The sequence below is a fragment of the Sciurus vulgaris genome (assembly GCF_902686455.1).
Source record: "Sciurus vulgaris genome assembly, chromosome: 5".
In the NCBI taxonomy this organism is placed as follows: domain Eukaryota; kingdom Metazoa; phylum Chordata; class Mammalia; order Rodentia; family Sciuridae; genus Sciurus; species Sciurus vulgaris.
Window position 1 is genome coordinate 13316108 of NC_136465.1, and position 72089 is coordinate 13388196.

At 41.7% G+C, this 72089-nt stretch overlaps 1 protein-coding gene across 1 annotated transcript; it reads left to right on the forward strand.

Annotated features, from left to right (window-relative positions):
• The first annotated feature begins 22114 nt into the window (after positions 1-22114).
• Positions 22115-34115, forward strand: STC1 (stanniocalcin 1). Its single transcript, XM_079139053.1, has 4 exons — positions 22115-22371; positions 24333-24475; positions 25186-25397; positions 30985-34115. Exons 1-4 carry the CDS (start codon positions 22254-22256, stop codon positions 31253-31255), a joined length of 744 nt encoding a protein of 247 aa, XP_078995179.1. The 5' UTR covers positions 22115-22253; the 3' UTR covers positions 31256-34115.
• The last annotated feature ends 37974 nt before the right edge of the window (positions 34116-72089 follow it).

The window sequence follows — 72089 nt, forward strand, 5'->3', positions numbered from 1 at the left end:
GACTGTTAGGAACTGGAAAGTATTCCTTTCCAATTGGCAGAGTAGTCCCCACATCGCCTGTGAGAATCCAAAATCACTCTGTAGGTCTGTAGGAAACACGCTAGGAAGACATTTCACATGAAACTCAGGCCATCAGGGCTGTGTTTGGTTTTGGTGTGATTCAAAGATTTCTGATCCAACTCTCAAACCTTCATTCAGCTTATAATTCACTGTGGTTTGACAGGTCTTATGTGGGAGAGAGGGATGACTTTCATTTAATATTAACCAAGCAGCTTTCTGCCACTTCCTCTTTTCTATTGTTCCACTTTAACAAACAATGGATTTAGCAAGTGGTTAAAAGTCGGCTGAGCTCTGAAGCATTCTTTTAAGTATTCTGCCTCACACATGACCTTCTGAAGATTTTATTCAACATCTGTTTAGAAAAACACACACATAACAAACACACACGTCCCAAATAAACTATGCATTGTTCCCAAGAAATGGTCATAATGTATTGATGTTTCTTGAAAGGGAAGTACGAAGCAAGAGAAAAATTGTTTTGCCCTAAATTATTCATGCTGAACAGGAAAAAAAAAAAAAAAAAAAAGATTGAAGTCAGACACATTAACCCACAGTGAGTGACTCCCTTTCTAGCTAGGGAGAAATCACTGATTAAAAACAACCTCTAGAACTTCCTGGTCAAAACGGCACCCAACTCTACCAAATTCCCACTATCACTGAGGATGCAGGGTAAGATGAGAACTTACTGCACCAAACCCCAAGAGTTAGAGACAAGGGAGTATGAGACCCTATCAGCAATTTTCACTGAGAAAAGCTGGATTGAGAAACACCAAATCAGATTTCCCTTCATAGTAAAATTGGGCTTCACTATTTGAAACCAACAGGAAAAGATAACTTATAGAAACGAATGGCTTAAAGAAAGGAAGCAGTGGTCCACTGCCTTCTGGAAGGAAGCATAAAGTTCTGTATACAGTGTTTCCCACCCTCCATCAATACTAGGCACAAACCTAAAGTAAGGTGTTCCTGAAAGTTCTAGAGTTGAAAAGTTCGTTAGTCAGCTTTTTTGCTGCTGTGACTAAATGACCCAACCAGAACAGCTGTAGAGGAGGAACAGTTTATTTGAGGAATTACAGTTTCAGAGGTCTTAGTCCATAGAAGGCTGGTTCTATTCCTTGGGGCTCAAGGTGAGGCAGGACATCATGGCGGGAGAGTGTGGCAGAGGGAAGCAACTCTCATGGTGATCAGAAAGCAGAGAGAGAGAGAGAGAGACTCCACAGATACAAATATATACCCCCAAAGCCACACCCCAATTCCAATCTCCTCCAGTCACCCCCTACCCCTTCAGTTACCACTCAGTCCCATCAGGCATTAATTCACTGATTGGGTTAAGATTCTCACAACCCAATCATTTCTCCTCTGAACCTTCTTGCATCATCTCACACGTAAGCTTCTGGGGGACACCTCACATCCAAACCATAACAGAGCAAGAAAGATATGTCAGGTAAGTGGAAAAACCAAAGTAGAGATAGCTGTATTTATAATAGACAGATTAGAATCCATAGCCAAAAACATAAAACATTCTAGAGAGGGTTATGTCATGGTGCCAAAGAGCAGCATTCACAATGAATATTTAAATGGCATTGCTCGATGTTTAGTATTACACTGAACTGCAAAATATTTTAACTTCTTGTCTTTACACTAAAAATAGAGTCGAGTAGTCAAAAAACATCAATATGTTTATTTTATCTCTTTAAAAAATATCCCAGCCTAGGTACTGGGGTACTCTAAGAAAGGATCCCAATATTTCTGGTACCATTGAGCATTTGGTAGCAGGAAATAGGGACAAAATTGGTATTCCAAGGCAGCCAGAAACACGCTTTGTAGGAGGCACCTCAAGGTGAGTCCCTTAACCATGCAGCTGTCTTTTATTAAAGCATCTGTTCTTTAACCACAGAAACTTCGGATGCCCGTAAAGCCGCTGCAATTGAAATGCAGCAGACTGAGATGTCAGGCATTCTCTTCAATGCCATTCTATTTCCAAGGAGGAAGGGAGAACATGCCTCCCAATTGAATCTATCGCCATAGAAACAGGAGTCACACCTGCAGGTAACTTACATAAATTAGCGAGCCAGGGGGGAATTGAGGAAAATGCAAAGCTCCAAGCCATCAAAGGATCAGCCTCATTACGGTGACATTGGTCCTGGGTTGATAGATCCTCCCACGTATAAAAGACAAAAATCCAGATTTTTTTTTTTTTTACTGTGATTGATTGACACTAAGATGCACTTTATTTGCACATTTTTACATGCTTTAAATCAGGATGTATCTCACCATCAATGGTATCTTATGTTCATAATCAGCAGCAATTGTTTTTTTCCTTAGTGGCATATAAAGTAATGATCTATCTAAAAATTGATGTAAGATCTTCAGATAGCTAAACGTTGATAACTGATTCAAGAAAAAAAATGCAAAGACCAATCAAAATTAACTATGGAGGATTTGAGTTACCAGTTCAGAATCAACTTTCCTTCTGGAATTTTTTTTTTTTTTTATGTACAACTGGAAAAAAACTTTTTGCCGGTGCCTAATAAATAAAAATTGTTATAATTGTTAGAAAGCACCTGATGTGTTAAAGACTAAGAAGCTTGACGAAAATTTAAAAAAGCTAAAATTGTCTCAATTATATGAAAGAAGATTTAAGAGATCAAAACTGTACCAAATCTATATAGAACATAACTTCTTTTGTAGTGATCAGGGAAGAGTTATAAAAGTTAATCAGATATTAAGGTCTTCAAAAAAGTCACAAAAATACAAAATTCAAAAGTCGTGTTGACCAGGAGGTCAGCAAGCTATGTATGACCCACAGGCAAAAATCCAGCCCAGCATCCACTTATGTCAAAAAAGTCAAATTGGAATGAAACCCTTCGCCACAGCTCCCGTGTTCGTGACCGCTTCCCCAGCTGACCCTTCACACCTGCAAAACCACACTTGAGGAAGTCTGCCATCCCTGATCTAGACCCAAATCTACGCACTAATGTGTCCTTTCAACAAGACAAAAAAAGATAGCAACCATTTTAATTCACAGGGTAAAACACAACTTAAAAGCTAGAAAACGAACCCTTGAACAATTTCTGCATGAAACTGGAAATACAAACCACAGTTGCAAATTATCTAGAAAAATAATAAGACACGAACATTACAGAACTAAGCTAAAATCTGAGACTGATGTTATTCTCAGAGGAAAACTGATGCATAAGAAGCTTTTCTTATTAGATAATAAAGCTTTCAAAATGTCAGAGAAAGATAATGTCTGTAATCTGTAAAATGTACTAGGCATAGAAGCCATTGGAAAGTTGACTGGTGATTTATTTCACCCAGTAATACTGATTCCCTCTGACAGCTAAGAGATTATTCAAAAACAGCTATGAAATAACCTCATTGGCAAAATACAGAAGCAAAAATCTGCAATGGAGTAGTGGTAAATGAATCCATCAGCTATGAAAAGAAGACTTTTTTAACAAATGGAGTTTTACTCATTAATGTATCTCAAAGCTCTTTCTCCTAGACCCCAGAAAAACCGAGTTCAAAGAAAGCATAGACCCTGTCCTCAGGGAATCCAGCCTGGTATTTAAAAATGCATGCACACATATACCCAGACAGTTACAGCACAATGTAAAAAATTAATAAGCCCACTAAAAATGCCATTGCAGCCCCAAGTACAATACTAGATAAATAAATAGGTAAATTCTGTGAAAATGATCTCTGATTAAAATTAAAAGAGAATCTGACACACAATCAACCAACTGTTGGTGATCAGCAAGGAAATAACTTCATGGAAACAAACCAGTCATGGCTTCAATCTTTGGTTCTTTCTTACTTCTGAGCATGCTGCTGCCCCCAGCTCCACAAGGCAGTGTTCACCCTGAGATCTTAGGTGATAAGCCCGTCCCCATTTTCTGAGTGCACTTCCGACATCACGGCACATAGCTACCAATTGCGCACATTTTCCACTTGTAACTCTCTAGGTTGTGTAAGTCTTCTTAAACCCAAGGTTGCCACCGTCAAGTTTTTGCTGGCTCTGTAGCTATATTCAAAGCATAAGAATGATAAACAGTTTATGAAGAAGCTCATGGGCAGCTTAGGTCAAGTCACGCACAGGTCCCTGGGACTGGTCTCAAGGAGGACCATCACAAGGGCTTCTGTCCTCCATCGCTATATTTGGAGGACTGGCGCTTAGTGATTATAAGCAACCTATGACTGTCCTATACTTCAAAGAGCTTGGAAAGTCACTTTGAGAAAAATAGAACTCAGCTTCCTCAAACATAAAGGGATGGGACTTAACCATATTGTTTCCCAGCATACATGAGACTGGAAGGGGAAAAGGGAGAGAGTGAAATTAAGGTCCACTCTGCCCACCTGAGGAGCAGGTGGGACAAGGAATAGCTACAAGGGGATTAAAATCACCCACACCAGCAAGGGGCTGTCTGCAATCATGAGAGGTATATATGGTCATTGAAACCTTGTCAAATTAGAGCCATATAAAGGAAAAAATGTAGTGGAAGGAAGGAAGACAACTCTCTGCTTCCTTTTATTCACTTATTTCTCTTCTTGAACACTTCATGCTTAGGATTAGTAAATGGTAAATAAATCCAAGCTTCTCTTCTTTCATCAGAATTCAGCTGCTCCATGTTAAGTTCCATTGGTATGCCATGGTGAAGTTGTCAGCCTCAACCTCTACACTCCAGAGTTGTTGGTGGACACTGGAAGGAATCACATTAACTTTTGATCCTAGCAATGAATACAATGGCATTTTCATTAGGACTGTCCAGAGACAATGTGCTACTCCACTATTTCCCAAACTTGGACAACACATAAGGCCTTTTGAGAGCACACAAGAAAGGGAGCAAAACTTCTATGTCAAGTGGGAGAGGGTCAGGTACAAGGCAGAGTATCTGGCAAAAGAAGCAGGGGAGACATGGGGCCCATCGAGAGAAGCATCCCCTCTAGATCTGCAGCAGGATGCCTCACCCATGTGGGGACACGAGTTACTGCAGACCCTAAAAGACAATGATAGCATCAGCAGGAGTTCCGGAAGGTTGTGCTATAATGTCATTAGATCGGGGGAAAGAACTTGGCCCTGGAGCAATTTGGCTGGAGTCAAGCATTCTCAGCGCTCCACAGGATCCAGCAGCACCTTTTTACCTGCACCATGGTCTGTGTGGGCACCCAGAGTCCTAGGGAGTGACTTCTTACAACTGAGACTCTCACCCTCTTTCCTCACTCTTTCCAGAAATGCTAGCATCCAGGTCTCACCTTCCCTAGGTGAAGACAGGTGGGAGAAGCTGCAGAGACCCCATCCTAGGAGGTGGGAGCCCATGATCACCATGCTGGGAGACCTAATGGCCTAATCAGCTGCCTTGAACTCAGAAGAGCTGGATCTTTTTCCCTGAGAGAAAACTATCTTTAAGGAAGAGTTGGAGAGTTCGGAAGGAGTGGTCCAAATGACAGCAATCTCATAAGCAGAGAAAGGAGACGTCAAAGCAACCACACCTCCCAATAACCTCCACAGCTAAAAGAGAATTTGTATCATTTGCTCAGTTTTCCGAGGTGGAGGAATCATTTCGTGATTAATATTATGTATTGCTTTGTGATTTCTTCGTGATTTTGCAAATGTGCCATAGTTGTGAGAAAATCCCACAGAACCATGCCGGACACGGGAAATCACATAAGGGAGTTGATTAAGCAAACAGAGTGTCTCCCTGCAGGGTAAGAGAGAAAATGAGAGGAAAAGAGAAAGGACGCAGGCTAGAGAGAGAGTGAAGGCCAGGAGGATAGAGAAAGTGAGGAGGACAGACAGAAGAATGGGAAAAGATGGCAGGGGAGCTACAGTAAACAGTTGAATTCCGCCAGGCTAACAGGGGACCAATATTGGAGGAGGATACTTGCAAGTTGACTGATGAACCAATAGCTAGCTAGGATGTTCACAGATTGACAAGTGGTTGGGAGGCGGGGAAAATGGCTGCACCTGAAAAGGCAGGGGAGCAGCTTTATACATAACATTAGTTACATTAAAAGGGGAACATTTATATCATCATAGGGAGTTGTTAAACTTGGTTGGAAATGAGTGATCAATGCCAAAGGCTTTCATGGACATCAACAATCACCAATTTGAAGGTACAGTGGAAAAATTACCCCATTAAAATATGTACCTAAATGGAAATTTAACAGGAAATGTGCTATCGATAGATTCAAAAGAACACTTAGTTTAAAAAAAATGGTAATGCTCATTCTTGAATAGAATGCCCACACAAAGATGAAGTTCATACTAAATTAATTTATAAACTGAATGCATAATAATCGAATTTTTCAACAATACAATTTTTCATCTTTAAATTTCATACCAAAATATAGAGAGGAAGAGTCACTACCATTGTGAAAAAGAAGATTACTGATAAGGAAATAGCTTTATAATATATTAAAATGCATCACAATGTTACAAATAAACAGTGATATACTAGTACATGAACAGACAGATCAATGTGAGAGTCTAGGAAGTCCAGAAATATCTTCAAGTAGGAATTAAAATACAGTAAATTATGAGGCATTTCACATAAGTTGCTGAAAGTTAAGGATTTTTCAAACAAATGGTTTTGGACTACTGAGTAACAATTGTGAGGGGAAAATGAAATTGGCTTCATATTTCATAGCATACATCATCAAAATCATTTTTAGCTAGATCAGAAATTAAACTCTTTTAAAATTAAAACCATAAATAGTGCCAGAAAATAATTATGGAATACTTTTTTTGTTGTAATCTCTGAACAGAGACAGTTTTTCTAAATATAACACAAAACATAGAAGTCATAAATAAAAAGAATGATAAGATTTGTGCTTCTGGCCATGATGGAGTAACTGGTATTACATTAGTCTTCTCACCATAAACAATTTAAAGACTGTACAAAATATATGAGGAAACTCTTTCAAGGCATTGGATAATGGGCAAGATAAAACTGTAATATGTGAGAGTAAGAAAATTTAGGAAGTGAGCAGAGCTTTGCTGTCCTGCTGAGCTTAGGAGGTGGAAATCAGAATTCAGAGCATCTGATTCTATAGGGAAAAGCATAAGAAAGAATGATGTACTGAGTGGGGACTCTGACAATCTGTGTTGGGTTCCTCCATGAGCACACGGTGAGGGCCACATTGTACCTGCTGGGCTTACCAGAGAGCAAACTGCAACAGGAACAAAAATGGAATAGAGATTCTAGAGGTTGGGTTGCACTAAGAGAAGAGCAGTACCCTGGAGATCTGGCCCTGGCATAGTGGAGAATCCTCACTAATGCCCCAAGACCAGGCTGAATCACCAGGAATGCTTTCCTGAAGAATAAGGATGATATCATAGTGTAAGACTTATTCTAGACCTTCCCTAAAACAGCACTGTCTGAAATCATGCACTAATAAGATATTTATGCATAGGAGATGTTGAAACTTGAGATCTCTTTTAATATAGGAGACTGCCAGAACTCTTAAGGGTTTGAGAAGTATATCCACCCAAATAAAACATAAAGTCAAGGCTATAATAAGGTTTATAAATAAAACATAAAGTCAAAGTTTAAACATGATCAATCACTGATATCACTACCTGCTAAAATATGCCTCAATAATCTTCACAGAAAGATAACACAATCCAGAGTCTCCACAGTGCATTATTCCAAATGTGCAGTATTAATTCAAGACAGTTAAACATACCAAGAAACAAGAAATGTAACTGATTATAAAGGGAAAAAAATGATAAATAGAAACTAAAACCAAGATGATCCAGATGGTATATTTAGCAGACAATGTCTCTAGAGTAACTGGGGCACATTGTATTTTCTCTTACAATGATATCTCCCATTCTTTTTCATAGTGACTGTGCCAATCTTCTATGGTCTCATCTTAATTTTATTGAAGAGAGTGCAGTGGAAATAACATTAGGCAAGTCCACAAGAAATCCTGTGTTTCCCACACGTTGGAACACTCACTCTGCTGCCAAGGTGTGAGAGTTCAAGTTACCTGGAGGAGCCACATGTAAATGCTCTGTTTAACAATCCCAACTGAACTGACAACCCCAGCTGAGTCACCTCCACTCTACAACCAGTATCAACTGCTACTCGCATGAATGGGTAATCTTAGATTTCTATGCCAGTCTATCCAAAGACAAAATAGAAGAAAGTATTCAATCCATGGGACAGAGGGGGGAAAAACTGAAGAAAAATAGATATATCCCCAGGGACCAGTGGGAAAATATCAAATGGTCTAACATACGTATAATAAGAATTTCAGGAGAATAAAGTAAGACTGAGGAAGAAAAAATATGTGAATAAATAATGACTAAAGGTTTTCCTAGTTTGATTTCAAAAAGCAAAACTCTGATTTACAGATTCAAAAAGTTCAATAAACTCTAAGCAGAACAAATAGGAAGAGAACCACTTTTAGGAGTAACTGGTATTACATTAGTCTTCTCACCATAAACAATTTAAAGACTGTACAAAATATATGAGGAAATCATATATTAGGACAATCATTGTAATACTGAACTAAAGCAGTCTTAAAATCAGCTGGAGGTGGAAGGGGTTGAAAGGTGGTGGTGGGGGGGGATAAAAACTAATTACATGCAAGGGAACACAGATAAGAATGACTTCCAACTTCTCATCAGAAACAATGGAGACCAGAATTTAATGGAGTGGCATCACCGGAGTGCAGAAAGGGTTTTATATCCAGGAAATAGTCTTCAAACATGAGGGTGAAATAAGGATAGTTTAGAAGATCAAAAAATGAGTTAATTTGTTGCCAATAGATCTTACTATTAGTGCTAAGGGATAGCCTTCAACCTGAAGGAAAATGATACCAGATGGAACCCGGGTCTACAAGGACATGGAGAAAGCCAGAAATGGTAAATAGGTGATTAAATATAAAATATGCTTTTCTTCTCTGATTTATTTAAAGGAAAACTGATTATTGAAAGTAAAAATACATAGAAGGTGTGGCTTATAACATATGGGAGTAAAATATGAGAAAAAGATAACAGAAAGGCTGGGGGTAGGTATATGAAAATAATTTATTTTATGTAAATTATGCAATTATAAAGTTGAACAAAAGAATGTAACATACTTATCATGTCAAAATACTTATGAATTTTCCAAAGACTATAAAATTAACACCAAATGAGCATGCTTAAAGTAAAAAGTATAAATTAATAAAGATAGCAAGAGAAATTAATAATCAAAGAACAAATATTTTTAATGAAAAGGCTTTTAAAAATTATGCCTTGAAAACACTGAGTAAAAATAAATGAATCTTTAGTCTGATTTTAGAAAATTCAAGAGAGATTACATATAAGTAATATTGAAAGCCACAAATGGTCTTAATGACAGCTACCAATAAAACATCACAGATGCAAAAGGAATGCTACCGACAGTTTTATATTAATATGATGAAAATGTAGAGAAATGTTTTTTCAAGGAAATATATGCTGGCATGAAACCAAAAAGGGATGAAAAGTCTAAAGAAGTAAAAAATGAAAACAAACTATAAATAAAGGAAAGAATTCACTTTGAAAGGCAAAATAGTATAAGGAAAGAAAACGATAATTTGATTTCAACAATTATTTTTTAATTGCTGGTATTTAACATTGACAGGTGTTTTAGTCAACTTTTTTTGTCACTGTGACCAAAAGACTTCACAAAAACAACATAGAGGAGGAAAAGTTTACTTGGGCTCACAGATTCAGAGTTCTCTGTCCACTGACAGTTGTCTCCATAGTTCTGGGCCCCAGATGGGACAGAACATCATGGTGGAAGGGCATGACAGAGGAAAGCAGCTCAGGTCTTGGTAACAGAAAGCACAGAGCTCCTCTCACCAGGAATAAAATATAAACCCCAAAGGAATGTCCCCAGTGACCCATTTCTTCCAGCCACAACCCATCTCCCTACAGTTATCACCCAGTTACTGGTATCAGTGAATTCATGCACTGGTTAGGTTAAGGCTCTCATAACTCAATCAGTTCACCTCTAAACTTTCTTGCATTATGTCACACATGAGCGTTTGAGGGACACCTCATATCCAAACCATAAGAGGGTATGGATGAAACGCTCATTCTCTTCAACTATGCAAAAAAGTAGCTTTAAGAAGGGCACTTCTTCAGCATGTATAGAAGTTTGCATGCTTGCCCTTCGACCAATTATTTCATTATTGTACAGATTTGCGTGCACCCAAAAGACATTCCCAATGACGTACTTTTATTTTTAAATACTGGAACATACTACGTGTGCCACACTAGGGTGTTAGCTATATATTTAACACAGTAGTTCTATAAAACAGTTAAAAATAAGATGTATCCATATTTACTTAGAGGAAAATTTTACAAGGTGTGTAAGGGAAAAAAGCTAATTACAGAGCAATATGGGCAATGTAATCCCATTTATACATTGTATACTACTTTGTATCTAGCAGAATATTTGCCACACTATGATAAATTATCAATAAGAGGATCAAGGTGGGAGTCAATTGCATAAAAGGACATAGACAAGTAACAAGATAAGCGTGCATATATATATATATATATATATACACATATGTATACATGCAACTGCTTTTCAACAAGCATGCTAGGGAAATGGAGAAAGAATAATCTTGTCTGAAAATTGTGCTGTAACTATTAGATAGTTGCATGCAAAAGTAAATAATCACCCTTGATCCTTACCTCACACCATATATAAAAATTAATCAATAATGTCTCCAACTTTAAGAGCTAAATATAAAACTCTTTAAAAATTATCAAATAAAATCTATAATAGTTCCAACTTTAAGAGCTAAATATAAAATACCTAAAGAAAACATAGGAGAAAATCTTAAGGATCTTAAATATGGCAAATATTTCTTAAATATAATGCATTAAAAAATGAATGAACTATTGATAAGCACAACAATGTGGGTGAATCTCAAAACAAATTATGCTGAAAGAAAGAGGCCAGGCAAATGAAGAGCAAATACTGTATTGTTTCATTTACCTAAAATTCTAAAAAAAAAAAAAAAAGTAAGTAAGTCTATAGTGGCAGAGCTTAATTTCCTGAGGCCTGGACAAGGAAGCAGGATATAACAAGGGAGGGGAAAGAAGGAGGAGAGAGAAGGAGTCAATCTCAGAATGGTCATGCACGCCATTCCTTCTCAGTAGAAATCTGTCCCCCACCACTGGAACTTCACGCACCTCTGTTCAAGGCACTGAGGGGAGCAGATACAGATCCCACATAACCACAGCTGGGGACCCCTCGGGTTGGGCAACCCCACCACCCTGCCCAGCATTAACTGCACCTTAGCTATCACCTAGATTTCAGCTCCTCTAGGAAGCCTTCCCTGACACCCAGGGTCGTGCGATTTTTTGTTTGTTTGTTTGTTTGTTTGTTTTTGCTGTCCTGGGGATTGCACCCAGGGCCCTGTGCAAGGCAGGCACTTTACCAACTGAGCTATCTCCCCAGCCCTTGTGCGATTATTGTTTCAAATTTCTGAACTCATTCACAAGTATTTGCTCAACTGTCCGATAATTTCCACTTAGCCAAACTGGTGATGTTAATAGAGAACTGAACGTAATGGTACACATAAGAAGGTCCGATTTTTCCCTTCATAGCATGTCAAATACCTATGTATTCCTTAACAACACATATTTTCTTCCTATTTGTACTGATTATCTTGACTTAGAAATAATGTAAAAGAAGCAGAAACTAAAATAACATGGATAATCCTTTTTATACCAATAATTTGGCTTTTAATTTTATTCATTGCCTTTGTGAAGTCTGGAGAGTGTTAATGTGCATATTTCTATCCCCTCTGTTAACCCCCACCAGAAAGATAAGACACAAAGCCCTACAGACCAGACAGAGGACTTTACTCATGGAGAATCGGCTATTCCAGTGGCAGAGATGCCCTTCTAAGAAAGGAGATGCTTAAAACATTGGATCTTGTAACTTCTTCCAGGTGCGCATGCATGGCATCCACATGAATGGGGAAAGGCATCGTAACGTTTATGATTCTGCCAGCAGTTCTGAGGAGTGAGACCCCTCCAACGAGCAGCAGTAAGGACTGGAACTCCCAAGTTCCTCTTCTACGTAGAGCGAGAAACCACACACCCTCCAGAACCAATAGAGCCACTGAGTTGCCCTAGTGATTGGGCCTTTTGCCAGCAAGAGGCAAAAAGCCACATCGGTGGAACAATGAGGGACAGAGGGAAGGGCAGCTGCAGTGCAGTCGCCAGTGATGACAGGCAGTGAGGAGATGCAGCCAGCAGAGACATTCCAGAGGAAGCACACTCCTCTCCTGAAGCTCTGGGGCAGCCGCCTGGCCCCTGCATCACGGAGGGAAGTTTCCCAGCTGGAGGAGGGGCACCCTCGGGTCTGCCTTTGCTCTTCCCCTCCCTGCTGGGCACTCCCAGGCTGTTTGAAAAGGTTTTGTTCAGCTGAAGCTAGAGTGTACCAGGAGTGAGAGAGAAACGTACACTTCTGTTTCTTTTCCTAGGACAGACACTGGATGTTGCAAGTGAGTAAAAATGGCCCCTGCATAACTGAGATTTCTAAATAAGCTTTTTTCTGGATGCAGCATTTTAATTTCCTTCTACAGAGTACCATTCATTAGAATCATGAACTCCACCACTATGGGAAAAAATATGGAGGTTCCTCACAAAAGCCAAAAATAGAACTTCCACGTGACCCAGCAATCCAGACCCTGGGAACATATCCAAAGGAAAAGAATTTGGTGTGTCAAAGAGACACCTGCACTCCCATGTTTATTGTAGCATTATTCACAACAGCCAGGACAGGGAATCCACCGAAATATCTATCAACGGAGGGATGAAGAAAGAAAGAGTGACATATATACACAACAGAATATTGTTAAGCCATGAAAATGAATGGAATCCTTTCACATATTGCAACATAGATGGAACTGGAAGACATTATATTAAAAGAAAGAAACCAGACCCAGAAAGACAAATACTGCATGTTCTCATACCTGGAAACTAAAAAGTTGATCTCACAGAAAGAGTAGAATAGAGGTAACCAGAGATGGGAAAGGGTAGCAGGGAGGTGGCACGGAGAGCAGAGAGGGCAACCAGTATACAGTTAGATAGGAGGAGTATGTTCTAGTGTTCTATAGCACAGTAGGGTGACTGTCATTAACAATAATTTGGGAGTTCTGTGGGGGAGATACTAGGGATTGAACTCAGGGGCACTGGACCATGGAGCCACATCCCCAGCCCTATTTTGTATTTTATTTAGAGTCAGGGTCTCACTGAGTTACTTAGCACCTGGCTTTTGCTGGGGCTGGCTCTGAACTCTCAATCCTCCTACTCCAGCCTCCCAAGCCACTGGGATTACAGGTGTGCGCCACCACACCCAGTGATAATTTATTTTGTACTTCAAAATAAAAGAAATGATTTTGAATGTTCCCAAAACAAGAAATGATACATGTTTTGAGGTGGCAGAAATGCTAATTATCCTAATTTGATCCTTAAACATTATAAACATGTATGGAAATATCACACCACATCTGATAAATACATACAATTATTATGTCAAATGAAAACACTGTTGAATGAAGTCCCTACTTAGTGACTGGGCTTCAATCTCATTCCTTTGGTGGGTATAAAATACGTAATACTGCTGCACCACACTGTGGTTATGGAGATGGCTGTAGTGACGTGGTTGGATGTGTCCGACACTCAAACCCCTGAAGGTGGTAAGTTAAGGCAGCTCTATTTATGAGTGTGACTGTTGGGAAGGGGGCTGAGGCTGCAGGAATAAAAACTGGTTCGAAGCAGGACCAAGGTGCATCCTGCGGCCTGGAGTGGGGTCTAATGGGTTATAAACCAGCATTTTCCAAAGTTAGTTCCAAGGAAGGAATGCTAGTTCTTCAGGACAGTAATGAGTGTTAGCCACAAAAAGAAAAAAAAAAAATGGTTTTCTGAACCAAATCATTTGGAAAACACTGAGTTCAATAATGTAAAAGTTTTCTTCTTGCAGAATGTGTAGGTGACTTCCATTTGCAGATGCTCATCTAATGTGAGGTACATCCTCACATCAAAATGATTTTAAACACAGGGGTCTCTTGTTCTTGGTGCATTTCAGAGGACTGACTATTGGGACACACTGGTAACATGGGTCTAAATGAATGGGCTTCTGACCCCTCTCTGATAACTCCTTGAACTGAACACCCAAAGCCATCTTACTCATTAGACTCTACAAGAGGGTGCCCAGCATCTGTGAGCTTTCCAAAGACTTAAAGATGATTGAGAACTGGGGAGAAATCTTGCTGATTCCCAAGGAAGATATACAAAAGGAAAACTGCAAAAACTTCCAACAGATATTTAAATAAATACCTCCAAAATGTAACAGCATACCAACAAGTCAACTGCTGCTCAGCACCTTATATAAAATTACTTAAAATATACTTACCATGGAAGATGGGTATACTTTAACACATTTGCTGTGCTGTGATTCAGGGACTCCATTAGAACGAGAACCTAGAATTTAGGAAGGACATCGGTCACTTTGATAAGGACATACCCTTAAACCTCGTGTATGCATTTATCACACACATGCACACCCTGGACCTGGAAGAGTCCTAACCAAGAAGAAACCAAAAGTCTGAACTCAGCCCTGCCGTGAGAGCAACAGCTAAACCCAGTCAACGCACCCAACAGTGGGACGGGTTGGGGGCTCTCCACCCTCACCTTCCCGAGCACTCGGTGCCTACAGACTCAGTACAGTTTGGATTCCTCACTACAGGACAAATCCTTTTGGGCAATAGCCACAGGACCCTGCAGTAAAGCACAACTCTCTCTCAGTACATCTGCCCTTCCTTGCAAAAAGCCATTCATGGCACCTATTTTACAGCTGGTGGCTTTGCATTCACTGCTTCTGAAAGGGGCTGGGGCTCCCGGGGTTTCTCTCCAAATGGATGGCACAGGCACCATTTTCAGGAGGGAGTGGGGGAGGAGGCTGAGAGGGACTGAAAGAAAACCTCGTGGCTTCTAAAGATCCTCTAAAGACATTTCATTTGTTTGAAAGGAGTCACTCCAGGGTCATGAAAAGGTACAAATTCTCAGCACCTCCCTCACTGTGGACATGAGGCCCTTGCTCACGTCCTCTTCTGCTTCAGCCTGGCTGGAGATGAAAAGCTGCTCTAACAGCCTGAGGGAAATGACTCCACCTCCATGTGTCTTTTTCTGTGATCTGGAAAGATCTGGACTCCTGAGATGAGTCTAAGCCCTCAGCCCATTTCTCTACTTCTTTGCAGAAAAAGAAATAAATGAGAAGCAATGCCCAAAACATTGACCTTCCTTTCAAATCAATCTATGTTTCAAGGTCTGTTAAATATCATGTCAGGAAATACTCTCTTCTCACTTCCAATGTTTGATTTTAAGAGTGTGACTCATTTCTCATTGTTTCCCGTATTCCCGAAGTCTGTTGTGAGTGATTTAAACAGCTCATGAAAAAAAGGGTAAACACACGCGCGCGCGCGCACACACACACACATACACACACACACCGCCCTTCCTTTGTTAATCTCACAAGAGAAAACACTATTGACTACAATCATGTGAAGAGATTTTCATAGATGCAAATATAAGAGGCAATGATGAAGACATAATTAAAATTTGGTGTATGAGAAGAACAATATTCCACCACACCCACACCTTTTTTCAGCGAAATTTCCTCCTCTTGGCGGCAGTGGCTCCCCTGATAAGGCTTTTGCCCTTAAAGATTTCATGACTTCCTCCAAAACTGTAACTTTTTCTCTCTCTCTTCCCCCCTCCCTATTATTGTCACCAGAGAGTGTGGAATGAGATATTCAAGAAAGTACTTGCCTGCAGGTCAGAGTGTGTTTCCTCTGCACTCGGATTTCCATTTATTCCACTAAATTTCCTTACAATTAATTTTTAAAAGGGCTGAGAGAGTTCATTTCCCAAACAGCTGACAAGAACTGCGTTCCATGAAAGCAAACGGAATGGTACTTGGTGACCATTTTTGCTACCATTATAAAATCCTTGCGGTATGAATTCTGACCCTTGCAAATGACACTTTATTGCTCTGATACAGTAATCAGAATATACTGATACTCTCACGATGCCCATCCAGAGCCAGAATCTGGTTTATCTTAATTGCACTTTAGCCTAAAGCATATTAAATGCAACTTGATTATAAAATGCATCTGAATTGCCACAATAAATTTCTTGGCAAGATTTCCAAACATCAAGTAAAGATGTCTGTAATCTCCTTGTCTAGCCCTTTGGCCGACGTGCCAGGTAACTTTGAATAAAGGCTGCTTCCTCCCCCGCCTCCCTTTCTCAGCCAATAAGCTAGTAATAATAGCTTTGTCTAGCACTCAGAAATGGCTGAAAGACACTTCTTTATATTTGGACAGCATGTTGCAAATGACAAGCTGGCTTTAGACTAAATATGTCAGCATAATGCTTCAGCACAGGTTGTTGGAGTGGACATTTTTAATTTCTACTTCACAAACTCATTGGCAATCATCAGTCCCACGTTCAATGCTGCAGATGCTGCCTTGCATCCAGGTGCATGCAGCCCTGTCTTCTCTGGCGACTTGACTGTACCTTCCATCCACAGAGTATGTGACATGACTCCCATGACTCCAGGCACAGAGTCTTGGATGGGTCTATTGGCTGGAAGTGGAAAGCCCCAGTCCTTAGATTTGCCATAACCACTGAGTGACAGGTCTTCTCAAACATGTGCATGGCGACAGCCTGCACAACCCCTAGGGCATGCCAAATCAGTCCCTGCATCCAACAGAATGCACACCCCTTCTTCACAAAGGCATTTTGGAGCAGGACCAAGAGCAGGAGGACACGGGTGCATGAATTTGCCTCATATGTGCCTCCCACACTCGCCTGGAAGATTTCCAAGCTATAGGACAGGCACAGAAAGTGACAGAAATCATGTGAAAAGTTACTCTAATTTGACCTCTGTCTACAGACCCTGGAAGAAAGAATGCCAAACAGAAGAATGAATGAGAGCTGTATCTTTACTCGCCATAATGGGAAGGAATGCTATCTCCAGCCTTGAAATGAAACCCCCTTTTTACCAAGGAATTCAAAACACTGCAAATGTATTATCTGATTATTCTCTCAGCTGCCCTGAACAATTTGAGTATAGATAATATCCTCCCATTAGGACTAGGAAAGAACACTTAAACTTGCCTGCAACATCGTATTTCCTTACTAGACAGTACAAGAATGGTACATAAAATGGTATTATTACAACACTTCCAAGAACAGAAGACCATACAAGACCGTACGCTCACCAGCTAAGTAACAGGTAACAGTCTGGACCACAAACCTGTGTTGCTCCCCTAAAAAACATTCTGATGGCATGAAATAATAACCAAACAGAGCCAGGATTCACAACTGGGTGTTTTTGTTTGTTTGTTTTTCTTTGATTTTTTTTTTTTTTTTCTTTTCTTTTTTCAATTTAAAGGAAACAGGTCCACATTGTTGATTGATTCGAGCGCCCCCATGTGTCTCAACATAGTAATTTCACTTGAGGTCTGTCGAAAGGCTATTTTAAAGGACAGATCCGATGACACACAATTCCTCTTCCTCCTGTGAGACTCTGAGGATCCGAAGGCTGCCCTAGGAGTATGAATTCATCCTCCTCCATATAAAGCAACATCACAACTTGTGCCTGAAGCAGATGTCCACAAGAGAGGAGACTGATTTCAACTTGCATGTTCTGATTTAAGCCTGTTGGGTCATTCTGTCTTTTTCTTTTTCCTGCCTCCCAACCCCTGCACCTCAAGATGCAGGGCTCTAAGCATGCATACTCTTTCTGCTACTGTGGTGGCCACATAAGAACCCAGAACTACTTCTATAATTAGCAAATAATGTCCACACTATAGCCACACTATGACCACAAGCAAGTCATTCTGCTCCATGGGTCCTGATCTCCTCCAGAGGGAAGGAAAGACAGCAGTCCTTGTTCTCACACATAGGATGCATCTGCAGTGATGCCTGACATAGATATGCACCCATAAATGTTAATTGATTCCAAACATATAAGCTCTATTCCAATCACTGTCCATATTATATTTCCCAAAAACAGATTCAACATGCACCCTTTAAGGACTAGCTTGGGAATTCCTAGAGCATGGAAAAAGGTCAGCCATCTCTTGCATTTCCCACCACTACCTGATCTAGTGCCAGGCACACAGTGACACTCCATAAACTAGAGCCAGCTCTGGGTACGTGGGGAGAGGAGGGAGTTTGCCATCTTAATGTATTTCCTTGACTGCTTTCTTTGGTAGAGTTGAAAGTGATCAAAGGCATGCAAGAGGCAGAAGTTCACCAAAGAATTTAAGGCCATCCGCACAGAAAACCTGGTGTCCTTATATAAAAATGAAATTTTTAAAAAAGCTTTCAACTCATTCCCTCCCACCCCACCCGCCCCCACATTTGTCTTGAGGTTAGAAAAGCACAGTCCAACTGTCAACAGAAAACACACAGGCCCAGAATTGCCAAAGAAAAATGGCCCAACCCTGGTCACTATGTCAGACCACCTTGCTAAGTTCTGCTCTCCTCTCACAAAAAGAACATTTACCAAGAAACCGAGTCGTTGGGCTCCTCTTACCAAAGAGGTAAAGAGCTGTTCACTGCTTAGCTTTAAGCTCGCCAAATCCAACAAAGCCCTGGAGATTTTTGGCTTAATCTTCTCACTGAACTCTTGCCAGCCTTGCACGGGCACAGCCAGGGCATCGTCACCCAGCCCGAGGTGCTGGCAGCTCCACCCTCACACTTAGCACTTACTCTGCTCAGGGGCAATGGCACAGGGTACCTAGCTCCCCTGCCACCCACTGCGCCCCGGGGGCACCTCCAACTGTGAGGCCTGGCTTGGGAAGGCTCCTCACCTACCCAAAGTACAGTCAGGTCCTTTTGTTAGGTAATTTTACAACCTAAGAAGAATGCCAGTCAGTGCCAACCCCACTGGGATACCGGGTAGTACCTGCAACTTAAAGTCAGCCAAAAAATGGTGAGGGAAAAGTCTAATGTACCTGATCTCCATTATCATGAAATTGGGAGAAAAGATTTTTTTCCAAGAAATTCCTTAGGTTAATTGATAATGTCGATATTATTTAAAACATTGCTCATATTTATCTCCTTCCTTACCTACCACCACCATCATAACCTCGTCAGCATGAACTGATATCACTAACTAGTGGTAAAGCTTCTAGTCTTTTCTTTCTCCAAACCATCGTGTGCAATTCCTATCCAAGAGCTCTTGAGACTCCCTGCAACTTGCAAGAGAAGATTCAAACCCTGAGACCTGACATTCGAACTCCTTCATATTCTCTCAGACCTCCAGGAGAAGTTACAGAGGAGTCAGACATCCCACAAGAGTCCCCAAGACCTGGATTCCTTCACGACCATATCAAGTCCAAGACAGCAGTACAGTAATCGTGGACATTCAAATATCCTCCAGTTGTGGACTTCTGGAAGAGAACTTAGGTTGGGCATTTCCACTTAGACTTCGACCCCCTCCCTTGATCTTCTCAAACATGTTGACGCTTTCAAATGTTTTGACATCCTCTAACACGCTGACGTGCACTCTAGTTATATTCAAACCCATGTGGCTGGCCACCATTGTATTTCTTCAAATGACAGCTTACCTGCCATTGCGAAAGACTTGGCACACAGAGAAATGAATCTCCAGGCATGCAATGGTAAGTGAGAAAAACAAGGAGGAATAATAAATCAACATGGGGAAGAAAAAAAAAAAAAGCAGAACACATCCCCATACTTGTAGGACATTGCGTTCTGGAGAGCATCAGAGTAGAGAAAAGGAGGATGATGGGAGGTAAACCATCACCCTAGCAAGCCAGTGGGTCAACCAGGGCAAATCCAGCAAGAGGAGCCAACATCAGTGCCTTTAACAGTGAACTGTGGCTATGGAGGCAGAGATACTAATGGACAGAAGTCAGGACCTTGGGAAGAAATCACATCGGTCTCCTTGTGAGCTGAGTGACCCATGGTACTGAGTGGTCACTCCTGCCTAAACCAATAGAAAACAATCTTGGAGCTTGCCCAAATAAGAATTTTATTTAAAAAGTGAAATAGCATCAATTCTTAAAAAGCGATCACTGAAGCTCACTTCCTTCCTCGAACGAGGAGCCCTTCACCATCCTTCCATGAAGCCTCCCCCGTCTCTAGCTTGGACTCTCAGTGCACATGTTTTGCCAGGCAAGACCCTGACATCTTGAATCTCTAAGAGGTGTCACTGAGGTTGGGCATCTTCCCAGCCTGCCTGCAGGCACCTCAAGGTCAAGAACCCTTCATCTGCCTTCTTCTGGATCTCTTCTCTTTTACTCTTCCCACTCACAAAAGCTCTCGGCCTGCAAGGTATTTGAATAATACCAACACTGTCAATTGATGTAAACGGAAATGTACAAACATTGCCCCTTTCTAACAACCCATTTTTGCAAAGTGTGGCCTGCAAGTCACCCAGCAAACCCCCTCCCCTGCGTACAGAGCTGGTTCTTGGTTGGTTTGTGGCTAGTAGAGTGGGCAGTCTCTTTAACTTCCATTTGAAGATTTGGGGATTTAAACTGAAGCCACTGGCTCTATTTCTTCGTAAGATCATCCTACCTAAGTCTGTACCAATCACCAATGGCCCTCCTGAAAATCCTTAAAGGTTTTATTGTTTAATCCCTTCACTTCACCACAGCCCTTAATGACCACCTTTCTACCCTGAGAAGTCCTCTCATGGGTCATTAACCTCCTTCACAAGTTACGGACAAGCCTTAGTGTTGCCTACAGCCCTCTTATAAGAAAATACGAGCTTCTATAGCAGGCATGATTGGTGATGCCACTGTAATTTTCCCATTAAGTCTGGAGTTTATCAGTCTTCTCTCCTACACATTCTGTTCTTTCCCTACCTCTTCTTCCCAGTTCCGCCCCCTGCTCCTCCCCACCCCCCAAGAAATGAACTGGTTTACCCAGCAGGTTTCATCTTGCTTTGACCAGCTTATGGTTTCAACGTGATTGTGGAGTTCCTGGGCTTGAATACACAGCTTATTAATTTCCAGGCATTCACGACGTCTCTGTTTAGTGTGGTGTGGGTGGGTGTGCAGGGGTGCCTATGATCACCAACACTCTGGGGGTTTACAGTTCTGCCGAAAAGGTGGCGTCTTTTAATGTGTTAATGGAGAATCACATCCCTTTGGAGGTGTAAGGGCTGCCAGAGTTCAACTTCGGCATTTTACAGGTTTAAAACAGAGCTGGAGCAAGGGGAAAGGACTCGGTCAAGGTCATAGAGTTAGTCCACAGGGGAGCTGGGGCAGCAGCTCAGAGCTGTCTTATCTCAGTCCACCAAGACTCTTCCACTCATAAATCCTTCCTCGATGACTCCCGGATGTGAATCAGAATGTAGGATGCCCGCAGGTCACAGAAACACAGAATCATAGATGCACATTACCTGGGAACATAAACATGCAGAGCCATCGTGTACACAGCTTAAGAAACAGAGAACACCCTGTTAAAGTTAGGGCAAGAGAACTCTGTTTAGATTAAGTTTTAATCCAAAGAGATACACCTTCCTACCCTACCTGTGCCCCCCACCGTCCCCAATGACTCATTTCTTTAAAAAGATGACTAGATTTCAAAAAGCACTTGGAGAGATCTTCCTATGATTTTCCTTTAGTTCCATCAATACAAAGTCATTCCTTAATCTGTGAAAATAGCTTTTTCACACATCTCTGCACACACAGCCACGCACACATATAAAACATTGGCAGCAGGTACTTTTAATTTGCTGGAAAATATTTCTAAGAAGTCAAAAAGCTCCAGCTGAATAAGCGTGCCCTCCTATTGGCTGAGTTGACCAGTTGAGGCATATGATTGGTCCCTGATCCTGAGGACCGATAAGAACGGCTATAAAATCCCTGGGTGCAGCTCTTGGGCCCCCAGTTTGCAAAAGCCAGAGGTGCAAGAAGCAGCGACTGCAGCAGCAGCAGCAGCAGCAGAGGAGCCAGTGGTGGCAGCAGGGTCCGCAGGAGCAGCATCAGCAGCAACAAAAAAAAATAAATCCTCATCAAATCCTCACCTAAGCTTTCAGTATATCCAGCTCCACATCTTCACTCAAGCCGGGAGAGGGAAAGAGGAAAGGGGGGGAGGAAAAAAAAAACCTAACAACTTAGCGGAAACTTCTCAGAGAATGCTCCAAAACTCAGCAGTGCTTCTGGTGCTGGTGATCAGTGCTGCTGGGAGCCATGAGGCGGAGCAGAATGACTCTGTGAGCCCCAGGAAATCCCGGGTGGCAGCTCAGAACTCAGGTAAGCGCAAACCCAGGACCGGCTTCTCCCCCAAAGAGCTGTCCTCATTTGCCTCTCTCTCACTTTTGCAACTGTGTCTGTAGCGGCTGATCTTGATAATAAATGTGCTTCGTGCCCGATGGCAATAAACTGCCAGTGTAATCCAATAGCCTTAGGAAGTGAAGCTCCTTTGTTTAATAAATTGCATGCAACTAACGAAGGAACGGGGCGCTCTGCTGAGGGTATTTCATTGCATAAGCCTAGCCTGATTGCCTGAAATCTGGCACGTACCCTCTTGGGGGGAGGGGGCGGGGGAGAGGCTTGAATGTTGGCATGCTTCAAAGCACTCTCTACACTTTCCAGAAGCTGGTCTTAAGGTGAGACGGGGCTTGTCTGATGCTGTCCTTCCCCCTCCCCCTTTGAGACCCCTTAACTTGACTTCTCTACCTCTTCAGAGAACACAGAGAAGCTCCCTCTTCAGACTGATTTTTGGATCCATAGCCCTCCAGTCTGCAAATCCAGGGCGGATTCAGAGAAAACCCTCCACATCCCACCCCCAATACCGCTCCCTCACTCCCTGCCAGCTCTCTCCCAGGCTCCATTCAGTTGCCCTTGCAGACAGCCCGTGGCCAGAAAGCCCCTTGAAAAAGAATATTTGTGAAATGAAGCAGCTGTTTCTCCAAGGGGAAGGTCTCACTTTCATCCTGACTCCCAGAGCAGTTAATTGTGTATGATCCCGGCCTCTGAAAGAAAAGGGGCGTCAGGAAGCCTGCATTGAGACCTCAGCTCCTCGCCCCTGTCGCCCCAACTCACTGCTCTTCCATTTCAGCCCTCTCTCCCCCAACCGTCAGCAAAGATGGGATCGCAGGTGTCAAAATGCTGCAGAGCGTGCTCCCCTTGGAAGAGCAGGTCCCTGCCGAGAGGAGGGCTTTGCTTCACTTCCTTTTGTACTTAGTTGCTATAGAGATGCCGTGATTCACAATTCCAGCTTGCCTAAAACAATAGCAGCCCTAATGCATATTAAAACTGCTTAAAGCAAAGTTATAATTTGAACCCGTGGAAATATATAATTAGGGAAATGACTTGTAACATCCCAGAGGCTGCGGGTGGTGAGAGGGGGTGGGGAAGCCTAACTGATCCACGCTTTTGATCTCGGAGGAGAATCCTACGGTATGAAGGCTACAGATCATTTCTTGCCGAGCTGCCTGCCAGAACACCCCCCTTCTGTGGGAGAGAAATTACTTTTATGGGAGATCTTATCCAGAATGTAGAAAGCCTCATGCAAGCTCTTTGCGGTTTTCTTCCAGTCTTGCACAAGGAGTGCCTTGGCCTTGTTATTCCACACCTGTGTTTCTCTTAAAAAAAAAAAAAAAGGTTTTAATATGAGAGATTATACATACCTCTAAGCACTAACCTGTAGTGGGGGTTGGGATGAACATGAACAGATGAGATTCTTTTCTGCCAATATCATGGTAAGTTAAAAGCCTGAAATCAGAAGGGTCTCCCTCCAAGTGGCCTCTTGGCAAATTCTTCTCTGCCATTTGGGTTAAAAATCCCATGCTTTTTACCCTAGAGTGCATTTTGTGGAAACCAGACCCTCCCACCTCCTAAACCCATCACCAGCCACTTCAAGTGCCAGGCGATGGCCTTTGATCCCACAGAGCTGCTGGAAGGCACTGTGCATGGCCGGGACCCCAGCCCTGCTTCAGTCACCAAAATGCGCGTGAGGGTGAGGCAGAGAGGGCGTGCTCCCCCCTCCCCCGGGGAACTCACTGGCCTTAGGTGCTCTGGCCCTCAGAAGCACACGTCCTGCCCATCCTTGTTCTCACCCCTGAGCTTCTTCAAATGTGTCTATGTGATGGTCCTCAGAACAGAGTTCTAGGATAAGCTCCTCAGATCCCTTGGCCTTGAACTTTGCCTCTGCACTGGCGCGACCCCACCCGGCATCCTCTCTGTCTGACGGATGTGATGGTCTCTTCCAGCTGAAGTGGTTCGCTGCCTCAACAGTGCTCTGCAGGTTGGCTGTGGGGCTTTTGCCTGCCTGGAAAACTCTACCTGTGATACTGATGGGATGTACGACATCTGTAAATCCTTCTTGTACAGCGCTGCTAAATTTGACACTCAGGTAACAAGACCTTGACCCCCGCGCCCTCGGGCTGACTGTCTTTAAACAGAGTATTCCACTATGATTCTGAAGAACCAGTCCTGTAGGGAACCAGCCCTGCTTCCCAGCCTCCCTATACAAAATTGCCATCTCAGGGTATGTGCACACACACACACACACACACACACACACACACATGCACAGCCTGGGTCAGGAAACAGGTTCAGCCCCGCACGCTCCCTACCCCCACCCCAGGGTGTGCCTGTAAGGAGCCGACAGAAGCTGGCTTTTAAGAGGAGGGGGATGAGCAGAGAAGTCTTTCCTATTCTGAGGAAAAGAAAATGTTCTTCTAACAAAGAACTTCTTGCCGTGTGACCTGCCATACTGGCTTGTAACCCAAATGACCAAAGTCTCCATCCAAGAATCTAAAACTGGAGTGTGACAAAATGACAGTTGTCAAGAGGCAGGGTGGTCGATGATGACTCCTCTCTCGTCTCCTCTTATTTCCTTCCTGTGGAGCTCAGTTTTCAAGATTCTCTAAGGGAAGGGGTTTTTCCTTTCTTTCTTTCTTTACGTTCTTGGCCATGGCATGCAATCTTCTCTTGGTGAGGATACGCAGATGGCCGTGATATAAAGCTAAAACAAGCCCCCTGAAGATTCCCACGCTGCACCCCCTGACCTCTTCTGTGCGTCCAAGCTAAGCTCTTTCTCCTATCCTCCCTCCTCGGCAGGGAAAAGCATTCGTCAAAGAGAGCTTAAAGTGCATTGCCAACGGGGTCACCTCCAAGGTCTTCCTGGCCATTCGGAGGTGCTCCACTTTCCAGAGGATGATTGCCGAGGTGCAGGAAGAGTGCTACAGCAAGCTGAATGTGTGCAGTGTCGCCAAGCGGAACCCAGAGGCCATCACTGAGGTCGTGCAGCTGCCCAATCACTTCTCCAACAGGTATGAACTCGGTCCACTTCTTTGCCATCAGGGGGAGGGGAGGGGAGGGGGCTGGCAGAGCCAGACTGGGAGGAAGGGTTAAATCGCCACAGTCATGCTCTTATTTTAGCTTACAGTCTTCCCAGATTTTGCAGGAAAAATATGTTTGTGATGAGTTGTGACAGTTTGAGCAGCTTGGATTTTTCCCCCCACTGTTATAGAAAAGTCTTTCCATGCAGCTAACAGAAAGCTTCATCTGCAGATCCCTGGGTACATTTTCTTTGTCCATTTGTTGCCATCACCCTGAGGGAAATGGTGACATTTCTGGAAACCACCTTTTGAGACATCAGATTTGGCTGGAACCATAACCATGCAGCAGTATAATTGGCCAGGATCAAAACTTTGGTCAAATATCATAATGCAGATTGTACTAAATCTGCATGGATTTCAAATCAGTCCCAAGCCCAGTCAGACATTTCACTGGCTAACCCAGAATTAGTCAACTCATTTCCCTGGCATTTGGATTTGCTCGGTGAAGAGCAAAATGACCTAGGTTCCCTTCCAGGCTTTATGTTAGCCCAGTCTTTGAGTCCAAGATTTCCCAGGACGCAGCTCTAGTGGCTAACCAGAGTGCATCCCTGTCTTAGTGTTCTCACGAGACCCAAAGCCACTGAGCTCATAATATCTGAGTATCATGCCTTTATCTTCCCAAGCTCACTGCCTTTCCCAGCCAGGGGTGAAGTCCCAGCACATGAGAAGACTGGCCTCCTGCTTTCATGTGGGTGACCTGCAAAGGCTTCCAGCAGGAACTGAGGCATATGGTAGGAGTGTCAGGGAGAGATGCAAGGTAGCCCAGTCAAGGTCAGCCTACTTGTGACGGCCCTCAGCCTAAAACTGGACTCGCATTCCCAAAGTTCCATGATTCATTGACTCTTCAGCCAAATCTGCTCAGATTCACAAATATCAGCCTTGCCTTACTCTGGTCCCCGGAGAGCTATCACAGACTTATCTGATTAATTTCCTAGCCAGGTGCCACCACCCTTCTTCAGAAAATGGCAACAGTCAAGCGCTTCTGGGGCTTATGAGTGAGCTAGTTGTGTCCACGTAGGCAAGTGGAAGACCAGAACAGGCGTTTCCTTACGGAAGGAGACAAAGTCCCTAACATAAAACTCCATAAAATTTCTGATTCAGTCTTAGCTCCGGGTTAATGCCCTTCAGAACTGCATGTCAATTTATGGAAATCATTTGTCTGGCCCTCAAAAGCAAACAAGGACCAGGGTTCTAACCAATTGTCTCAAAATAGGAAAATCAACTCTACCCTGCCTCTCAAATGGCTGGTCTTTTTATATCAACCTTGGTTTTAAAATTCTCCTAGGAAGATAACTCATTGCATGGGTAGGGATGAAAACTGGCTATTTGTTAGAGACATCCTTCACCATAAGGAAAAGAAATGGAGACTCCTTTGTTCGGCAGTGGCTAGGGACAAATTATGTACTCCTGCAGCAGATGGGGGTGAGGGGGCAGCAATGGCGTTGTCACAAGTTTACACAGCATGAAACCAATTTTGAGACAATCCTGACACATCATTTCAACTGACACAGCATCTTCCATATGAAGGGAGAGGTGCTGTGGAAGGAGGGTGCATATACCAGACTCGAGATACCAACCCTCCCAAGAAGAGACTCGTGGAAAGAGCTCTTAACCAGACCACTTTTCCTTTTAATGGCTACCTTATCTTTCAACACCTTCAGAAAATGGTCAAAAAGAGAGTCTTCTGGGGCTGGGGAGATAGCTCAGTTGGTAGAGTGCTTGCTTTGTAAGCACAAGGCCCAGGGTTCGATCCCCAGCACCCCGCCCCCCCCAAAAAAAAAAGAGTCTTCTGATTTCCCCTTTTCATCTTAGGGAACTTGTAGTAATTGGAAAGGTGGGTAAGGAAAACAAATGGCCTGTTCTGGAAGACCACCCTCTCTGCTAGCCCTTACCTTCCTCCAAATATTGCACTGCAATGGGCTAATATTATTCCTGGTTAGGGCTGTAGAGATTTCCGGTTCCAAGCTGGGCCTGACTTGCTCTGTTTAAGCTCCTCACCCTCCTGAAACATCCTGCTTCCCCAGCCTCTGTCCCACCATAGACACACGCTAAGTTGGTGCCAATTGGCACAGAATTGCAAAAGGAAGTAGTTACAGGTTCATTCCACCTTCCTGTGACTTATCTAGCATGAGATTTGAGGCTGGGAGAATCTAAAAGCCTGTGACTGGACCAGGAGTCAGAGCAAGGGAGTTTTCCTTGACCCAGATGCACCTAGAAAAGGCAAGGTAGTTGAAGTGTCCCCTGGCTGAATCTGCAAACAGTGCCTTCAGTGACCAGGGAAGCAGGCAGAATCAATCAGGCAGCTGGGAGGCTTGGGAACCAATTAGACCAACCCAGATCCAGAGTGGGAAAACTGACAAAGCGTCCAACTCTCTAGGGCATGGATAGGGAACAGGAAACAGAAGAATAATATTGATCAAGGGAAACAAAGGACTATTTATAAACCCTCACACAGAACGTTCCTAGGCAGTGTGTGTGTATTTGGGTAGGCATGGCTGAAACAGTAGCTATGGAGAATATCTGATCGTATTCTTTACCAAGAAAAAAAAAAGTCAGGGATGGAATTTTCAAAGTGGGGAGAAAGAAACATGCTTAAAAAGGACCTTTCAGGCTGAGGGATCAGAACACTTGGCTCACTGGGTCTTCGCAGCACAGCCCCTCCACCCACCACAAAGGCCATGGAGAGAAAGAAAGGAATCTTCTCAAAGTCCTAGCTCCTCCTACAAAGGAGGGGCTTAACCCCCAGCTGCACTATTTTTGCCCAATTGAGAAGAAAAATATGTATGGAATCCCTAGGAATATAAAATGCCATAGCTAAAGATGACATTAATCTAGACTAACTGCCTTATTTTTCTGATTAAAGATCGGAGGCTCAGAGACAGGAGTGACCTGCTGAAGGTCACACAGCTTGTGAGTAAGAGTTGGTTCCAGAATTCACATGGCCTTGAGCCAAGCTATTTTGATTCCTACTTCAAAAGTGGCAGCCAGAAAATCTTGCAAGAAATAGCCACAATCCAAAAATAGAATACCAGGCATAATTGAATATATATGCACCAGAATGGTCAGCAATTAAATTTGCATACATTCTCCCCTAAAAGAAAAGTCCTCCCAATAGCTATGGAAACAATAAGTCTTGTTGCAAGAGGGTGCTCGCTAAATATGTAACCATTGTTGAGTCCACTTTTGCTGGTGGCACAACCTCTTCAATAATCTGTCTCACTCAGTGACCAATGGGAAAGAGGTGTCTCATTAACCAGCACAGTCCAAGAGTAAATGTCATATCCCAGCCTTAATGGAGAGGCGCAGGGCTAACCCTGCTGACCTCAAGGCACCAGCAGCTGTTGCTCCCCCAAACTGCTCTATTGAGCTAACAAAGCTCCATCAGGGAAGCAGGAAGGGAGATGCAGGATGGTCAGTCACAGGGCATCATTCCTGGGCTAGCAGAGAAAGCGACACTCAGGTAGGAGCCCTCAGAGAAAGACAGCAGGCACTGTAGCTAATCCTACAAGGGTAGCTATCGAAGTTTCATTTCCTCTAAGGTTTTGGACTTCTTCATCCAGACAAGGGTTTTCTGTTCTTTTTAAGGGAAGATCATTGTTTCCAGCCATTTGGGGGCTCATCTGGCAAGAATAGCTCTTTCTAAAGTAGAAGGGTTAACTTCCAAGCAATAAAGTCCTTCCTGGGCCTTATCCTCCCAGACCTAACTGCCCTCTGAAATAGACACAGTAATCCAGAGGACCAAAAGTTAGGAGATGCCCAGAGACAAACGTGTATGTAGCTATCTGAAGCTATCAGCACAAAACAGTTTGTTCTCAGTTTTTCCAAAACCAGTTTTCTCCCCATTTCTCCATCCAAGCAAGGGCTACTTGACTCATGAGCTTTATAATTCCAAAGTGCTGGAAAATGTTCCCCTGTGCCAGAGAATCCCAGCTTTGCTCACAGCTGGATGTAATTGTCCCAGGAGAGAGGGTCCAGCCAGGACTGTGTCTACAACCCCGACCTGCACTCTCTTTCCACCCCCGACTTCAATCCCTCACCCACGGAAGGATGACCACTTGGCTTCATTACCCACATTCCACTCTATTTACTGTCCATCCTTCAAAGGACCTCTCTGGGGTTAAGTCCTTCTGGAAAGATGTGCAATCTTATGCTCTGGGAGGCAAGTTGAAAATAAACAGGTTTCCTTTCATGGACGATCCTGTGGTCTTGGAGATCTCAGGCTCCTTGGAGGAAAGGTCTCTCCACACAGTACCGCGGATCAGTCACAGCCTATTAGTGAACACGGAGCTAATGGGTTTGAACAACTCTCACCTCAAAAGGGAGCAGGTACATTCCAACTTAAATTGAAATACACCTGCACTGTCTTCCAAAAGAATAGCATGAGTAATTTCTATTCTCTAAAGACTAGATTTCTGAGCCATAATATTTAGCTGCATTTTGGGGGATTTGGCTCCAAAATGAAGGTGATTTATACTAAACATGAGATTTCTTATAAAATCTACCACACCGACAGATCATTTTTGCTTCAGGAAATCACAATTAATTGGAGAGAATTATGTTTTTAAAGTCCCATTTCCTCAATGACCACAAAATAAATTTAAAAATCTACAGTGAGCAAGAGACAAACCCCACTTTCTATAAGTTTTCAGTCTTATCTGGGGAAAAATACTGATCAAGAAACCAGCTAAGGCTGGGTTTGTGACAAAAGCCAAATGTCTATAGGACATCGGAAAAAGGAAGAGGTCAGCAGGAGCCAGGGCAGTAAGAGGCTTCATGGAATTACAGAGGTAAGAATCTTAAGGACCATCATCTTTCCTCTGAAAGATCCTCGTTGCTTTGTGTTTGGTTTTCTGGCTGAAAGATACCTTTGGCAGAAGCCTGAAAATGGAATCAGTCGATAGAAGCCTTTATCAAGACTGGCTGAGATTTCCTAGAAAAAATATATGAACCACAAGATGACCGGGGCCTAGGGAAATTCAGTCAGAAGACAATCTCAAACACCCGAGCACATGCACCACCAAGAAGAAGGAAAATGCATCCAAATAACTATAAATCCATTTGCCATAACTATTAATATAAGGATTGAGTGTTCAGCCCACCTTGTTGTATTCATTACATTTGACTAAGTCCCAGTTCTGCCATTAACTCACTCTGTGGCCTTGGGCAAATCTCTTGGGTTCTCTCACCTTAGTTTCTTCTCTACAAAATGAAAGAGTTGAACTGACCCCTAAATGGTCTCCGTAGGTCCCGTTTAGCATTAAAATTCTGTTTCTAAAAAACTCAGACAGTGCAGTCAGCCTGCGATTCAAAGTCTTGATCTAAATCTCCTGAATTCTAAACATGAAAACCAATTCCTTCACAAGGCATAGCAAACCCAGGGAGCTCATACACTTGGAAGCAAATTTATGGGTGATGAACTATTTATGTTTGCATGGTTTGACCAATCAGGACGGGCATTACCTGGGTCTCACCTGGCTGTCACGGATGACTGTCCCACGCACTCTCTTTCCCAATGCAGATACTACAACAGACTTGTCCGAAGCCTACTGGAATGTGACGAAGACACAGTTAGCTCAATCAGAGACAGCCTGATGGAGAAAATTGGGCCCAACATGGCCAGCCTCTTCCACATCCTGCAGACGGACCACTGTGCCCAAACCCACCCGAGAGCCGACTTCAACAGGAGGCGCACCAGTGAGCCACAGAAGCTGAAAGTCCTCCTCAGGAACCTCCGAGGTGAGGGGGACTCTCCCTCCCACATCAAACGTACTTCCCACGAGAGTGCGTAACCAGGGAGAAGTATTCACAACCTCACCAAACTAGTATCATTTTTGGGGTGTTGACACACCAACTTTGAGTGTACTGTGCCTGGTTTGATTTTTTTTTTAAAGTAGTTCCTATTTTCTATCCCCCTTAAAGAAAACTGCATGAAACTAGGCTTCTGTAATCAGTATCCAACATTCTGCCATGACAGCGTCCCCACACACTGAATCCACGCTACCATCCCACCTCTCCGCAGAACATACCCTCTTCCATCACCTTCCCCAACCACTTCTCTTCCCAGCTCCCCTCCAACTGCCCTCAGACACAAAGCGTTCATGTAACTGCCCCGTCATTGTAATTTGAAGATGTGGAGCCCTTTAGAATGGTTGCCCCAGTAGAGTTAGCTGATACGAAACAACTTTATTTAAATGCATGTCTTAAATGCTCATAAAGATGTTGAATGGAATTCGTGTTATGAATCTGTGCTGGCCATGGACGAATATGAATGTCATGTTTGAATTCTTGATCTCTAATGAGCTAGTGTCTTATGGTCTCGATCCTCCAATGTCTAATTTCCTTTCCGATACATTTACCAAATTGCTCAAGTCTGGCTCTCCAACCAGGCTTTGAGCCTGCATCTTCTTGCATCTAATGAAAAACAAAAAGCTAACATCTTTATGTACTGTAACTGCTCAGAGCTTTAAAAGTATCTTTAACAATTGTCTTAAAACCAGAGAATCTTAAGGTCTAACTGTGGAATATAAATAGCTGAAAACTAATGTACTGTACATAAATTCCAGAGGACTCTGCTTAAACAAAGCAGTATATAATAACTTTATTGCATATAGATTTAGTTTTGTAACTTAGCTTTATTTTTCTTTTCCTGGGAATGGAATAACTATCTCACTTCCAGATATCCACATAAATGCTCCTTGTGGCCTTTTTTATAACTAAGGGGGTAGAAGTAGTTTTAACTCAACATCGAAACTTAAGATGGGCCTATATGAGATAGGAAAAGCCAACAGGTTTATCTGAAGGACCCCAGGTAAGATGTTAATCTCCCAGCCCACCTCAACCCAGAGGCTACACTTGACTTAGATCTAACCTGAAACAGCTCTGTCACATCCAACTGGTAATCACAGGAACCAAAAAGAGCATCCCTTCGGGCTTGGACCACTTGGTGTGATAAGGCCGGCTGTACCTTGGGAAGTGGCAGTTCTTGACTCCCGCCTTTCATCTGTGCCCAGTGCTCTGGCAGAGATGATGGGGTGGGGGATCTCCCACTGAAGCAATCAGGGATGAGTCAACCAGCCTTTGGGTCTTTAGTCCGGGGGACTTGGGGCTAAGGGAGTATAAATAACCCTGGGCTGTCCAGCCTTAATAGACTCCTCTTACATTTTTGTCCTGTAGCACGCTGCCTGCCAAAGTAGTCCTGGCAGCTGAACCATCTCTGTAGGATCGTTAAAATAAAAAAAAAAAGAAAAAAAAAGAAAAAAAAAAGATAGAAAGAGGGAAAAAGAGCTGGTGGTTTGATCGTTTTGCCGTGATGTTTACAAGATGGCGACCACCAAAGCCAAATGATTCGCCTATCTATGAACAACAGTAGTTTCTCAGGGTCACTGTCCTTGAACCCAACAGTCCCTTATGAGCGTCACTGCCCACCAAAGGTCAATGTTGAGAGAGGAAGAGGGAGGAGGGGCAGTTCTGCAGGGGCCGCTCCAATCTCGCTTGCGTAGAAACTCTTGGTGCTTGACTCTCACTAGGCCAAACTCAAGATTTGACCAAATCGAGTGATAGGGACCCTGGTGGGAGGAGGAAGGGTACCTCTCCAGAAAAATGAAAAGCAATACAACTTTACCATAAAGCCTTTAAAACCAGTAACGTGCTGCTCAAGGACCAAGAACAAGGCGGCAGACCCAGCAGCAGCAGCAGCAGCAGCACCGCCGCTTCGCCATTGTCCCCACACAGCCTCCAAGCGTGCTGACGTCAGATTGTCGAGGGCATTTTTATACTCAGAACTGTCCCATCCCCAGGTCCCCAAACAAATGGACACTGCCTTAGCCTCTTGGAAATCAGGTAGAGCATATTCTAAGTTAGACTCTCCCCCTCCCACCCCCACCGCCCACCCCAGGCAAGGCTGACTTCTCCCAACCAGAAAAGCTGATAAAGTGTGTGTGTTGTGTCCATTTTGCAAACCCACAAAGCCAGGACCCCAAAGTGACAAGTAGTTCATGAGGATTCCTAGCAAAAAGTTCTCTTTGATTTCAGTCTGGTAGATTCTCTCTTTTTTTTTTTTTTTTTTTTTAATTTTTCCTCTCTCTTTTATGTTCATTTTTTTTTCCTGTGACCTCTTCAAACCGTGGTACCCCTTTTTCTCCCCACAGTGATACTTATATATGTATCCACAATACATATATCTATACCTATAGAAAGAAGCAGTTCTCACAATGTTGCTAGTTTTTTGCTCCTCCCTCCCCACCCGGCCCCCTCTGCCTCTAAACTTCCAAAGCTTCATCTTGTGATCACAGAGTGACTCGGGGGCTGACCTAGACCAGTTTGCATGATCCCTCTATTGTGATTTGGTTGCACTTTAGACATTTTTGTGCCATTATATTTGCATTATGTATTTATAATTTAAATGATATTTAGGTTTTTGGCTGAGTACTGGAATAAACAGTGAGCATATCTGGTATATGTCATTATTTATTGTTAAATTACATTTTTAAGCTCCATGTGCATATAAAAGGTTATGAAACATATCATGGTAATGACAGATGCAAGTTATTTTATTTGCTTATTTTTATAATTAAAGATGCCATAGCATAATTATGAAGCCTTTGGTGAATTCCTTCTAAGATAAAAATAATAATAAAATGTTACATTTTATTGGTTTCCCCCGTATGTCTTTCATTGTTATTCTTTAAAAACTTCTTGGGGCTGGGGATGTGGCTCAGTTGGTAGCGTGCCTGCCTCACAAGCACAAGGTCCTGGGTTCAATCCCCAGCACCACAAAAAAAAAAAAAAAAAAAAAAAATACTTCTTGAGTGAGAGTTTCTAGCATGAAGTCACTGGCTGATTCATTTTCTTTAAAGTTACTAAGTGTCAAAATGTTCATGAATAGAGTTTAAAGCACCATTTTCCATATTTCATTCAAACCATTCACTGGCTCCCATTTACCCTCTTGATAAAAATGAAACCCACACCCTTACGTGGTTGGAAAAAGCTTCCTGGTCTCCAAGCTCCTCAGCAATTCAGCCACACAGCTCTACCTTCTCTGTTCAAGGTTCTCCACATCCCAGCCCCACAGGCTGTACTGGAAAGAACGGTGCTCTTTCTCCCTCCCAGGTCATTTATGCTGTCCTGGCTCTCTGGACGATCTTCCCTTTAGCCTAGACTGGAAGCACCTGAGGGCCAGGGTGCACACTCACTCACCAGTGTGTCTCCAGCACAAAAATGGCACGCTCTATACTTCACATTATTTAGAGTGCATAGGGAGAGGGAGAAAGACTTTCGAATCCACGTGACAGGAAAAGCAGACAGCTCCGAGGTTTCCATAAGAGAGACCATGCAGTCAGATATCTGGGGCTGAAATTCTGGCTCTGCCCCTTATTAACTGCTTGATATCAGATGTATTTGTTAATCTCGAATACATCACTTTCTTCCCCTGTAAAATGGGGACAGTGCCAGTGACCCTCTAGAGCTGTCCCAGGAGGTAAGATAAGTGAGCAGCTTACTACATTCCCAATACACACGTAACCCCACGGGCATCAGTGCCAGCCTTACCACCACAGATAGAAGGAGAACAAACACTCGCCATCTCAGAAAGTGGGAGAGGGATTCACACCAGACCGACAGCTGGGCCTCCAAGGAGGATCATAGAAAAGGGGGTGGGTTTCTGGGATGCAATATTTTTTCAAGAGAGACCTACATCATTTTTTTCTAATCAGTGGATTCTTCCTATGGTTTAAATTCAAATGCAGACGTGTGTTTCTCTCAACACCATTCATCTCAGGCTCTAAACAACATTTCCCAAGTTCAGCTTTGCACGGGGCAACTAACCAATACAACAAGCATTGCCACTTGAAGGAAGGCCAAAAATGTGTTTCATTGGCTTGACTCTGGCCCGGCCAAGAGAAAAAAGGACATTCATTTCATTACTGTCCTTCATCCTCATCCTTCTGTCAATATTTCTTTATATAGAGGCTGTACTTGAGGCCACAGGGTAGAGTTAGAAGACTTAAACCTGGAACTTCTGTGACCTGAGTTCAACTCTGCTGCTCTGGGCCAAGAGTCTTGGCCTCTTCACACCTTAGGTTTTGCATTTGTGAAAATACCTATATGAGATAGGGACAAATAATATGTCTTACCTCCAAGAGTGCCTAAGAATTCAATGTGTTACTTATAAAGCATTTGAATAGTGCCTAGCATATAGCAGGTGTCCCCAGAACAGTACTGATTGAGCACTGAACAAACATGACCTTTAGCAGGGACTTGAGTGCCATCACAACCATGGAGAGTCCTCTCCCACCTCATTATGAGTTTTGAGGCAGCGTTTTGCCTGGATTCTTTTCTTGCTCTTTCTCTTTTTGCGGATCACTACACACTACCATTGAATCGAGATTTTATGAACTTGAGTTATAAAATATTGCATCAGACAAAAAGCAGCAAATGATACCACGATGAACACCTGCATCCCATCACCAAGTTTAAGAAATAAAAGAACACAGATGCCAGTATACTAACAACCCATGACCAAGGCATTTTGGAAAAGCTTTGGTCCCAAATGGTAGAATTTTCCACAGCATTGAATTATATTAATTTTTTAGAAGAATTTTCTGTCTACCTTTCTGAAAAGAGGTTACAGAGATCATGGAATAGCCTATAAGTCTGTAGTACGAGAGAAGTAAAGTTCAGCTTGCTCCTCTTAGGGGGTCCAGATGAACATCATGACGAACCATCCTTATGGATAGCATCAGATGCGGATGATTAAAGAAGATTTCTTAAGTCATGGCCTCTCAGAATGGCTGTTCATGTCACCTGGGGATGGTATTAGAATGACTTAGTTCCCAAGTAAGGTCCAAGATGCTGCATTTCTAATGTGCTCCTAGGTGGTGCTGACGCTGTTGCTTCAAGCAGGATTCTTAGAGTAGCAAGGTCCCAACTGTGGCGATGTCTCTGAATTGGTTCCTCAATTCTAGAGCCCTCCACACAACCACTACAGGGATGTTGCTAAAGTGCGAGTTGGATGGTTTCCCTTCCTAGTCTTAGTAGCTCCCTGTTGCTTCAAAGACAAAAATCAAGCCTCCTGACTTCAAGTGTAAGCCACGTGAAGTATGGGCTCTTTATTCCAGCATGCCCTCTGGATTCTGTCAGAACTAACCTCTCATTATGCCTCCACAGACACCATGACCTTTTCTGCCTCATTACTTCCACATACTACCTTCACACATATCATTCCTTCCAATGAAGAGTTTTTTCCCCAAAACTCTTTTTTGTTCACCAATGCCCATGTCACCCTCTGGAAGCCTTCCCCAGTCTGGCCCAGCAGGCAGCAAATGGCACCACAGCCTGCTCTCGACACGGAAAGCCCTAGTCATCTATCTGATGCTTAACCAGCATGCACTAAGCATTTGTGAGCAGAGGAAGGAAGGAAGGAAGGAAGGAAGGAAGGAAGGAAGGAAGGAAGGAAGGAAGGAAGGAAGGAAGGAAGGGAGGGAGGGAGGGAGGGAGGGAGGGAGGGAGGGAGGGAGGGAGGGAGGGAGGGAGGGAGGGAGGGACGGAGGGAGGAAATAAATGGATGAATTCTTTCTACCACCACCAATTAATCCATGAACTTTCTTCCCATAGGATCTGAGACCCTAGCAGCAATAGCAGAGTCTGCCAGGAAATGGAGGGCCTGTGGCCATGGTGGGTAAAGTAATTAATTCTGGACACTAGCTCCCCAAAATGAATTTCAGGTATCCTTAAATCTGTCAGCTTGTAACAACACTCTGAAACTACATTTCCTGCTGGCAATAGCCCTGTTAAAGGTATGCAGTTGCTGTTACTTTCTTCTGCTAATCTGAGCAAAGCAACAAAAGACTCATCAACAAACATGTTTAGAATATTTGCTAAATCTATGCCAGGCATCATACTAGAGAGCGGTGACATAGAGAGAATGTGACCATCTGTTCATCAGGCTACATCACATTTCCTTCTACACTTAAGTATTTTGGCACATAGGTGTAAAGCCCCTCCGTTCACTAGTTACTCTTCTCTGGGCTCCAGTTCTGCTGTGAATCACATTATTACTCAGGGCCCCTTGATTATTTTTCCCCCAAGGAAGAACTTGAAGGCCAGGGAGAGATATTACCTAGGCCCACCACCAGTACTACAAAATGTGAAGAGCGATGCATATCACTTTATTTTGCAACTAAGTGAAGCCCAATTACTGAGTATGAATCAACTGAGCATTGACACTGAGCTACTTGACACTGCCTGATGGGTGATGTGAGCATGCTACGCTGAGAACTCACTAATTCAGATCCTGACCTGCCAATTAAATGCATTCCTGCCCCCCCTCTGCACTAAGGGATTTGTGGCTTCCAGTTGAGGATAGAGTGCTGTTCTCAACTCTAGCACAATTAAGTCACACTGCAGGTGTACTCTGCTGCAGGAAAACCAGATACAGTATATGTCCCACAAGAGACTGAAGTTGTTTCCAACATGTGGTCAAAGCCCTGAAACCAATTCCAACAACAGCCTGCTCACTTGCCCTGGGATTTCTTGGAAGCACAATTCCTTCAGGCCATAGCTCACTCCTCCACACTGGCCCGGACTCCTCTTCTCCCCTTTCTCTATCCATCAGGAACCTACTAGGACTAATAATTTGGAAACCTTGCATCTTGCTAATCCCATCATGCCTTGTATCCTAGTGGTACAAAGCTACCACTCAAAATACAAGCCTGTCCAATCATCCGGCTTTCTGCCATCTGCACCTTCCCATATTGCTTCCCCCTCCCTGATTTCCCACTACTGCCCATTCTACTTCAGTTATCTCCTGGCATTCAACAGAGATTGCTTCCAGGACCCTCCCCCCACTCAGATGGCAAAATCTGTGGATGCTCAAGCCTCTTGCACATAATAACGTATTATCTGTATAAAACATGTGCATCCTCCCATATGCTATAAATCATCTCTAGAATACTTATAACACCCAATACCGTGTCAATGCTATGTAAACCATTGTTATGCTGCATTATTTAGGGAATAAAGACAAAAAAAAGTCTGTACCTATTCAGTACAGATGCAACTTTTCTTTTATTAATATTTTCAACTTCCAGTTGGTTGACTCTGCAGATGAGTAAGCCAAGGACCTGGAAGGTCAGCTATGTTTCTTTGTTAGTGTTTGGAAATGAGGTGCCCCCACAAAGTTCCTGTGTTAAGGCAGGAGGGGAAGTGATTGGATTGTGAGAGCTGTAATCGGTGTGTCAAACCACTTGATGGATTACTAATCGAATGAATTTGGGGGCGATAACTGTAGGCAAGTGGGGTAGGGCTGGAAGAAGTGGATCACTGGGGACATGCCTTGGGGATTATATATTTAGTGCCTGGCTCTCCCTGCCTGCTGTGAGCTCAGTCGCTTTCCTCCACCACACCCTTCTGCCATAATGCTCCCCTCAGCCCAGAGCAATGAAGTCAGCCATCCATTGACTGAAACCTCTGAAACTGTGACCCTAATATAAACTTCTCCTCCTCTAAGTCATTCTTGTCAGGTATTTTGGTCACAGTGATGAAAACTGACTAACACAATCTTCCACATCTCTTAAAATCCCCCCCGCAGTTTCTTGTCCTAACTGAAACCTGACCCCCACCCCCCGGCAAAGACCAAATGGTCATTGGTTCTTCCAATGCCCAAGGTTGGCTGGTGGGTTCCAAGTACCTGTCTTTCCCAGCGCTATTCTGCACTGTGGTTCTGCTGTTGTCCAACAAAACTTCTCATCGGCTGAGGCCTTCCCCCTTTTTATCACTGCCCTCATGCCAGCCTTGGGATGATGACAGGAATTACCTCTCATTTATCAATGATGACAATATCAAATTCATGATTTTTCCCTTTCATTCCCAAGTCACATGGTAAGACTGGGAAAATTCAGTATTCCTCGGAGTGACTCATCCAGGGCTCAAACTTCATCCCTCCTCAACTCCAGAGATGACAGTCTGTACCCCTGAGCCACACGCTGGAACCAGAAGGGTCAAACCTTATGGTTATACCGGCTGTTTACTCTGATTGGTCATTGATCATGTCATACCAGTTAAATAGGTTGACTAGTGCCGTTTTCTGAAACTGACACAATTCTAGTACCTGAAATGTGAAATCTTCCCTTCTGACTGCAATTCCCCTTCTTTACAGCTCTCCTCCTCATTGATTTGCACTGCACCAGTTAAGCTCACGCTGGCTGTTCTGCATCCTTCTGATCATTCCACTCCCTTCTGTCGCCATATCCTCCTGCCCAGCCTTGAACCCATGCCCCCCCTCTACTGCACTGCCCTCAGACAGCCTGATTCATCAATCTTCCGTCACACCCAACTGGAAAAATCTCACCCCTGGAGTCTGCCTTCTCAGCTACAGAAAAGAAATCAGAAAGCCATGAACATATTCGGTGTCACTTAAAATTTGTCAGCTTCAAGCACAAAAGGACCCTTCGCGCTGGCTGGGAATCTTCTATTCCATTCCTGTCCAACTCCCTTTTCTACTCTCCATAGCAACTACTAAACCCTTCAATCAATTCAAACCTCCCACCCAGTCACTTCCCTTCTTCTCCAATTTTCTTCAAGAAAATCTTGCCTCCTACCGAGAAGATAAACCAGAAACTATCACAAGAAAGATGTCCCAATTCCTTATCGCCATACCTATCCACACCATGACCATCGTTCTCCTATGCAACAGTTGCAGAATCTTCCCTGCTGTCTTGAACTAACGAGCGTACCTGAGTTCTAGATCCCAATCGTGTCCACCCTCGGGCAGGATCACAAGCCTTCAGGTGCTCCTTATCCTTCTGTCTCATCTCTTCACAACAGTCCTCCTTAAAGAGATGCCTAGGCAACGTGAGGCCCTGGGTTTGCTCTCTAGCACAACAAAGTGAACACAACAAAGTCGGCATTCACTTTTTCTTCATTTTGTCAGCTCCCACGTGATCTCTAACCCTTAGAATCTGACACACACCTAAATGAAATGCCTATCACCAGGTTAAAAACAAAAACAATAACCAAAAACAAAGTTCACTTCCAAAAGTGACTTCATATCCCTTCTCTCCTTGATTAATCTGTGCCCTTTGGCACTATAAACGTGCTGATCTCCTTAAAAGGCTTTCCACGTCAACACTTTTCCTCCCCTAAAGGTTCCATGTCATCTCTACCTCCTCTTCCCATTTCTTAAACATCAGAGTTCCTCACCTTTCTGCCCTAACCCTTTTCTTTGTCTTTATGTACTTTCCTTGGGTGTGATTGTCTACTGCCATACTGCAATGGCTGTGTATGTGTTCATAACTCTTGCATTTCCCCTGAAAATTCTATGAAGTTTCAGACCCACATGTTGAACTGGAGGATTACTGCTCCCATGTATGACAGCCACCAAAATCTTAAAATAGCCAAAGTTCCACTCTTCAGAACAACTTTATTTCCAAAAAGACTTCTTTGCACAGACCCATGCCCACATACACACATATTTCTATGTCTGGCTAACTACTATTTGTTCTCTGGGATTCCGTAAACTCATTTCTTCACCCCAGAAGCCTCCCGTGACTACCTAAGACAGGGTTAGGTGCACATTCTACCTGCTTCCAAGTATCTATTGGAGTTTAAATCACCTTTTCTTCCCTCACTAGACTGTATGATTTTTAGAGTCAAGTCAGTGTCTTTCAAAATTGTACATTTGTCATCTAACACAGTGCATGGTACCAACTAGATATTTTGTAAATATCTGCTTAATTTAATTGAATGGTAATGTGTCCTAGTTAAATTTTAGGTAGTCATTCTCTTTTCAGAAGATTTTGTTCTGGGACAACAAGAAGAACCAAGTAAAAGATAAAAAGGGTCCTTATCTATCTCTAAGCATAAACACTCTGGTAGATAAATCAGTCAAGGAAATAAGAGCAAGTTACAAAACAACGAATACAACTGGCAATTGCAGATTTAAGTGGCTCAAGACACATAGTATTTTACCAGTCTATTTGGAAAAGGTTTCTTTTTAAATAATAATTTTCAGAGTTGTATGGTGTTTTAACAAGACTTACACAGCTGATGTGAACGCAACGGTGAGTACTTTTTGAGGGATATTCTACTAAGGACTGCACAGTGTTTTAAAATTTACAAATTCTAGGGGAATTTTCACTTCTAGAAATTTTCACTTCTAGTTGAAGACAATATACATATGCAAGGTTTATTGCAGAGATATTTATCACAAAAACCTGTGTTACCAAACAAATCAAAATAATTTATACTTGCAACAATACTGAGTAAAGAAACTAGGATATTATATTAAATAATAATTAATCATTAAAAGGATAAAAGTGAATTTATATACATATACATATAAGTGAAAAAAGATTATAGCAAAATGTATGATATGATATTTTGCAAAAATATATACACGTGTATAAACATGCATATATAAAAGACTAGAACTATATATTAAAATGTTAGTAATAATTGTCTTTGTTTCATAGAGTAACTTGCCATTTTAAGTTTGGGTTTGCTTTTGGTTTTTGATTATGTTTTGGTTTTTTCCAGGATTTTTATAAAGCACTGTATTTTTGTAGAAGACAAAAAATAACATTTTAAGGAATCACATCAAGAATCAGGCCTTCAATCTATCAGTAACTATTTATTATAAAAATATTATACTTTGGCCTTAAAGGATTCAAAAATAGCAATGCCACATTCTCCCCACATGTATTAATATAAAAGCCCTTTTCAAAGTAGCGAACTCCCATCATATTTGATTACCAGTTATTCATATATACATCCAATTTTAATATTTAAGAGATTATGTGTCTATTCCAAGAACCCTACTAAATCACACAATTCAAGGTCAAGGCCATCCATACAACATGAATTACCCAGCTCCTTCTAAGTGCCAAGCTCCACACTAATCACAGTCCAGGATTAGTAACCACCTTCACCTCTACAGAATGATAAGAGTTCACAATCTTGTCTTATATTTTTAGTGCCAGGTTGCTAATTTGCTGCCCCTTCTATATGACGATGAAGCCAGTGTGGTATTTTGAGCGGGTTTCCGGATGGGTCAATCCATTCACACCTGACCTTGTTCCTCCCCCAGTCCCTCTTGGGCTTTATGATGAAAGCAATCATTTGCCAGGTCACTGGCTGCCAGGGAAGTTTGGCTCAGAAGCCAGAATAAATCCAGCTGCCCACTGTGGATGAAAAAACCCACTCGTCAGTTTTGGTTCTGTTGAATAAGAGCGTCGTAACACTGATGAACTAAGACCTCTTGCCTTGTTGGACTCCAGGGGGACGCGGCAGGCCTGGAAATAAAGATTCACAGAAGCCACAGCCCCTGTGTGACAACCAACAGAGACACAGAGCACAAGTCCCCAACGCCCGAGTCAGGACACTGGGTCATGAAGTCAACACTGGGAATCTGTGCTGTGCAACTCTGGGCTCTGAGGTCATCCCACCTCAAGGGACTTCCCCTACCTCGCTCCACCCCATCCATCTTTTAGAAACGTTTCATCTCTAACAAGAAGAAATAAAAGGGTAGGTGCAAGCCTGGCGCCATGTTGCGAGGCTTCTACCAGCTGCTGCAGAGCCGCACTCCGCTCCCAGCTCTGCTTCACCTGGTTGGCCCTAGAGAATCTGCTCTGCCGGCACACGCCTGCGGCCTCGGGCTCCGTGGCTGTGACATTCATGTGCACCCTCCTCAGCCCAACCTTCCTTAACCCTCTGACTCTCCTCCACGAACCCTGCTGAATGCCAAAGACAGCCCATTCCTCTCATCTCCTCAGCTCACCCTTCCCCAGCCCCCCACCGCCTTCCCAAGTTCTCATGGAAGAGCCTCAAGTTATATAATGTAACCGGGTTTCTGGAGCCTGCCTGAACAGCCTCAGTACACTCAGATAGTGGAAATGATCTCCCTGTAAAATAAATTTGCAGGGCCACTTAACAGAGTAGCTGCAGGGGGCTGGCGGGGAGCCCACTTCTCCTGCTGCCAAAAGCCAGTTTCCCTTTATCTTCTCTTTCGTGCCACTTTCTTTTCATTTCAGGTTAATGCTCCTGGGCTTTTTGAAACAGGTGACTGTAGCCATGCTAATAAAGCAAGGTGTGATAGCATCTGCTATGACTTCAGATGTCAAACACTGAAGAGAAGAGGGAGAATGCTTTTAAATGACCACATCCTCTTAAGAACATTCCAGGGAGAGACAGCTTATCTTGATTTTAATTTTTCAGTCTCCTTTCATCTCTCCCTCTAAAAATGTAGCTCAGAGAAAGATCGCCCATGAAGTACTTATCAGCAGGACATTATTAACATTTAGTGGGAGCCCGCTGGAATATGGGGAGATTAAGGGCAGGGCTTGCAGGGGACAGAGACAATAGTCCCTGATGAGAAGACACTTTATATTTTGGAAGCCCAGGCACAAGTCCATAAAAAGAGATTTGAACAAATTCAAATTTTAAAGTAATGTGAACAGGCATGGCCTGAAGTTCACCTCCAAGTTTCCTCTGTAGTCAACTAATCAAGCAAAATACCTAGGATAGAAAAACTTAGGGAGAGAACATTTAGACTCCTTAAAATATTACATTGTTTTCTGTCTCCAAAGAAGCTCTGATTTAAAACAGGTCATTCTTACCTGGTCTTAAACCGTGTGGGTTTAAATCTCTATTGGCCAACAAGACAATTTATCTCTTTACATGGAAGTCAGACTTTCAGAGCCTTCAGTATGGGCCAGTGTTGCTCAGAGCGTGTGATTCATGAGCCACCTGTATCAGAAGCACCTGTGGTTCCAGGCCGGTTGAGGCTCTGCTGCCCCTTAGCTATCCTTCATTCCTACCACTTCCATAACTGACCTTCTAAATCAGAATCTCTGCTGGAGTTCATGAGCTGGAGTCCAGAAGCAATTCCAACGAGGAATTTCTGGCCAGCTGGGTCAGTCAGGTAGAGTTTGACCTCTAAAAGGTCTGGATCCAGGTATCAGCTAAAAATTGAATAAAGGAATCCCGAACATCCAGTGCCAGATACCCAAATGTTGTTACCTGAGTCAAGACCACTTTCGGTTACTAAAGAGAAAAGATGGAACCCAGCGAGACTTCTAGACCAAATGCAAGGACCAAAGTTGGGAATTAAAGATGAGGAACGATGTTTCCATCTTGTTACCAGAGGCTCAAACCCACAGACAAAATTCCTGCAGCACAAATCAGAATCCAGAGGCAGAGCAGCTGATCAACAAATATAGAAAAAAACCAAGGTGGACGGGATGGGGGGTTCCAAAGTCATCTGAGGAAGGAGCTTGGGGTGAGAGGAGGCCTCGTGAGCTGAAACATGTTCACACCACGCATATAATTAATGGGAGCAAATGACTGTCAAGTCCTGGCTGCTCCCACATCAAGACCCCTGAGCTAGTGCAATACAGAGGTTTCCACAAGACCTCATGTGAAATGAGCAAAGCCACCAAAGGCTGAATTCGTCACCACAGGATGAGGGAGGATGAGGGCCTCAGCCTTGGAGAGGAGGAGGGACTGACATCACATTACATCCCCAGGCTGGGTTTTAACAAGTGCAAGATAACTGGTCATTAGCCCGGTGTGCAAGCTCCGGTAATCAAGACACCAAGCCCCTGCCCTGAGGGAACGTGCGCATCTGTGGAGGAAGCTTCTTCCTGCTCAGCATTGAGCAATTGGCCAGGAGAGAGGTTAGAGCAGCCACCAGAGTGTTCCCCTCTCTCCTGTCTCCCTCCTACCTAGGAAACCCAGCACTGGGAAAGCAGGAAACGACCCAAAATCAACACTGACGGAGAACGTGCCGGGACACCTTTGCCAGCAGCATTCACACGTGCTGCCTAGTGGTCCCAAGGACACAGAGAAGTTGCACTGGCCCCACTTCACAAGCAAGAAAACCGAGGTCCAGATAAGTCCCGGGACCTGATCAAGCTCTTAGACTCTGCAAGACCAAAGTCTGCTCACACTTTGGACCCAATTCCCTCTGACCCCCAGACCTCACGTTTTCTCTGATGCCGCACTGTGCCTCATACCTGTCCCTGCTTCTGGCCCCCTCCCCACTTCACTCCACTGGCTGGGATGTCCCCAAACTTCAAGACCCAGTTCCATTCTCACCTCCTCTAGGAAACTCTCAGTCATCAGCCTGTGCTCTTCCTTCTTCTAGCAAGGGGGAGAAAAAACACACACGCCAAGCTCACGGTCAGCTGAGAGCAAGCCGGCAGCGAGTCTGCAGCCTGGAGATGTTGATACTATTCCTGGCTGTGACTGCTTTTTCTCTGTGATGTTGGACAAGTGCCTAAACCTCTCTGTACTTTCATTAATTCATGAACAATATGTCTAATCCTTGTCTCATAAGAGTGCTGTGAAAATTAATGATCATATAAAATTAACCAAAACTGATGTAAAAGTCCTTCGTATACCCTAGAGATGCTATAAACACCAGGTGATTTCATTTAAAATACAGATGTGTTTCCATTTATACAATATATGAGGCAACAAGCAAGAACATTCAATTTTACAAAGTAATAACTATTTGGTTATTTTTTTAAAAAGTTCTATGCTGATAACAGGATATCCTATAAGTGGAAGAAAATTATGTTAAGAACTCAGTTTAGGATTTAAATAGAAATAATGTTTATTGAGGGCCTATGATGTGCTGGGTGCCATGCTAAGTATATGTATCATCTCAATCCTCAGAGTTACCCATGGAAATGCCCATTTCACAGATAAGAAAACAAATTTTGAGAAAGTACACAGTCCACCTGCAATTGCAGATGTAAACAAGAGTGAAGACAAGCTTTGAGCCTCAGGGCTGCCTTCAACTTCACCCATGTCTATTTCTGCTAAACCCACACTGCATCCCCAACAAAGATATAGAAGCTGTAGAATATTTAACGTTTGCAGAATATTAAATAACAATAAAATAAAACTTGGTAGAGCAGCAAAAGGGGGAGGGTTAGAAATCTAAGTGCTCATTAATTCTAAAGACCATACATATAAGATAAATTACCTCTGAAATTAATAGGAAAACAACATGTAATGGTTGAAATTCTTATTTCCAGTTATTTGCCCTGCCCTTAGTTCATTTTGATCATCATAGTCATCACAGAGATTTCTAGGAGCTGGGAATTCCAGGGTGCTCTGTGGGGATGGGCACCTGCTGCCTGGGACAGGGTCCCCTCTGGCCCAAAGATGCTCCATGCTCCACAATCTTGGGCAGGTCTCTTCCCTTCTCCATAAAATCTAACAGGGTTGAATAAACATGATGGAAAGTCAATTAGTCACCAGGCAAGGACTCGATGATCTCTTCCAGCTATAAGTCCCAGGGCTCCAGGAAAGCACCTTGGAAGTAAGAGTATAATATAATTCTCCTGGCATGAATTACACGTTCAGTTCTTTCCCACATCTAACTTACTGCTGAGGAGAAGAAGGACTGAAATCGATCCTAACTGGTGCTAGAGTATTCCTTGCTGCAAATCTAACGAGCCCTGACTCGGACTTTCCACTCTCTGCTGCCTGACATCTCCGTGATCTGATGATTAACACACCATTCTCCAGAGGGAGCAATCACCTCCTGGCCCCAGGGTGGGTTGGTGACCCTGGGCTTCCTCCAGCGCACGTGGTGTCCACCTGTTTCCTCTTTCTCAGACATGCAGTTCTCAAGACACCGCCTAAAGCCCAGAAGCAGAGGAGAACTGGATCCTCCGCCCAGAGCCCAGGAGGGGAGCTGAGTTCAGCTGGCCACTGGGGTAGAGCTGAATCCTCCCTTTGCAGCCTGGAGAGCTGAGCCTGAGACCACAGGGGCTCCCCCAAGCCACCTGCAGGCTCCATCCCTCATCTCAGCCAGGAAGTATACAATGCTCAGAAGGGAGAAAGGGCCTGTCACTCTTTCTAAAAAGGAAATGTAGAGGAGGTCAAACAGCCGAATGTGAGCATCCAGGGGCCAAGATCACCTATATGGCCCCATATAGGGCTGCTCTCAAGTCTATGGAATATAGGCAGCTACACTCCCGGTGGCAGAATTGTAGAAACACCAAGAATCGCCCTCACCCCCAGCAACCACATCATGTGAAAAAAGACTGTCTTCTCCATAAACTCACCAATGCCTAAATCCCAGGCTGCTTTCTCTTCCCATTTTGGGAAGTTCTAAAACATCCCAACCTCAGAGAGTGAAGTGAAAATTTAGAAAATAAGAGGAAGCATTTTTTTTTTTGCAATTAAAAGAGTTTATTTTAAAGCAAATGCATGCATACACGTGCACAAAATCATAAAAGAACCAAACAGAAACTTAGGACTAAATTTGATAACTGAACTAAATATAATTTTTGTTATTAAAAAGTTAGATCATAACTTCTAAGAAAGTGTTTTGGAAGTCATACTTCCAAAAGTATGAATCTTTTATGTTTCATGTAAATAAGGTCCTTAGCCCCCTTCCTTTCTCTTTCTTCATCTATTTCAGACTCAACCTTCATCATTTAATGTGGAATAACCAATTGGAACCTAGTCTTGATTTTGGTCAGCAATTTTCAGAAAATTATATCAAACCTGCCAATTGATTGGGATAATCTGGATGGGAATACTAAAAGTATACCCTAAGACATGTCTACAGATTATTATTTAGAAGTTACTCTAAATATGCTTCAATACCTATGGGATTGAGTCAATTAAAGCTCAAATTATATGCTGGGGATATAACTTAATGTTAGTCTTCCAGAGCATAGCATGGAAAGTTTATCTTTAATCAATGTAAAGTTTGGGTTTTAAGAGGAAGCATATTGTAACCAAAGATTATCATAAAGCCCAGGGGCATTGAGTTTCGTCCTGACTTCCTTATTCAACGTTCTAGAGACCCCAGTGGCCTGCTTAATTCCAAAGTTATTTGACACTAAGAAAATTTGTGTTTTGGAGAATCATTTTCTCCTAAAATTTTTCAAAATTTTAGAATAGTTAGAGAATAATGTGGTTAGATTGGTGGAAATACACCAATTGAAAATCTAGCTCTTCATCCCATTTATGAGAGAGCTGATTATCATGACACCAAGTCCATAATCCTTAGCTTCAAGGTCCTCCCCAGACTGGTGTCCCAGGAGGAGGTCAACACAAGGAGGTTTGGTTTTGTTTTTTGGGTTTTTTTGTAGTATGTAAATGATCATCTCCTGATCCTCATTTGTTCTATTTTTCCCTTAGTATCAGTGTCATTAAAAATTTCTAATTGAAACAGTCATTTTACTTTATCCTTAGCTTGAATTGGTTGATGAGAATTCATTCCTACTAGGGAGGTCTCCAGGTATGACTGGATACTCTGTTTTTGGGACAATCAACATGAACAGAAAAAGATTAAAATTTTAGTGGATAGAAATATGCCTTCCATGTTGCTCCTTATTTCCATCTAAATGGTCCAAGATTTGAAAGAGAAAGGCAAAGAGAAAGGGAAGAAAGACAACAGGTTGAGAAGAGGTATGGGAGTTGAGAGACAGAGACAGAGAAACAAAAAGAAAGGGAGGGAAAATAATATTGAAGTGTTAAGTAAACATTTACCAGCAACTTATCACATAAAGAAATTCAGGGGCCTTATGTTCATGAATCTGGGTTGGGTCAACACTTGGAGCTAGCCACCCGGGAAGACTCCTGTGTTCAAGGTGAAGACCATGGTGTAGCATTCCAGGCTGAAAGACAGGAGAGTTGGAGATTACTGCTCAATCTTTTTTTTTTTTTTTTTCCCAATACCTTGATCAACACAGGACATCAGGTCCACCAAGTCAACAGCAGGCTTGGGAGCCAGGGGCTGGAGCTCAGTGGGGAGTGCAGAAACAGGAAGAACTGGAGGAGAGAGCAGGTCAGGTTGCATCTAGAGGAGGACAGGCCTGAAGCCCGAGTACTTAGAATATTTGAGGACCCAGATATGGGCACTAAAGCTCAGAGCTAAGGGGCAAAGAGAGTCTGCAACATGGGAGAAGCAAGAATAGAAATGAGCATGATCAAAAGAATTGTCTTCAACAGAGCAGATGGCCAGGATGCCGCCAATCTGCTTTAGCCATGGAGTGGGGTGGGATGTATGGCCTGCTTTAAATTCACACACCAAGGTGCCTATTAAGCAGATTGACCTCTTCCTCCTTTTTTTATTTTCAGAAAATTAACACATTCACAGCTTCTTGTCCCCACGGCTGAGAGTTCATGTATGTACACACACACACACACACACACACACATGCACACACACACACATACACACACGCACACAGTCTCAACACCTTGGCACCTCTATTTTAAAACTTGTTCGCTCCTCATCTAGAGATGACTACAGATTGAAAGTAGGGAAAAAACATATCCTATGTCTTGGTTTAATACCGCCTCATCTGGGGACTCCAGCACAGTATCTTTTCGTTAGCCCTTGTTTTTCCACTGTCAATCTGTAGCCAACATGGGCTAAACTTCTAGTGGTTTGGAGGATGAGGTGAGAGAATGCATTGGGAAAGCACTTTGGAAAAGCATATGTGTGATAGCGACGCAAGAGAGTCTTTTATTCAAACAGCTTTGTGGGTAACTTGGTTTTCAGCTCTTTATTTCAAAGCCAGACTAATCCCAAGAACCTAAGCCAATGGCAGCCCATTTTCAATCACACTCAAAGCAGGACTTTTGATTCCTAGAGCAGCTCACCCTGACCTGCTTCAGATGCTCCAGCTTTACTGAGTAGTCTTAACCTAGGATTGCCAAAAAAAGAAGAAGAAGAAGAAGAGGAAAGAGGGAGAGAGAGGAAGAAAGAAAGAAAGAAAGAAAGAAAGAAAGAAAGAAAGAAAGAAAGAAAGAAAGAAAGAAAGAAAGAAAGAAAGAAAGAAAGAAAGAGAGGAGGGAGAGAGGGAGGGAGGAAGGAACAAAAGGCACACAGCTTCAGTTAAATTAAAATTTAAGGCAAGCAAATAACAAATTGTTTTGTAGTATATGTACATTCCAAATCATGCATGGGACATAATTGTACTAAAATTGTTTCTCTTGTTTATCTTAAATTCCAATTTAAGTGTATTATGTATTTTTATTTGCTGCATCTGGCAACCTTGGTTTTTTCCATGTACTGACCTCTTGTCTCCTCCTGAACCCAACAATTTTTAATATAGTAATGCTCTTAGTCAGCCCTACAGCAGAAAAGGATAATGTTATTCATTATCCTGCCAATGTTATTCATCCTGAAAACAGAGAATTTTTTTAATTTATGTATTTATTCCATAAATACATTTGAACAGTTTTCTCATAACCAGATTCTTAAAACACCAAAAGGCCTAGAGATTGGAATGCTCACTTCCAGCCCCCTTCTTATTGTCATACCCACGTCCCAGCTCAAATAATACAAATCTCAAAACATAAAGAAAACAAGAATCCTCTCTTGCCATCCCCGCCCCCAACCTCCAACTTTAAACCTGTTAAATCAGTGACATGCGCAGACTTGAAGGCCGTGTTTCTTTGATCCCAGATGCACATTCGAATTCAGGGAGTAGTAAGACCTCAAAGGCTCAAGCCACACCCTGGGCCAACTGTACCACAATCATTGGGGTGTCACTCAGACATCGGTACTTTTTAAAAGCTGCTTCCGTGTGATTCTGATGTGCGTCCAAGGTTGAGAACCATAGCTGTAGATTTTACATCTCATTTTTATACCCAGCCCAATCCCCTTAGGCAGACCCGAGACCCAGGGGGTCGAGAAAAGGGAGCAAAACTATGGAAAACAATGAGATATGGCAGTATCTTTACTGTCCTCAAGTTCTGAATCTGGGTTTGGTGGGATTTTTCAATTATATTTCAGTCATAGTCACCTTTGCCATATATGCAAATATATTATCCAAAGCTTACCGTGAAACCTCCTCAATATTAGGAAGTAAATTTTAAGATGGGATAAAAATAAGAATAATAACTGACATTTTTAGAATCTGTAACCTGTTTTATCCTTACAATCATCTTTGGGCAAACTAGAAAAATGAGGGTCATGACATTTAAGTGACTTGGCCAAGGTCACCCAATGTGAAAGTAGTCCATTTAAGTCAAGATCAGCACCTTCTCTAACATGACATGCACTACCACACACAGCTGCTTAGGACATTGCTGTCCAGTCCCAGGGAGCATCCCCACTGTATGTGTGGTGACTTTAGAGCAGAGCCATAGACAATCTGCACAATCTAAGACACAGCCCTAAGCTTCTTCTCCCAAATTATCAGACATCATTAATAAAACACCAATGATCAGAGTTCTGTGAAAAGGAGCCTGATTTTGATACGAAGTCTCCTAACTTAGGAAATCATCATGTTTCTCCCACCCCACCCCCACCATCACCTCCCAACTAGAACAGGCTTAACTGCAAAAGGCATGATTGAGACAGTGAAAGTAAGAGTCAAGAAAAAACGGGACCCCAAAGAGCATCCCTCTCAGGGCGACCTCAAGCTCAGCATTTCCTGAGTTCTGCCTGCCCCAGAACTGTCCCTCCCCCATAACAGCTCATTACGGTTCACTCAGGCATTTTTCCTGTAGCACCCGCAGCCAAAGGCCTGGGACTTGTTCAGTATCCACGCCCTCTCCTCCACTCCCTCACACACAGTAAGTCACGACATCCTGACATTTTCCATCTTAAACCACCATAACACTTTCCAGTTGCCCACTTTCACCCCCATCATGGTTCAGCCCAGTCTCTGTGAGCTAACTAAATGACCTCCCAGCTTGTCTCCCTGAAGTCAGCCTTTGCTCCTCCATGGCATCTCCACCTTGCAACCAGAATGGTCTCTCAGTTCCACCTACCACTTCTGCCTTGCCAGTCATGCTCTGGTGAAATCAAGCTACTTGGAGTTCTTGCCTTGTTCCCTGTGATTTCACACTCACACATCTGTCCTCCCGGTGGACCTTTGCCTAACTGTTCTCTCCTCTCACCATGTTTTCTTTATTGAATGACATCTTCCTGATTCTCAAGGCTTGCTCAAGTGTCCCAAAAGGCTTGATTCAATACCCAGTGTGGACTAAGAGCCTCACTCCCCAGCTCTCCTCGCAACTTCTACCATGGATCCTTTTTGTCCATCCGTGTGATCTACTCCCTCACAGATCACACACTGATGACCTCAGGTCTAAACACATCTCCAGATGGGTTTCATTTACTGGCAGCATATCTTTCAAAATTCTGTGTTATCTGCCAACATTTACTAAAGGATGTTCAATTTTTGCCTAGCTATAGTAACAGAGAAATAATAGTAACAGGGACCAGATAAACCCTCCTGGCTGAAACAACACAACCAAGTAAAATAAAAATGATAAAACTTATGAATCAAAAGTTTTCAAGAAGCTGGACAACAGGTCATGAAGAAGAGTGATCCCTGAAGAGTGGTAAACAGAGGAGACTGGCCCTACATTGTCCCAATATATTGCCCTGAGAGACTCTCCAAGCCACAGCACAGCAGCAAGAACTTGAACCTCAGTGGAGGCCAAAGGAGTCCCTGGATTGGGAAAATGAGTTGAAAGACCAAGGAGGTTAGAATTCACAGGACAGAATATCAGAATGAAGAGAGCCACAGAGAGCCCCTTTGAGTATTCAGCAGAATGTGGATCAGAACACGAGGCCAGAGAAAGAACCATCCAAAAGAATTATGGAAAGGGGCCCAGCATTCACTAAAGCCAGGAATATTGACTATTTCCAACAGCCAGACTAGAAAAACCTCATAAATCACAGAGAATTGGGTAGGGTACTCAGAAGTCTCGCCTCAATAATGGGAAATAATTAGCACTAAACCAAACACTGCGGTTGTACCACTTCACAAATCTTAAAGGCAGGACACCAAATGAATCAAAATATTTCCAAGTATTTCAGTTGTGCCCCTGAACAAAAATTAGGAATATTTATAAGAATACATATTGTTATGTTATGTGCATGTACAAATATATAACAATAAATCACACCCCATTAGGTACAACTATAACACATCAATAAAAAATGAAAAAAAGATTTAAAAAATAAAGTGTAAATACCAAAAACAAAAAAGAATCCAAAAATATCTAGTATTGAAAAAAGCATGTTTTAGAATTCCTGGATTCCAATAAAAAATTACCAGGCATGCAAAAAAGACAAAATCTGATGCCCTATGAGGAGAGAATTCAATCAATAAAATGGAACAAGAACTGACACAGATGTTCATACTAGGAGACAAGGATTGTTAAAACAAACAAAAAATAGGACGTCATTCTCTGTCCATGGGCATACATGTTCAAAAGTTAAACAAAGCTAGGAAAGGGAAACCAGAGCCACAGGGAAAGTAGGAGCACCTGAGAGTGGTAGGAGGAAGAAACAATGAAAACATGCCATGTGCGTGTATGCAAGGGTCAGGTTGAAGCCCATTTATTTGTACAATTGATATGAGTTAATATTTCTTAAAAAATAGAAAAAAATCTTAAAGAGATGTGGAAGCTACATAAAAGACAGGTGCAATGTTCTGAGATTAAAGCTGCAATGTCAGAGTTCCCAAAATACGTTGCATGGGTTTAAAGATGTCACATCAGACATTGCAGAAGAAAAGGGTAGAGAACTTGAAGACATAACAATAGCAACTATACACAAAATCAACCCAGAAAGAAAAGAGCAGCAGTTGAACATATTTAACTGGATTATTATTGCATGTTACAGAAGTCTCCTAAGTAAAGGAGGTAAAGAAAAAAAAAAATTTTAATCTTAAACAGTAAACCTGTTTTCTTCTGTTATTTTGAACAACAAATTAAATTAAATATCATGGATTATAATCCACATTATAAAATAAACATTCATGAATCCATACTTAAAAATAATCAAATAAAGAAAGAAAAATCAAGTAATTTGGGGAGTTACTCTGCTCTAAAGGGGATGGAACATAACTCCCCATTCTGTAAATGTACGTAGAATTTTTAAATATATTTTAAAAGGTTGTAGGAGTCAACCTAACACCACAGAAGAGAGATCTGGCAAAGGCTACCTCAACCAGGTGATCAAGGTAAACAAGAACAGTGAGAAGTCGTATTGATAGCTCAGGCTGAGCATCCAAAAATAGGAAATCCAAAGTGTTCCAAAATCCAAACATTAATGCTTTCATAGTTTCAACTTTTTAACGGTGCATTATAATTATACACAATAGTGGGATTCATTAATGTCATATCTGTACATGCACATAATTTGATCACTGTCATCCCCAGTAACTTCCCTGTCTCCTCCCTCCTCCCCCCATTCACTTGCTCTGTTCTATTGATATCCCTTCGATTATTATAATTATTGTTTCGTTCTGTGTATTATAATTATATATATAAGTGTGATTTGTTGTCATACAATCTTACATGGACGAAGCTTGATTTGGTGGATTTTGTTCCCCACGCTTCCCCATGCCTCCCCTTCTCCCTTCCTTTCAATCCCCTTCCTCTATGCTATTGTTCTTCCTTCTATTTTCATAAAATCCTTTTTTTTTTATTCCTTTCCCCTGACTCCCAGCTTCCAGATATGAGAAAAAATATTCAACTCATGACTTTCTGGGTCTGACTTACTTCACTTAGCATGATGTTCTACAGTTCCATCCATTTACCAGCAAATTATATAACTTCATTCTCCTTTATGACTGAGCAAAACGTGTGTGTGTGTGTGTGTGTATAAAATCACATTTTCTTTATCCATTCATCTGATAAACTCAAATCCAACCTTTTTTGAGTGCCAACATGATGCCACAAGTAGAAAATTTCACACCATGAAACCATTTCATACACAAAATTATTCAAAATATTGTATAAGATTATCTTCAGACTATGTGTATAAGGTGTATACAAAACACAAGTGAATTTCATGTTTAGACTTGAGTCTCATCTCCAAGACATGCCCATACTTCAAAATCTGAAAAAGTCTGAGATGTGAAATACTTCTGGTCACAAGCACTTCAGAGAAGGAATATGAAGTCTGGATATGTCCTGGATGTGATATGACAAAATGACACTTTAACCTTTTGGTCTTCCTCCTAAAAACACATAACTCCAGTCTACCCATGAGAAAACCATATTAATCCTAACTGAGGAACACTCTACTAAATTTTTGGTGAGTACACCTCAAAACTGAAAAGGTCATCAAAAACAAGGAAAATATGAAAAATTATCAAATTCAAGAGGAGCCTAAGTTAACATGAAAAATAAAATATATGCTATCCTAGATGAAAAATGTGGTGAAAATATTGGCTTTGGTCAATAAATATCAATATTGGTTCATTAATGGTGTCAAATGTACTATGTCAACATTAGATATTAATAATAGGAAAGACTAAGTGTGGAGTATATTGAAACTCACTGTACTACTTAGTGATTTTTTAAATCTGTAACTATTCTAAAATAAAAGGTAACAGCATATTTCACTTTGGAAAAAAAATACAGGCAAAAATCCAGCTTATAACTTTCTTAAAGAACTGGCGGGAAAATGTCACCCATCAAGAATTCTATACCCAGCAAAAATAACTTTCAAAAACAAAAACAATGCACTTTTGTGAATTGCCCTCACTGAATACTCTAAGACTAAAATAATTCATCACTAGAAGACCCATGCTATTAGAAATATTTAAAGAAAAACTTCAAGCAGAAGAAAATTAGAGCGGGTAGAAATATGGTCCTACACAGAAGGATATAGTGCATCAGATATATCAATTATATATGTAAATATGTATTTTTTCTGTCACTTAAATAAATTTAAAGATAACAATCTAAATATAACTATGATTATTAAATTATGACAATGTACTGTGAGTTTAAAGTAAACACATAATTAATCATCACACTGTATATCATAAATATATATAATTTTCATTTGTTGACTTAAAATTTTTTAAAGGAATTTAGAAAGGACAAGCATAATTAAAATGTATGTCAATAGCATAAAGGCTAGAAGAGAGTTTAATGATACTATGTTAGGTTTTTATACAGAACTTGAAGTGAGATAACATTACTTGAAGGTACATTCTGATATACTAAAGAAGCTTACTATAAACCCTATAGTAAACACTAAAATATAACAACAATAAACTATTGCTAAAAATTAACAAAAGAAATTAAAATGAATCACAAAACATACTCAGCCCAAAGGAAGGCTGGAGAAGAAGGAACAGAGAACAAAAAACAGGAGAAAGTAAGAGCCTGATTAAATTGTTTTAAAATGGATAACTCTATGCTACCTACAAGAACTGTAACTAATATCAATATTAATATCAGGCAAAGTAGATTTTAGAGCAAAAACTTATTACCAGGATAAAGAAAGTTGTTTCACAATGACAAAGTGGTCAATTAATCAAGAGGATGAACAATCCTAAACACCTAAGCACATCTTAACACAGCTTCAAAATTCATGAAGCAAAAACTGATAGAAGAAATAAAGTGCAGATTTCAATATCCCTCTATCAATAACTGATAGAAAACAGGTAGACAAATCAGATTATATAGAGAAGATTTGAAAAACATTACCAACAAAACTACAGTAATTAAAATAGTATAGTACTAGCATAAAAATAGACACATAGACAAATGAAATAGAGAGTCTAAAAATAAACCCTTACATACATAGGCAATTGATTTTGGGCATGATTGTTAACTGGTGAAAGGGCAATCTTTTCAAGAAATTGTTCTGAGAAACAAAATATCCATGGGCAAAAGAATAAAACTGGACTCCTACCTTATACTATATACAAAAAGTAACGCATAGTGAATCAAAGATTTAAACATAGGAGTTAAAACTGTAACTCCTAAGTTAGAAAACACACACATACACACAGACACACACACAAGAAAAAGTTCCTGACTTTGAGTTTGGCAAAGAGCCATGGATATTTTACCAAAAGCATAGGCAACAATGTTTTGGTCTTTTTTTTTTTTTTCCCCCATAACGTCTGAGGGTCTGTTATTAGGTGTATAAATATTATATCAGATTTCTATATTAAGTTTTTTATTAATACGTAGGATTTTTCTTTGTCCCTTGAACTCTTTTGACTTTAGAACTTTTTTCCTGATAGTAGTATAGCCACCCCAGCACTCTTCTTGTTATTCCTTACATAGATTATCTTCCTCTGCCCTTTCACTTTCAACTTATTTCTGCATTTGGATCTAAAGTGAGTTTTTTGTAGACAGCATATAGTTGGATCATGGTTTTTTAAGATCCATTGTGCTAGTCTCTGTCTTTTGATTGATAAGTTTAATCCATTTACATTTAGAGTAATTATCGATAAGGAGAGACTTCTGTCATTTTTCTATGTGTTTGCTGTACAGCTTTAGCTTTTTGTCCCTCATTTCCTCCCTTACTGCCTTGTTTTGATTTTTGGTAGTAAGATATTTCAGTTCCTGACATTTCCTTTGTGGTTTCCATGAGAATTATATTCAATATTCTAAAGCTCTAACAATATAATTGAAATGTATACCAATTTAACTTCAATAACATACAAAACTCTGCTTCAATGCAACATTATCCCCCCTGCCTTTCTGTCATTGATGTCACAGGTTATATTTTTATACATTATGTGCCCAATTACATAGATCAAATATATACTATGCATTTGTCTTTTAATCTGTGAGGAAAAAAGAAAGTGAATTTACCAAACAAAATTACAATAATGCTAGTTTTTATAATTCATCATGAATTTACTTCTATTGGATATGTCCATTCCTTCCTACAGTTTCAAGTTACTGTCTGGTTTTCTTCCAATGTCAATCTAAAGAATTCCATTTATTTTTTTCTTGCAAGGCAGGTCCAATAATAACAAATTCCTTCAACTTTTGTTTATTGGTAATGTCTTCATCTGGGAATTTCTTCTTCACTTTTGAAGAACAGTTTTTCTAAATGTTGAGTTCTTGGTTGAGTATTTCTCTCAGTACTTTGAATGTGTCAACCCACTGCTTCCTTTTTTTTTTTTTTTTATTGTAAACAAATGGGATACATGTTGTTTCTCTGTTTGTACATGGCGTAAAGGCATACCGTTTGTGTAATCATAAATTTACATAGAGTAATGTTGTTTGATTCATTCTGTTATTTTTTTCCTTCCCCCACCCCTCCCACCCCTCTTTACCCTCTATACAGTAGTTCCTTCCTCCATACTTTCCCCCCTCCCTAACCCTAACTCTAACCCTAACACTAACCCTTCCCTCCCCCCCATTATGTGTCATCCTCCACTTATTAGCGATATCATTCATCCTTTGGCATTTTGAGATTGGCTTATCTCACTTAGCATGATATTCTCTAATTTCATCCATTTGCCTGCAAATGCCATAATTTTATCATTCTTTATGGCTGAGTAATATTCCATTGTGTATATATACCACAGTTTCTTTATCCACTCATCAGTTGAAGGGCATCTAGGTTGGTTCCACAGTCTGGCTATTGTGAATTGAGCAGCTATGAACATTGATGTGGCTGTATCTCTGTAGTATGCTGATTTTAAGTCCTTTGGGTATAGGCCAAGGAGTGGGATAGCTGGGTCAAATGGAGGGTCCATTCCAAGTTTTCTAAGGAATCTCCACACTGCTTTCCAGAGTGGCTGCCTAATTTGCACTGCTTCTGACCTTCAAGATTTCTAAGGAGAATTTTCCTGATGATCTTATTGAGGATTCTTGTATTTGCTGAATCATTTCTCTTTTTTGCTGATTTCAAGATGCTTTCTTTTCTTTTGACAGTTTGATATAATATGTCTTGGTGTGCATCACTTATGTTTATTCTACTTGGAGTCCATTATTTGTTTTTGATTTATTGATTTATGCCTTGTATAAAATTGGTGGACATGGGATGTTCAGATATTATTTCTTCAAATTTTCTCTCTGCCAGTTCCTCCTTTTTCCTGGAATTCCCAAAATGTATGTTTAGTCCACTTGATAGCTCACAGCTCCTTAGACTCTATTTACTTTTCTTCATTCCTTTTTCTCTTTGTTCTTCAGATTTTATCATTTCAATTCTCTTATCTTCAAGTTCATATACGCTTTCTTTTGCTTGTTCACATCAGTTTTTGTGTCCCTCTTGGGTACTTTTCCTTTCATTTTTGTGCTTTCCAGCTTCTGGATTATTTTTGGATAATTTTTAAATGTCTAACTCTATATTGATATTCTCATTTTGCTCAGACATTCTTTTCCTGTCTTTGTCCATCTTCCCCTTTAGCTTTTTAGCTCATTTAAACATATTTAAAACAGTTGTGTTAAAGTCTTTACCTGGTCCTACATCTGGACTTCCTTGGGCATATTATATGCCAACTTATTTTGTTCCTTTGAATGGACAGTGCTTTCCTGTTACTCCGTATGCTTTGTGAATTTTTATTGCACAATAGGATCCTATAATGGGATCACTATGGAAATCAGATTCTCCTCCTCTACCAGTTTGGTGCTTTTTTAAATTGTTGTAGGACGTCTCCATGCCAGGATCAGCTTGAAATGAAAGTACGAGTTTTTCTCAGGTCTTTTCTGAGCCTCAGACTTTTCCTGGACACAAGCAGTGGCTTTGTGAAGGTCCTCATAGACAGCTGTTGAGGAATGCTCAGAGCAGACTCAAGACCTTCATCTGCGGAGAATCACATCATCCCACAGGGTGGCAACAACGGCATCCAGCTCGATACCCTTGCCTCACCACTTGGAGCAGCAATCCACAACTAGGTTGAAGGACCCCAATACCTGGGGTTCAAGGTCTTTGTTGCCCACCCTGGCTACAGCAAGCAGCTTTAAAAACACAGGCTGCCATCGACCCAGCTCCCTGCCACATGGCTGGGGAAATCAAGTAGCCCCAACTGCTCTGATAGCTAAAACTAACCAATACTGGCTACAGTTTACCACCCAGGATGTCCCCCAGAAGTCGCAAGCATTCAAGTTTATCCATAAACGGGAAAAAAAAAACCACATAAAATCGATAAATCAGACTTCATCTAATTTTTTTAAACCTGCAACTTAATTATAATTTTTATTTTCTACATATCAACATCTTTGAAAGGACCTTGGTTGTTGGAGAGACACTGCCCTTTCAGGGAGAACTAATTCCCAGAAAGAATAAACGACCAGTCAGTGAGTTCACATGTTAACTGGCTCCCAACCACATCCTGTGTCTCATTCTCCCCCAGGAGTCAGTATTTTCCCTACCCTGAATCAACCCACAGCCGGGTTCCAGATAACCAGGGGCCACCTGTATGCCCCAAAGCCTGCTGATTCCATCCCGAGCTGTTTATCCTGCTGTGTCTTACCTTTCCCAGGGAAACTACAATGAAGGGTCTGGCCTGTGCCTTCGGGTCACTCCTTCCTGCTTCCTGAGTGAAGTGATACTGGTGCTTTCTTCCCCGAGTCCCGACAGGATGTGCTACTTATCATCCACAGGTAACATGTGACACTGTGGCATTGACTTCTCAGTGCTGTCACTCAGTCACCTCAATAAACTAAGATTCAGGCACAAATCAGTTTTCAAAAGACCCTGATAAGAAAATGAAAAGTATAGTCACAGATGGCAATAGAATATTTGCAAAGCATACATTTGACAAATGATGCATCTAGAATATATTTGCTTTTAAACTCCAAACTCAATAATAAGAAAAAAAAAGAAAGAAAAGAATATGGATAAAATATTTGAACAGACACCACCAATGGAGATATGTGAAAGAGAAAAGAGGACAGGATGCTTAATATCACTAGTGCAAAAGAAAATGCAAATTAAAACTACAACCATTAGAATTGTTAAAATTAGACTGACCATACCAAGTGTTGCAAGGATTTGGAAGAACTGGACTTCTCCTTCACCGCTGATGGGAATCTAAAATGCTACTTTGGGGAAAAAAATTTGATAGCTTTTTAAAAAGTTAAATATACATCTACCACATGACCTAGCCATTGTAAGATTAGTACCACAAAAGAAATATGCAAAAACATGTGTGTAAAAACTCAAATTAGCATTCTTTGTCAGAGCCCAACAGTGAAAGCAACTGAGTAACAGTAGATGGATAAACAAATTATAGTCTATCCTTGCAATGTAATGCTCTGCAACTATAAAAAGACATGAACTATTGATCGCACAACTCAGATAAATGCAGAATATTTATGCCAAGGAAAATAGGCAGATAAAAAGGATTCCATAATGTATGGTTCCATGTATATTAAACTTTATAAAATTCAAATTAGTGTCTAGTGACAAAAAGAAGACCAGTGGATTCCTGGGGATGTGGGGTGCAGAGGGGTGGGAGGATCACCAAGATGAAGAAGGAAGCTGTTGGAGTGATATATAAGCTTGCTGTCTTGATTGTGCTGGTGGCTTGAGAGACATAAGCATAGGTTAAACTCTATCAGGTATATGCTTCTAATATGGACAACTCATCATATATCAGAAAAGCAGCACAATTTATATACAGATCCACACTGCAAGCTTTTCCTGAAAAGAATTAGAAAATTTAGAAGCACCAATCTCAAGGTCTTGCATTGTGACCATTAGCTAGGATCAGGGAAGCATCCAGATATGCACTTTGGTCTGTCACAGACCCATCGGCCTTCTCCAGTGTGAGCCATTTCCTTCCTTCAGGGTCTTTGTGGTCTTCATCAACACTCAGGTGGCAGATGGCTACACCAAAATCTTCTTCCCTGTGCTTCTTCCCTTCATGACAGGGAACTACCAACTCTCCAGCAAAGTCAATGAGTTTCATTTTCAATCTCCTCAGTCAATTAAATAGTAATATTCTTGTTTGTTGTCGATAGAAAAGCAAAATAATACAGCTAGTTGGGAAGCACTTTGTCATTTTCTTACCATAAGATAGAGTGATTGTACTCCCAGGTATTTACCCAAGTGATCTGAACACTTAGGCTCAGACAAAAAGACTGCAAAGGACTGTTTATAGCAGCTTCATCCATAAGCATGCCAAATTAGAAGCAAATAAATTGTGGTTCAATAGTTGAATGGATTAACAAACTGACGCATCTATACAATGGAATATTATTCAGTGATTTTTTTTTTGAAAGAACTATCAAGTTGTAAAAACTACATGGAACTCTCAAACACATTCTGCTAAGTGAAGAAGCCCATCTGAAGGGACCATATTACTATGAGATTAAAACTATATAGCCAGTCACAGCGGCACACACCTATAATCCCAGCTATTTGGGAGGCTGAGGCAGGAGGATCAAGATTTCAAAGCCAGCCTCAGCAAAAAAGAGAAGTGCTGAGTAACTCAGTGAGACCCTCTCTCTTTAAATAAAATACAAGATAGGGTTTGGGATGTGGCTCAGTGGTCAAGTGCCCCTGAATTCAAGCCCCAGTACCCAAAAAAACAACAACATCCAAAAAAAAAAAAAGCTATATGACCCTTCAAAAGGTAAGAAAGATGTTAAAAATGTCTGTATTTTCCAGGGGTCATAGGAGAAAGGACACTGAATGGGTTAAGCACAGGTGACTTTTTCGGGTCCCACAATTATTCTGTATGATACTACTATAGGGGGGAATACATAATACTATTTGTCCAAATCCATAGACCTTCATAGCACAAAGAGTGAAATTCAATTCATGAAAAAAATGTAAATAATTTAGGAGGTTGGGGGGACCCCCAAGATGGAATGAGGAATGTGATAAAACTATGCTATGAAAGTATGAAACAATGTCAATGAAGGTGGCGGGGACGAGTACGCTAACCAAAGGATCAGGAGAACAGGTGGCGTCTGTAAGATCAAAAGCTAAAACAATTGTACATAAGCACGATGCTCTGGTTGATAAGGCTGTTTCTCATGAGGCATGGGTTAACAACCGTGACTCCACCATGCATGTACACCAGACTCCAACAACTCAAGAAACGGACCTCAGGTAGCGGGAGGCAGGCTCTTCCTGTTGAAGTGGGAGGTGACAGATACGGAAGAGGAGTAAGCTACAATAATCCACCTGGAGATGAAGTAGAGCCAGTTTGAAATTAATGATTAGCTTACAATAGATACAGATGTATGTGAGTCGGAATTCTGCAGAGAAGCAGAACCAATAGAATATTCATACACAATAGGTGCTCACATGATCGCAGAGGCTATACAGTTCCACAATAGGCTGTCTGCAGACTGAAAAGCCAGACAGGTAGTATAGCTCAGTATAAAAAGGCAGGAGTCTTAGAATTATGGAGGCCAATTGTAGCACTTCCATTTGAGGCCAAAGACCCAATAACCCCTGAAGGGCCATTGCTGCAAGATGGAGCAGCCCATATTGAAGGCAGGTCTCACCCGACTCAGTTCACTGACCCTCATGCCAATTTCCTCTGAAAATACCTTCACAGACACCCCAAAAGTAATGCTCTGCTAGCTCTCTAGGCATTACTCAATCCAATCAGACTGACACCTTATCACCACAGCCAGATGGTTAGATTTGGAAGTATTTATAGAGAATGGGTTACTAAACACAAATATATTCTCTTGCTCTATCAGCTGACCAGGCTTAGAAGCAATGATCCACCATTAGCAGTGAGCACACCTAGCACCCAGAGCTTTCTCTTGACAAATCCTCCCTACCTTCCTCTGGTCCTCCATTTCTCACTCCAAAAGTGCACCTGTGAGATCATCTAGCTCCACTCCTTCAGTCCTCATACGTGAAAAGGGAAGCACGAACATGTAACACGGGTTTTCCAAGTAACATAGCTGATTGATAACAGGGCCAGGCCTGGAGCCCCTGGCTGTTACTCCAATGCTTTACCCTTACAGGGTGATCCCCAGGGTGTGTGTTTATTGTATGTGTTTTGCAAAAGCACTGGGTTTTGGACCAGTTCTTTCCCCCAAAACATTCCTCAGCACTATTCTTAGAGCTGGGAGAGAGGACTGGAGATAAACTTGTGCGTTCTCTTTTGTATTCATTTTCATAAAAACTGCTTATCTTCTCGATTTCACAAGATTTTCTTTGACAGGTGTTGCATTTTCTTATGAGCATAAATGTCCTTCCAAAAGGAGAACGAAATGGATTAGAGCTGGTTAACATGAAGCTCTTGAAAAACGAACAAACAGAACAGAGGACGTTTCGACTTGGCCCAGAATCAAAGAAGCTGATTGACTGATGCTCTTATCTCCTTTTTTTTTTTTTTTTTAAGTTTCATTACATAACAAGGGAAAAATCATCTCAAATTTTCCTGGCCCTCACCCTTCCTGCCTCTCTTTGCTTTCTTTATAGTTAAGCAAAGACACTCAAAAAATTGGCTCTTAAAAATGTCTTTAGGAATAGAGCCTGGTTGTGAGGCGGGTCATGTGCTCCACTTCCTGCTTACCCTGGAGCTTTCCAGATCTTAAAACTCGAGTTTCTTACAAATGGGCGCTGTCTTATTCATCCTCTTTGTTTTCCTTGATTGGAAGTAATTACAATAATTTACAATTACTCATTAAATCACCTTTTCCCAACAGCATCCTGTCCTCTCCATTTCACATGTTCATCATGAAACCTGAGAATAATGTTTTTTTCCAAGGTCTTGCATCAACCCCCCATTCTATCCATCTTATTCCTCTTTCTTCTGCAGTACACTCTCCAGTTCCTCCGAGCTAAAATCTCTCTCTCCCCTGCCCCGCCTCTGCCTCATCTCCCTCTAACAGGCACATGCACAAGTACACACAAATACACACATGTACACACATGTGCACCTTCATACCTGACTCCTAGGTGCATTCCCAGAACGGATTCCTCTTTTTCTGGGAAAAACCTATCCAAACCCTGGGCCTTGCAAAAGTTTCACTTTTTCCAAAAACACTCCTATGGGAAGGCATTCTCCTGGGCGCTGTTAAAGAAAACGATTCTATGTAGCCTCGATCCTCAGGGACTGCTTTCCATTAGTCCCTTCTCAAAGACTAGAACATTGCACCTCCTCACCAGGGCTGGAATATATAGAGAAGGTCTTGTTATTCTCTGCCTCAGCCGTGGATTGTGAGGACATTCATTCGGCATTACACCTGCACAATTGTTGCTTCCCATGCCAAGTTAGTGGAGGAGTGGGTGGTAGGCAGGGGAAGGCGGGAAAACACAAAGGGTTCTGGTAAGGAGCTCAGCAGACTTCCATTCTAGACTAAACCTGACAGAATGTCCAGCACCCGAGTCTCCTAGGTCAGGATTGTAAATGGAGGCCCTGCACCAATATGTTTAAATACTTACATATGACAAAGTGTTCAACCTCTCTAGTAATTAGAGAAATGCAAATCAAAACCACCCTAAGATTTCATCTTTAGATTAAATTAGAATGGCTGTTATCAAAATTCAAGCAATAATAGGTGTTGCCTTGGAAGTGGGTAAAAAGGCACACTTGTACCTTGCTGGTGGAGTTGCAAATTGGTGCAGTCACTCTGGAAAGCAGTGTGCAGAATCCTCAGAAAACTTGGAATGGACCCACCATTCGACCTAGCTATCCCACTCCTTGGTTTATACACAAAGGACTTAAAAACAGCATACTACAGTGATGCAGCCACACCAATGTTTATAGCAGCTCAATTCACAATAGCAAGATTATGGAACCAACCTAGATGCCCTTCAATAGATGAATGCATAAAGAAACTGTGGTATATGTACACAATGGAATATTATTCAGCCATAAAGAAGAATAAAATTGTGGCATTTGCAGGTAAATGGATGGAGTTGAAGAATATCATGCTACTTGAAATAAACCAATCCCAGAAAACCAAAGGCTGAATGTTTTCTCTGATAAGTGGATGATGATACATAACAGGGGGGAGGCAGGGAGTAAGAGAAGAATGGAGGAACTTTGGATTGTGTAGAGGGAAATGAGGGGAGGGGAAGAGGGGAAGGAAAGAAAGTGGAATGAGACAGACATCATTACCCTATATACATGTATGATTACACAAAAGGTGTGAATCTACATCACATACAACCATAGAAATGAAAACTTGTGCCCCATTTGTGTACAATGAATCAAAATGCAGTCTGTAAAAATAACAAAAAAAAGTTATAAATCAAGCTAAAACGCCATTAGAAAAACACCATTCCCCAAAACATTCTTCAACAGCATTCTTATTCTCCTCTTGATGAATATACTCTCACAACAACAAATTTAGCACATATGTAAAGCTAGGGTTTTAAATAACTGAAAGTCAAAGAAATCAACAATGATTGAATGTAAGTATCATTCCCATAATCCTGTGTTTTGTTGCTGGGCTGGCAATGTTTATTTCACTAATAACGTCATACATGATTCACGATCATTACTATTGCACACGCTTTACATTACTTGCCTTCATTTCAGCACAATCACAGTAGTGATAACTGATATTGCCACATGCCTTGGATTCTATTGACAGTGATGACACTTAAAAATAAAAGGCAATTTCTATCAAAGAATAAATTTGTGAAGTATTTTCAACAAAAACATGTAAATTTTAAAAATAAAGTTTATTCTTATAAACTGTTTCTATATTTATTTCTTTCAAAGTATCCAAAATGATCTACTAAAATAAAAAGAAAAATCCAAATTATCATATTACAGTTTAAATTTTTTAAAAAAATTGGCCCTGGGGATTGAATCCAGGGTCTTACTAAGTGGTCGAAGCTGGCCTCAAACTTACCGTCTTCCCCCCTGGGATTCCCAAGTAGCTGGGGTCACAGGTGTGCATCACAGTACTCAACACTTAGAATCAATTTTTTTAGAGAAAGTTGGATTTTATTTAATTATATCTTACTATATATTGCACAAAAATAAACCTATCCCCAATTCAATGTCCATCTAGTTGCCAATGAATAATTGGTATCACATTTCACAATGTTATGTCTAGACCCACCCATACACAAATTTGAGAGTATTTTTGTTTAAAATTGCAAAACGTTCTTCAGCCATTATGAGCAATTGTTGCAAATCCTACGCTAATCCGTGAGTAACTCCAAAACCACAATTTAAACCTGAAGAGAAGCAAGAAATGGATATTGAGTCCTATTGGAAAATAATACTACATTATGCAAGACTCAATTGCATTCACACTGAGGAAAGGATTTGACAGGGAAGCAAAAGAACTTTTGACATTTATGCATATGCCACCACCCCTCACATCCTCCCACTCACCTAAGCAACGTCCTCGAATGTCCTTGATGACATTACCCATGAACCACAGTCATTCTGAGACTGAAGATGGGGAAATCGTTCCCTGGGGTTCTCTAGGAGAACAAAGGTTCAGGTCACATCTGGTGCCCAGCACTGAGCACAAAATCTCAAGGGACAGAGGTTTCCCTGTGTTCGTCGATAGCTTTTTTGTTGTATGTTTGTGTGACATGCCCAGAACCATATTTTATGAGCAATATTTTATGCTTTATATCCTCTGAAATTAAAAAGAAATGGAAGAGCATGATACTATAAAAGGGAAAGGTTCAGAAATATAAGAACATTTTTGATACAACATGGTGAATACAATTGATAACTATATATTACATTCTTGAAAATTGCTAAGATAGTAGATTTAAGTATTCTTATCTCAAAAAATAAGTATGTGAGATAGAGGGTATATTAATTAGCTTGATTTAGCCTTTCCACAATATACATATGTTTCAAAGCAACAAAAAAAAAAAGATCATTTACAAAAAATGTATCAATGTCATTAAAAATCTTATTAACAACACTGGTATCTACAAAACAATAGAGCAAAACCACAAAAATATGAGAGAAAATTGATGCCAGTCTTAGATTCTGTACTCAAACTATCAGCCAAGTACATGGGTAAAATATATATTTTAGACTTTCACAATTCCTACAAAATTATCTTCCCAGTTACCTTTCCCAGGAAGCTACAGGATGCTCCACTCCACCACAATTAAGAAAGAAGGAGGAAGACGTGGAATTTAGATCACAAGACTCCAACATGGAAGGGGTGAGGAATTTGCCAAGTGAGAGTGAAACCCCAGGATAACAGTTCCAGGTAGGGCAACCTGGACTCTCTTTAGAGGTCTCAGTCTCTCTAGAGAGAAATCACCTTGACTGTAACTAATGAAGCGTGCTTCTGAAGATGCTCATCCAGAGGGAAAAGGAGGGGGTAGGACACCAACAAGTATAAAAGGACTGGGCTAATTTCCCACCTGTTCCAGGAGAATGTACAGGAAATTTAGTGGTAGGTGCAAAAGAAAACTAAGAAAATAAAAAAGTAGCAAGAATTTAAAAACAGAAAAGTTGGCTTAGCATACCCTGCACGTAGCTCGGCTGTGTGTATTGGTCATATAGCCATGACAAAGCTAGTGTTGAGGAAGGACTTACCCAAACCTTGGAGAAAACCATGATGAAAAAATGGAAGGAGTAAAGTGTGTGTGCATGTGTGTGTGTGTGTGTGTGTGTGTGTGTGTGTGTGTGTGTGTAGGCAACATATCATTGACGAGTAAGAGTTGTATAACCATAGTCTTTGTCGGGGGGACAAAGAAGCAGACTAAAGGAAAGTCTTACCTCAAGAATGTGGGAATTGGCAAAGAGCCCCTGCTTTCTCATCATGATATTATTTGTTGACTTTTTAAACTAGTATAAGTTTGATTTTGATAAAATTCAATTCAGAAACAAATTGCAAGGGAGGGAGCTTGCGGAATGAGATGGTGACAGACTGCAGAGCAATTCTAGAAGAGTGAGAGCACACACTGACAAGGACAGAGAGTGAAACTGCGTCTCAGAATTAAAAAGTCCACTGTAGGCTGGGTGGTGATTTTAAAGATCGGCCAGTAGAATCTTGTGTCTTTCTCTACCTGTGCCGCTTCAAGCACAGGTACAGGAACTGAGCAAAGAGACCGGATGTCGTCAAGGTTGTGGTTTGGTCAAGGGAATATGGTAAAGTGAGAGGACGGAAAAAGAATCAAAGACATGAGCAAGTCCGGTAATAAACGAAGACGAAATTTAAAATAGGTGAGGAGGAAATCAAGACAGCAAGGGGAGGAAGGGCAGACTCAAAAAACTGGAAGTCTTGGTGTCATAAAATCATGGTGGCTGTTTTAGTCAGCTGCTGTGACCAAAAGATCTGAAAAGAACAATTTTAAGGAGGAAAAGTTTATCTGGAGCTCATGGTTTCAGAAGTCTCAGTTTATAAACACTCTGCTCCACTGCTCTGAACCCAAGGTGAGGCAGAACATCATGGTGGAAGGGTGTAGAGAAGGAAAGCAGCTCAGGACTTGACGATTGGGAAGGAGGGCTAGCTCTTCTCTATGGGGAAAAATTTTAACCCCAAAGGCACACCCCCAATGGCCCCCCTGCTCCAGCACACCCTACCTGCCTACAGTCACCATCCAGTTAATCCATTAAAGCTCTCATAATCTAATCATTTCATGTCCGAACATTCTTGCATTGTCTGTCTTATGAGTTTGGGGGGAGGCTTTTGGTTGAGCCCTATCAGGATTAATGTACTGATTAGATCAGGTATCATAACCCGATCATTTCACCTCTGAACTTCTTGTGTTATCTCACACGTGAGCTTGCGGAAGCCCCCTCACATCCAAACCACAACAGTTGTGTCACTAGTGGAAGTGACCCAGAAGAGCAGCGGAGTTGGTCAGAGGAGGGAGGCAGGCACCTGAGGCTCTGGAGCCGTTGCGGCTGCCGTGATACCCGGGTGACTGCAACCAGGGCAGTGAGTGACTGAGAACCGGTGGCAGTCAGGAGACTGAGAAGGACGCAAGGCAGGGTGGGGAAGGACTCCACTGAGGGATGGAGTGACCCCAAGCAATAAGGAGGAAACACCGAGGGAGCCTTACGTTTCAGGTCTGTCATCTTGAGGCTCCTGAGTTTATCAATTCAGTGTGGAAACTGCTGCCTCGCCCGTCTGCGGTAAGCACCGTGCGCGTCCTGGGGTAGGGGCAGGGCACACCATAGGACTCCTTGCAGGGGATGACATCAACACCTCCAGTTGGGAGGCTCTTTGGTGGTTTTTAATGATCTCCAGACCAAGATACTGGGCCACTGTCTTGTGTTCCTTCTGGGAGGCATTTATATAGTTCTGCCACATGTCTATGCCATCCTGTGCCCAACATGGCTCAAGCCCACACATGCAGACCTACTGTGAGCACGCACAAGCTGTGTGCTATGCCCTGCCTCCACACTCATTCAGACTCACTGCTTCCTTTGCTCCGCGACCTCAACTCTCCAGTTCGGAGACTCCACAGTTGAGACCCTAACTGCCATTTCAGCTCCTCTCTAGGCGACCATCCTGTGATCCTTTAGCGTCCTTCAGCCAGTTCTCTTGTGTTTGGATGTATACTACGACCACCCCTTATTTCGGATCATATTCAGTTTCAAATAACATTGAAGAATCTATGCAGCCCAAAAATGATGTCCAACCCAGTTCTTTTTTTTTTTTTTAGCTTTTGAAATTTAATTTTTTTGAAATAATTATAGATCACATGCAGTTATAATAAATAATAGAGAGATTCAATAAATCTTAACTCATTTTCTACCAATGCTAATATTTTGCAAAACTAGAATGCAATATCACAACCAGATAGTGAAATTGTTGCAGACAAGGTGTAGAACATTCCCATCACCATAAATATCCCTCATGTTGCTCTTTTGTAGCCATGCACACATTGTAGACATTACTCCTCTCCCTTCAAATCCTTACTCCCTAGAAACCACTATTCTGTTCTCTATGTCTGCAAGCTTTTCATTTCAAGAATATTATACAAATTGAATCTTACGGTGTGTAGTCTGGAATTTGATTTACTCATTGGATGTAAATCTCTATGTACTGATAGTTTGTTCCTTTTTATTTCTGAGGTAGTATCCCATGGTATCACAATTTAATTATTCACCTATTGAAGAATGTCTAGGTTATTTCCAGTTTGGGGCTATTACAAATAAAGCTACTATGAGCATTCTTGTACAGGTTTTAGTGTGAACATACATTTTCTTTTCTCTGGAATAAAGGTCATTGGGTTGTATGGTTGTTGTGCAATTACTTTTTAAGAGACTGTTAATTTTTTTTTCAGAATTTCTATATCATCCATTTTACATTTCTACCTATAATTTATTTTTGGTCCAGTTTCTCTGCATTCTTAACAACATTTGGTGTTAGCCCTATTTTATATTTCAGCCATTGTTCAACCCAGTTCTTTAGGCGAGCCAGGCCACTCAGGACACAAGTCACAGTAAGGGTGAGTGCCACACCCATCCAGACACGGATCTCTTAATGTTCTCACCAAATAAGGGAGAAGTATCAAGAAGTAACAATGCAGGTATGTGTAGAATCCACTGCAGTTTTTCTCCTGGGGATAAAAATGGAGATGGAGATGATGGAGATGGAGAGAGAGATGGAGATAAAGGTGCAAGTGAAGGATCCCAAACTCTTGCCATCCCCACCTATGGACTCACGTTCCCTATTACTATCCCAAAAGACAGAATACTACTGTTCATCGTGCAGTGAGTATCTAACATCTAGCACGTGCCTGGCACTTTGCTCAAGAGGGATGGGGTTATAAAACTATGCAGGACACAGTCCAGCTTTCCTTTCACCCCTCAGATACTTAAAGACTACTTATGAGTTTTAGCATAAGCTTCCTATGCTTTCAGAATTAAAAGCGTTGTCTTATAAAACAAAGATTAACTTTTGCTCCATACGATTTGCTCAAAGTAATGAAAAATGCAATCCAATCAAGTTCGCAGCTCAAAATCTTGAAAACATTTTTATAATGAGCCGGGAAATTTATATAGCCAAATATAAAGTTTGAGCAATTATTTAATACTGAATTTA

Bases quoted from the DNA above. Each gene is read 5' to 3' on its own strand.
- STC1 (XM_079139053.1), top strand. From the start codon at position 22,254: ATGCTCCAAAACTCAGCAGTGCTTCTGGTGCTGGTGATCAGTGCTGCT. The intron at 22,372-24,332 runs GTAAGCGCAAAC...GGTCTCTTCCAG, and splicing joins GGTGGCAGCTCAGAACTCAG to CTGAAGTGGTTCGCTGCCTC. The intron at 24,476-25,185 runs GTAACAAGACCT...CCTCCTCGGCAG, and splicing joins CTGCTAAATTTGACACTCAG to GGAAAAGCATTCGTCAAAGA.